Below are 68,636 nucleotides of genomic sequence, written 5' to 3' on the forward strand. Positions count from 1 at the left end.
TTGTGTTTTTCCCACGACGATATCAAAACCCGGTTTCGAGCATTACAAGTCCAGAGACATACCGCTGGGCCACTGGGGTGGGGGCTTGAACTTCGGAGTGAAGAGTGGAATTTATCCGTTGCTTTAACGCACCTACAAGCCCAGAGGGTAAATTGCGTGTTTTGTTTTTTTTCAGCAACTGACAACGAACAATAAATCCTCTGATTTATAGTTCGTTCACACTAATCATCAGTCCCAAAATAGAAGTTTTGAAGTGATAGTTAATGGTCCAATTGCTTTCATTGTGGTCCCGGCATGGCCAAGCGTATTAAGGCGTTCGACTCGTAATCCAAGGGTCGCGGGTTCGCATCCACTTGGTGCCAAACATGCTCGCCCTTACAGTCGTGGGGACGTTATAATGTGACGGTCAATCCCATTTTCCGTTGGTAGAATAGTAGCCCAAGAATTGGTAAATGACTAGCAGTCTTACACTGGTAAATTAGTTAGCCCTCGAGTGTTGATGAAATACACAACAAACAAACCCTCTAGTCTTACACTGGTAAATTAGGGACGGCTAGCGCAGATAGACCTCGTGTAGCTTTGCGCGAAATTCAAAACAAACAAAGCTTTCATCGTGAACAATAATGTAATTTATAAACTGAACTAACTCTAAATATGTGGGTTCCCAGTCTCACTTATTCGCTTTTTTTTTGGGGAGGGGTTAAAAACTGCACTTCAATGAAAGATAACATTTTCTGTATAAAATAATAGCAAAAAAACAAACAAACAAAATTCAACAGGTGTTTCTTCAAGTAAATCTTTATTTAATGATCATTTATAAGTTGGGCTCTTTGTGTTCTATTTACCATCGGTATCAAAATTCGATATTTAGTGATGTTAGCGTGCAAAGATTTCCGCTGATCCATTTTTAACCGTAAACATATATTTAAAATAAGATTGTGGAATAGGAAAAAAATTCTACATAATGAAAATATCTTTAGCTCTTCTGTTAAGTTCTCAGGTTGACAAGTTGCCATATTCGATGATTATCTACACGACTGTATTTTTCTTTGTGTACTTTAACTTGTTTTGTTTGTTTGTTTGTTTTGGAATTTCGCACAAAGCTACTCGAGGGCTATCTGTGCTAGCCATCCCTAATTTAGCAGTGTAAAACTAGAGGGAAGGCAGCTAGTCATCACCACCACCGCCAACTCTTGGGCTACTCTTTTACCAACGAATAGTGGGATTGACCGTCACATTATAACGCCCCCACGGCTGAAAGGGCGAGCATGTTTGGCGCGACCGGGATGCGAACCCGCGACCCTCAGATTACGTACTTTAACTCATTCATACTCAAATAATTTACTGTTTTGGTTCTATTTACTCAACCAACATTCTAACCTCTATTTTTTTTTTCCTTTTGTCAAATAGAAGTTCGGGGTCACTTACCAAATGGGCTTTATTAAAAATTCATTACTGTATGTGGGAAATTAAATTAAGCCAGAAATGTAATTTAAAATGAATTTTGACGATTTTTAGAGATTATTCTACGTGACCGTATTTTCAGGATAACCACGTGGTATCCATATTCAGGTCAGTCGCATCCTAATGCATCATTCATTGTGAATACAAAGTTTTAAAAAGTGTCACGTGCTACATCGTCTCTTCACCATAAAATCTTTCTGGGTTATTAACCTAATTTACCATCATGGTTTATCATCTTGAATAATCATACACCGTTCTGCGTAATCTTTAACCTTTACCAGTTATAACCAGAACGATAGGACCTCTCTAAACCCACGAACACATTGTTTAAATAAATAGTATGTATATATGTATTGTTTGTAATTAGACATTTGTTTAGATACACTTGTTGAGAAACACGCCTTTGAGGATACAATCAAGTCGAATGTCGAATTTTGTTTGTTTTAGTGCAAAGCTACACGATAGACTATCTGCTGATGACGAGAAACCCACTTGAAGTAAAAATGTATCTCAGAACGGCTGATATAGGTATTAACACTTTAACTAATAAAGCAGAGAACAACGTTTTGGCCTTCTTAGATCATTTTCGTGTTAATAAATATGGCCTAAGAAGGTCAAAACGTTGTTCTCTGCTTTATTAGTAAAAGTGTTAATATCCATACTAGCAGTCCGGAGATACACAACAGACTATCTGCGTTCTGTTAATCATGAGGACTCAAACCTCTGATTACAGTTGATCCATTGTGAAACATATCAAACCTCGAACTTCAACTGCATCTGCGGATATACCCTACGAATGTCATTTTCCAGTTGATTCTTAATAATCGAAAAATATGTACCCACATAGCTTAGACTGTTAACCAAAAGATGCTTAGGCACATCGGTAATACTGATCTTATTTAGTTAACAGATACAGCTGAGATATGTTTTCAAACCTAATTACCGTCTTATTGTTTTTCCTTAAATTCAAAGTTAAATTCCACTTATGTAATAATCTTCTTTCTTGTACAACTTTACTTGTTCCTGCTGTCAGCAGGACTACATTAGTTCTGCTACAAAAAAAAATCCCAACACGTTTTAAAGAATCTGCTAGCCTAAGGTTAAGTCTAATATGCCCTAGGAAAATGTGATGATGAACTGAATTTCTGAATAAAATAGAACTTGCTAGTTTATAAGCTGAGGCTCAGAATTAAGGTTCTTAATTATGTTGTACCTTTACTGTTGAAGCTACGGAAATAAAACATGGAAAAGTTACACTATTGTTGGGAGTGACGACTGCGAGTCCAGCTGAACCCTCATTAATAATACCATTAGAAAGCTGAACACTTATCAACGTGTAGCCAGCCAGCTTTTTCTGACCAGTGTTGGCCTTTACTGAACCAGGAAGCAAATTCTGTAAGTCATAAAATGATGCGGGTGTATTACCTACATCATGACGTGGCTGTGTTACCAGTGGATGTCATAATGTTGATTGAGTCGCTCTACCAATGTTACTGATTCTTGTTGTTGTTATATAAAGTCATATCATTACAATTACTGGACAACTATATATAAAGTTTAAAGTATTTTTTGTATATCGTTCCAGTAATAATTTAAACTACTACTTGCCCGTTTCTTAAACTGACACAGAGTAAATAAAACACCACAAGGTTCATCTAATTGACATGTTTTTATACACAGATTGTTATATGTTTCTTTTGTTGTTGTTTTTAACGAATAAATAAAGTTGAAGAAATGATAAACATATAAAAAATCTAAATGCGGTCAGCACCAACCTAGCATTATGAATATATTTTATGTGTATGTAATATTGGGCTTTTATTTGTTTGTCAAAATGAAAGTAACACACAAAAGTCATGACTAAGAAAGTTACCAGTTCGAAGCTTTGTAAACCACAGACGTTCAAGTGACTTTTACAGAGCCAATGAAATCCTAATAACATTCGTATAAAGTATAAACATAGATTCGAAAATGTGCCTGTAATGGATGGTGGAGAGAAGAGAGAGATGCCATTTCTGGGTTGATGCAGTTGTAGGCTACGGTATCCGAAACTGAATCAGACGTACGCAGCCGCCACTAGAAGCCAAAGGCTACAGACAGAGAAACATATATATCTCAAAACCGGTCTACAGTAATGTCAAGTGTATGTGTTTTCTTATAGCAAAGCCACATCGGGCTATCTGTTGAGCCCACCGAGGGAAACGAACCCCTGATTTTAGCGTTGTAAATCCGAAGACATACCGCTGTACTAGCGGGGGGGCTACAGTAATGTCAAGAACAAATACTTGAGAACTGAATCAACAACAGTTAGACCAACATTCTTTTTGCAGAAGAAATGTTTCATCCTGGACAACAGGCTTATATTCTTTGAACAGAAGGCGATCCATCCCATTTTCTTACTGCACGTGTTAGTGGTGAAAATATGGTGCGAATATGAATAAACATTGTTGAACTGACCGATCTCTAAATTCTACATCATATTACCACTGATGCCACGCATATAACAGGGACCAAATCTAATGGCCCGCTATTCTAAACTAGTGTAATTGGCCTTGATCTCAGTCCGAGTAGCGAAAATGCCCACACTTATGTACTGTCTTGATCAACACATTACTTAGAGGAGAATAAACTGACCAAATGGAAGTGGTTTTCAAGCGATGTTTTTCTCACGGATGCACCATATTCCTGAGAAAAATGCCCTGCATGGCTAGGTGGTAGGGCACTCGATTAGTAATCTGAGGGTCGCGGGTTCGAATCCACGTCACACCAAACATGCCCGCCATTTCACTAGTAGAAGCGTTATAATGTGACGGTCAATCCCACTTTTCCTTGGTAAAAGAGTAGCACAAGAGTTGGCGGTGGGTGGTGATGACTAGGTGATTTCCCTCTAGACTTACAGTGCTAAATTAGGTACGGCTATTGCAGATATCCCCTCGAGTAGCTTTGCGCGAAAATTCAAAACAAACCAAACTAAATCAGAGAAAAAACAAACAAACAAAAACACTAAACATTAAGGAAGACCTGGAAAGAGATCCAAAGAAACAGTGGTTACGGGTGCCTTAGAACTATCAACAAACCAGTTATACGCACGTGCCAGCTTTCCTATATTATTGATGATGCTTTATATTGAAGTAAACTACCATAAGCACTGAAAATGTAAAGCACTAATACAGCACTAGCACAGCGGTAAGTCTACGTATTTACAACGCTAAAATCAGGGGTTCGATTCTCCTCGGTGGACTCAGCAGATAGCCTTATGTGGCTTTGTCATACGAAAAACACACTAAGACAGTAGACTGAATGACAATTTATTTGCATTTCAGGTTAAGTGACTGATCGTAAGATAGTTGATTTGAACGGTGATCTTGCCTGGTCATAGCTTCAATACAAAGACCCACTATACTGTATTTGTTTTTAACAGTGTATCAATAGTCCAACAGATATCTAACGCTGCTATTTAATATGGTGCATCATCTTATTCAATACAACAATGAGTATTAGGAACTATGCTTCAGGTATACATATTTTGAATTATTAGATAATAAATTTTGTGTGTGTTCTTAACGAACAACACTGTCCATCTGAGGGTTTCAAGTTCGAGTGTCTTTGCCACGAATAAATAAATCGCGTTTCACATTTTGAGATTGTGGGTGAGTTATAAGAGCAGTCTTCAAATTCAGGTAGTCGATTAAGCGGGTTGTGTTGGCTGTTGTTAACTAGCTGCCTTTTCTTAGTCTAACACCTACCAATGGTTCAACAGCAAGTCTGAAGACTCTTACCGCCAAAAACCGGGTTTCGATACCCGTCATTAGCACAGCTTTGTTTAGCATCGTGATTCAACAACGAACAATCAAATAAGTCACTTAGTGTATAAGCTCAAATGTATAGGCGGTTGGATCTAAGAGCCTTTACATAACTTTACGTGAATATTCGAAAATAAAAGACTTTCTTTTTCTGGGCGTGAGTGTAGTTTGTGTCAGAATACTTCTGAGAGTATTCTGGAACATTAAGAGCTTTGAATTTTGTTTTATTGCTGAGAATGCGTTGTATCCAACTTGATAAAGGTGTTGTTGTACTTAATAAACCGAATTACGTTAACAAAATCCAATATGTTATCAGTGATAAAATATAACTCAGGAACACCTTTGAACTATTAATTTTTCTTTACTAATAAGAATGAATATATAGAATTTATTTGTCAACTTCGTGCTCAAAAACTGGAAATTTAAGTGTGTTTAATTTGCTATTAGCTTGTGTTTCCGTTCGTGATGTAGAATAAAGCTAAGAAAATTCTATATGGTAATTCGTCATTTGATCAATCCAGGGGTGTTTTTGTTTGTTTGTTAAAAATCTAGAAAATAATAAGTCAAATAAACCAATAAAACATTTATTTATATCTGTTAGATTGCAATTATCAACTTTTTACGCTGAAATAGTTCTCGAACTTTCATTTTTTAAAGGATACCTTGTGTACGTCGGTACATATTTAATAACACCTTATGTATGTTGATACATGTTTAAATAACACCTTATGTACTTTGATACATGTTTAAAGAACACCTTATGCACGTTGGTACATGTTTAAAGAACACCTTATGTATGTTGATACATGTAATGACATCAGTACTGTTCTAAACACAAACAAGAGGGAACCCTCAATAGACGTGGGATTTGATTTTTTTTCCAGAGAATTAGAGTAAATTAATCTATGATACCTATGGTCAAATAATCAATCAAAAAGATTTGACTTCCTGAGTCCAAAAGTGTCAAGAGATGACGGAGCTGTGATTCTAATATTTAAACTTGAAAAAACAACACACTGAGAACCATTTCACGTGCTGCTGAGCTGCAGTTAACAATATGAATGTTATTTTTATAACCAGAGGTTTCAAATAAAGTAACTGTGCTTTGTGACAAAAATAAAATAGTTAAAATCTGTGAAACCGTGTTTTTATATTATTAAATAAGGTTACTGATCATTTAGTTCAATCATAGATTTGGCAATAAATAAATAAAAACGATTTTTAGGCACGTTTTATTACGTCGAAGTTCAAATGAAATATACTTCAAAGTAACGATTGATTTTGTATTACACTGAAAGTCGCTTGCATGCTCTAATTACCAAAGTCGTCCTTAATGTTCAGTACATACTGAATACATTTATAATACATTAAAAACAGGCATAAACAGACAAAATAAAGTTTTTTATGTAATTTATTTCTACAGAATAGTTAATTATGTTTCTTCTGAATAGCGTATATTATAAATAAGAGTATAACAAATACTGAAACATAAATGTATTGATAACAAAAGTAAAAAAAACAAACAAATAAATAACACACAACGTTAAAATCAATATACAATTAAAAATATTTCTCACATCTAGATTCTACAAATTTTGACGTTTGCCACGTCAGAAACAAGGGTACATTTTAGGCTAAAACTTCAAAGAATTATTAACGTATTTTATACCGTAAAACACGGTGCTAAGCTGACTTTATATTACCGGTCTAATCAAGTTTGTACTCTTTTTAACGTTCCAGTACCCGTTAACTCAATATATCAATACTCCAAATTCCCAATTATTTCAGTAGAACTATGTTCCAAGCTTGCACTCGTATGTATAATTATGGTTTATAAAGCACCTAATTCTACCTGAAATATATATTTCAAATACTTTTATTTGAACAAGAGACTATACAAACAATAGAGTGATATATCTGAATCCCACAAGTATAAAAACATGCTTATTAGTCACAAACATTTCCAGAAGTCACACTTTACGTCGAAACAATTCCGAAGTTAAAATAAGATTTTGAGTTATTACGTATGTACACGTGCTTAGCACGATTTAATTAGTTCTCGTGAAACTGCTAATTCTAGGTTTAATAACTGAAAGAACTAGCTAAGACTAGCTAAAATACGGATTGGTAGGTCCCGTTGAGTGACCGTACTTATGTTGTTCCTGGTGACTTTATGTCGTATCTTACCCAACCCCCGAGTAACCTTGTACTTTGTAACGGAACTAGAATTTTACAATGGGGGCACTGAACTGCCGCTTTCCCACCCGTTGACTCGAAGGAGTATCTTCGCCAATCAGATGCTGTCTGGTACTCATGGTCTGATGCATCACCTGGAACAGCTATAGCGGAACTGGCAGTTGTTATAAACAAGTTTTATTTCCAAAAAGCGTTGATTGAACGGAAAAGCTGGAATGAAGATCTATTGCGTTCGTGTGCTGCACACAAGAGATGTTGAAAACAGTATGATGTAGACTCATACGATGATGAAAAACTTATTTGTTTTTTCCTTAAACTATCACTAGAAATCACAAACTATTGATACGGTGGCTGTGATGTCTCTTTGAGCCATAATGGATGACATAGTGACCAGTTCTGAGCAGTAGTTAGATGTCTTTGGACTCTTGATTCAAGTTTGATCAGTATGATTAAACATACCATCGTTCTAGGTTTGCTGATTTGGTCCTTGTCAATCATCGTGTTATCGATGGAAACCACTGATAAAACGTTTTATCATTCAGGTAAGACTGTGCCAAATATGTAACATTTTTCCAATAAATAGTTTGTTTGTTTTTAAATGTAAAATTAAAATAATAATTCGAACCCTGATTGTCTCATTGAAAAGGTTTTAATTTCAACGTGATGAATAAGTCATAAATTTAAGAATAATATGTTTTTGTTTTTTTAATGTGGAAGCCATTTGCTAACAAGTTGTGTTTTTATTATTATATCGATTTTACTGATTTATACTGGAAGTAACAGGACAATAAGAAATTAAATGATCCAGGAAGCACCGTAAAATAACTATTCCACAGAAAATTGTTTGTTTTAACCAGCAAGTCAAGAATTACAAGTGTCATTAATGGACAGGAGAACATTTCTTTGAGATCTGCGTTCGTACAACAAACAACACGATAATTGGTACAGACAACAATAAAACACATGTAAGCGTACACATAAAGTGCATTTGATGGTATGTCTAAAGTCACATGTACAGAGTTCAAATAGGTAAACATTACAGTTTAACGTCTTCGAGAAACAAGCAGTATCGATCAAGTTACCGAGTGAACGGAAAAAAACATGTTTCGCAATCCAAGATTCGGTTAACGTATTGACGAATAAGCAAACATTTTCATCTCATTTCTCTACTGTCAACTGTTACTACCTAACGTACGTAGCCGAGCCTTACTTCCTTGTATGTAACATTGTTTACGATTTGAGACGTAATGCTGGTATTAACTTCCAACCAAAGCACGAGCAGACTTAGATAAAAACTAATAATGATTTTACCGTGTAAATCCGACTGCGTTAGAAATAAAATCTTTTCCAGGTGGTTGTTTTTACAATGTTTATGTCTATTATCTAGGAAAATGGTTCGAAACACTCTTAAGAACTCCCATAGAACTCATAGTATTATTTACTATAATCCTGTCTAAAAAAATTCATGTGCGACAGTTGTTGAGGGTTCCTTTTTTTTCTTTTTTTTTTCAACCTGATTCGCCAAGACGTTAATTTTATGAATTGGGAAAGTGCAAACTCATGAGATGTAAACTTAGACAAAAATATCCGCATCGAAAAGCGAATTAAAAATATATATAAATAAAAACACGGCATGGTTAAGTCGAATTTTTTTGTAGTACTAGTTAAATTATAATTTTTATGCTTCCAGTTGCATACATGGAAGTGTCTAATATATATGTGAGTGAGTTTGAACTTAAATATGTGTTGATTATGATATTACTAACCTAGAGCTGGATAGTTCTAGTGTTCTTCTAGGGTGTGGCTTTGTTACACCCCTTAGGGTGTGCAACTCTGTGGCCTGCCCTGGTAGCTTTCAGGTTAAACTCTGGGCAAACAAACATCCTGAAGTAGATGTAAAGAGCACATAGGTATTATCTAGTTGCTAGGCGACCCACTACAAACAGCAACCTGATATTGTTCAGTTGCTAAGCGACTTTCAGTAGACAGTAGACGGAGTCTAGTTGTTAGGCGACCCACATATTCCTAATCTGACCTAGTGGTGAATCCCTGAAGCCGAACTTGTTTTGTATTAGCTCTCAGTGGTGAAGGTCCTGAAATAAAAATCAAAATCGACTGACTTTCGAACTAAACTTTTATTATTAAATAACGACTAATGCGCTTAATCAGAGAGACTATAATAACTGTGTTTGTTACATGTAGAGGAATATTGCCTTTCCGTCAAACTTCAGTTTCAAATATACCGAAATTTTGTGTGGTCTGTCACGTGATACCCATAAACTATAGGTTTAAACTGTATGTGTTGACGTGTTTTTTGTTTGGCACAATTACATATAAGAATGAGTATGTGTAACTTGTTACTATAGGATCATCACGTCTCAAAATCACATTTAAAAAATCAACATTCAAGGTTTGGAAATCTATCTTGAATAATTTGTTTCACTGTTTATTTAAGTTAAGAAATTCTAAATAGTTGTATGAATAATTTGAATAAATAGACATTGAAAGAGTTGATCTTTTGAAGAAATTACACGAAAAAAAAGAAAACCGTGAGCAACAGATGGCGCCACTAATTGTTTATTTTATTGTGTGTATTGACGTTTGGCAAAGCCACATAGGGCTATCTACCGAGTCCACCAAGTGGAATCGAACCCCCGATTTTAGCGTTGTAAATCCATAGACTTACCACTGTAATAGCGGGGGACTGTTTTATTGTATTGGATGTATAGCTATTGTTTTGTTTGTATCTATCTTTCTGCCTGTATACCTATCTTAACCTGGGTATCTATCGTATATTAAAACGAACATAAATTACACATAAAACATTTACAGTAGCATACAAAGTGGGGATTCCCCAGAAATTGAGCCCTTTCACCCTTTATTTACTTTTATATTTGTCAATAGTGTACAGTATATTCTCGAACAGTAATTTCAAGTATCAACTTTCTATTGCAAAATTCCGTTAAAAATAAATTTATAATTAATATTTCTTTGAACACAAAGGATTAATATAATTATTTTCTTTTTTTATATAAATTTAAAATACAACAAAATTTATACTTTGCCACTCGTCATAAGGTACACTTACAGTGTGCCCACCCCTCAGGTAATGCTTGATAATTACTGATATGGTTTGTTTTGTTTTTTGAATTTCGCGCAAAGCTTCTCGAGGGCTATCTGCGCTAGCCGTCCCTAATTTAACAGTGTAAGACTCTTAGAAGGTAGGCAGCTAGTCATCACCACCCACCGCCAACTCTTGGGCTACTCTTTTACTGACGAATAGTGGGATTGACCATAACATTATAACGCCCCCCCCGTCTGAGAGGGCGAGCATCTTTGGTGCAATGGGGACTCGAACCTGCGACCCTCAGATTACGAGTCGAACGCCTTAACACACCTGGCCCTGCCGGGCCACTGATATGGTGAACAAAGATTTAAAAGCGATATTTACTAAAACATTTAATCCTTGAACAGCGGAAATGTTGTAGGTAGCAACATCAGTTGATAACGGCCACTGTTTAAGGGTTAAATCTATTACGAAGATTTGGTTTGGTTTGGCTTGAATTTCGCACAAAGCTACACGAGGGTTACCTGCTCTAGCCGTCACTAATTTAGCAGTGTAAGACTAGAGGGAAGGCAGTTAGTCATCACAACCAACCGCCAACTCTTGAGCTACTCTTTTACCAACGAATAGTGGGATTGATCGTATCATTATAACGCCCCCACGGCTGAGAGGGCGAGAATGTATGTTGTGACGGGGATTCTAACACGCGATCTTCGGATCACGAGTAGAGAGCCTCAACCACTTGGCCATGCCGGGCATTTTTAGTAGAAATGGGCCAGCTGTGAAATATGTGCAGTACAAATTAAAATCTCAAACACGCTACAAACAGCTACAAGAAAACTTTATAAAAACTTTATAGATATTGTTGAGTAGCAAACAAACTAAATGCAGAGTAAAAAGACACCAAAGCACTTGGGAAAGTCGGTATAGTAAAAACAAAACAATTCACAAAACCACAAGTTTCTCATTATGAGTGATTGACTAATGTCGTTGGAAAGGCATAGCTTTCTCTCTGTTCACTTTGTGCAAGCCTAAATGAATGTGAATAAATTTTGCTATTTTGTCTAAAATCCTTTTTCTTAATTTCACTTATAACCTGGATAATAATAAGTAATATCAATAACCGTTTTGCAACACTACTAACGAGTTAACAATACAGTAATAGCTGTATTCTATGATTACGAGCACGATCTGTGAGTTGCCAAGTAAGAACTTTCCCTCATATTACGTGGTGGGGTGTACGATTGCTTATGCACTCGCACTACATGATCAATCTGCAGCTAGGTGAAATAAACGTCGACTAAATAATTTCTCTAGATCTAAGTTCTAACTATGATCTAACCTTTGAAAGAGAAATTTTTAGTTCTATACATCTGAATCAAGAGTTCCATGTTGGACAAAACAGTTCTGTCAATAGCAGTCAGTGTCTCAGACTTGAGTCTCCTGTGCGAGGACGAATGCTGTAACTGTCGAAGTCTGACACAGCTTTGTTCGAGCGCTACGGATTGAAAACAAGAATGATAATTTGTATAATCTATCTTTGCATTGTTTTCAAACTAAATGTGACCTCCTGACATCTAAGGTTGTACTTGAAAGAATGCGATTCTTAAAATGTCTTTCAAGAAAACAAAACAAGAGAAAAGGAGAAAAATCTTTTGTTGATGACCTTGAAAATCTTCGTTTCAACAAAGAGAGCAATACTGCAGTAATAGAGATAAGGTTAGAAAACAACAATGCTAAATATACGAAGCAAGTATTAGCCATTAATCCAGCCAAAGAAAAGACTGCAGCGCTGATTAGATGGAAGAGAAACTATAGGAAATATATTAGCAAATGCAGGAAATGTCAAGAGATTGCTCTAAGAAAAACTTCGAAGAGAATGATAGGCCTAGTTAGTACTCAGTCACTTTCGAGATTTAGCACGAAGTAAAGCTACGAGAAGGATAGGCCCAGAGTACACAATTATTCTCGAACATAGTACAAACACACACACACAAGATACTATGAGAAAAGTGTAAATAAAATATTAGGAAGTGGAAATGAGAACACCGAATAAGTAAGGAAACAAAATAGGAACGAGCGAGACAACATTGTAACACTTGGTGATTTTGACGCGGGGCAGCCTCAAAGCCATTGTTTCCTTGCTTTGTGGTATTCATATTCCTATATATTTTATTTAATTTTTTTACAGTTGTGTTAATACGATTTGTCTACTAAAATAAAACTGAATAATTTGCGTGATTTTAACAAATCAAATAAAACAACTAGAAATTAATTGTATTTCTAAATAACATATCTGAGTAACAGTAGCCCGCCAGAGGGTGTTGTTTTTAAAAAAATGGTCACGTGTTCGACCCTTGCCTATCTAAAAGACTCAACTTCTGATGTTATAAAATACCTAGGTTCAGGATAGTAATTTAGCCCAAAAATATGATACCATATATTCTGAACACCATTCGAAGGGTGCGTATTTCATCTTCAGGGAAAGCGCTCGGGTTATGGATGTCGTATTTTTCTGTTAAAAAGTTTGCACTATTTTTTTGCCTTTATAAATATTGTTATTTATTTGCTCTTTACTGCGGAATAATAACATTGATTCCATTTATAACTATATATACTAAAAACGCATTATATGGCACAAAATATGTTAGTTTGACAGAAGGCAACAATTTTCACGGGGTTTCATTAAGGTAGAGTAAAATTCGTCAAGCCGATGTTAAACGAACTTTGCACGTAGACGAAGATTGGTTTGGTTTGAATTTCACGCAAGGACCATCTGCGCCAGCCGTCCCTAATTTAGTAGTGTAAGACTGGAGGGAAGGCATTTAATCATCACCACCCAACGCCAACTCTTGGGCTACTCTTTTACCAACGAATAGTAGGATTGACTGTCATATTATAACGCCCCCACGGTTGAAAGGACGAGCATGTGTGGGGTGACGGAGATTCGAACCGGCAACCCTCGGATTACGAGTCGAGTGCCTTAACCACCTGGTCATGCTGTTGCAACAGAGGGGTGAAAGTCTTTTTTTTTTTTTTATGGATCATCCGTCACATTCGATTATGAATAATAGTTTTGTAATAACATCGGGTTGTATAGTTTCTTCACATTTATTTCTTCCATTATTAAGAAAACGAAAAGCAGAATGTACAAGAGGCAGTAGGATGACTTAAAAACACAACCATTAATATAATCTGTTCCTGAAGAAAAGTATGAAAATGACTTTCCACCTCTGGTCTCCGACAGTAATGGGTTCCCGAAAATTCTCTTGCCTTGCTCAATCGAAGCCCCTTCCCCCTCCCCGAATTTTAATTTGCTCAAACATCTCTAAATAATCACAAGTATCGTGCTACAGGATGTTATTAAAATACACGTGGAATTCTGCGTCATGTTTCAGGTGAAATACACATGTCATCTTTAGTTTGGCAGTTTCTTCGGTAACGGTGCTGTGACCAATAAGGTCACTAGTTCAGTTCGTTGCATTAACAACCGCGAGTAGGCGGGCGTGGTCGGGAATGACGTCACCGATATTGATGGATCAAAACATATGATATCCCCGCGGCAGATCTGAGGACTTGCGCTGCTAAAATCTGGCTTCCATATCCTTGGTGCGTATTGCGGAAAGTATTTTATTATTTAGTTTTGCGTTCAACAAAAACGTATAATTATGAAAGAGGCCTGGCATGGCCAGGTGGGTTAAGGCGTGCGACTCGTAATCTGAGGGTCGCTGGTCCGCATCCCCGTCGCGCCAAACATGCTCGTCCTTTCAGCCGTGGACCTACAGAATTACATTTACAAAAGATCTTAAAAAGTATTTTCTTCCGTTTTAATCGTTTAGTTATATTCCTATGATCTCTCAGTATTGTTGAAATTGAGATTAAATATCTATATATCAAAAAATGTTACAAAACTACATAGGCTTTCATAGGGTGTCCTAACTTTTTCACATGACTGTATGTCTGAGTGTTTTCTTATAGCAAAGCCACATCTGCTGAGTCCCCTGAGGAGAATTGAACCCCTTATTTTAGTGTTGTAAATCCGTAGACTTACCACTGTACCAGAGAGAAACCTCTGATGGATCATTGGTAAATGACGGACTTGCAGTACTAAAATCCGCGGTTAGATTCCCATAATGGACAGAACGCAGGTAGTCCAAAGTGTAGCTTTGCATTATATCACGAAACACAAACACAGGATTTCTAACAAAGAAAAAAATTAGTGCAGAAGAGAACTCTGACAAATATAAGTAAGAATCATAGTATTTTTTGAATGTAGATAAATTCTTCGTATACAGCCTAGTTAAGAAGCTATGAATATATGTTCGTTTAACAGTGCGGAAGAAATTAAAGTGTCACTTGTCCGATTCTTTGTTAATTTTCTTGTAAACTTTTTTGAAACAGATTTTAACAGCTCTTCAGTGACATCATCTGGTCGCATCGTGGTCAGAAGTGTAGACCCACGTGACAGGTTAGGGTTCAAACCAGACCAGAGTACGCTTTCAGCCCGTTCTTATAATGGAAACCTCAACAAAGGTCTTAAGAAATCTAGTAGGCAAATTCGCCAGTCGATAGATGGCATTATCAGCAGAATTGTAACCCTTTTAGGCGGAAATTCGAAAATTAATCCACTTCGTCCATTAGGTTCCCTTTTTCCACAAAGGCCCATCCGCCGGCCCATAATCACTCGATTAAACAATCGTGGTCCTCCGAACTTTGGAGCATATCATCAAAACATAGGAGGTTATCATATTATTCCCCAACAACAACAGCGACCAGGGGCAATCGGTTTTACTTTTCCTACTCTACCATTCTTTCAAACGAGCACCACGTGGCATTTTCCTGGGGATAAAGAATTAGACAAAGTACTGGGACAAGTCCCTTTCAATTATCAGGAAAACGACACCAAAGACACTGATAAAATAGGAGTAGCTGTTAGTACTGAAAAATCTAGCATTATTGAACTCACAAACTCAAAAATGTCTGATTCGATCATCACTTTGGAAACATCAGACTCGGGTGTTGGTGATATCGTTCCTGATTTTGAATCAGAATTTCTGACATCAGACTATAGTTTACTTCTTTCTACCGTGGATGTAAGCAATAAGCCCGAAGTACATCTTTCACAAGATTCAACTGTTACCACCAACATAGAAGAAACAGCCAATTCTGATCTCTTTCCTTCCTTTAGCCCAACTTCATCTGTACGTGTACCACTATTATCTAATGGTTCAACTGTTTTCACTCCTGCTCTCCCAGACACCTTGAGCAGTGACATAGCTCCTTTGTCTGGTGCTACCGTTAACAAAGACATTTCTCAATCGACTCGAACAATAGCTGTACAGCAACCAGAGATCGTGGAAGAAATTAATTTGAATATTGGTCAAATATCTTTGTTTTCGACGTCACTATTGTCGTCGTATGACGATACAAGCGCAGGCAGTGACGTTCAGTTTAAAAGTAGTCCACCAGGCGGACCTGACGAGATAACGCTGGAATCAACAAAATTTATATCTACATTTATGTATCCTGGTCATGCTTCAAGTACTTCATCTTCAAAAAGTACCAAAATGTCGGTTTTTCTGGTGTCACACAATGAAACAATCATTACTGACCTGATATCCACTGTGGATATTTTTCGGAATGTTAGTACAAAAAGCGTAACACCTATTTCTGTGTTCTCAACATATGAAGTGGATGGTACATTTGAGGATCAGACTCAATCTTTGGAAAGTCATCACAACATTACGTCATCTACTGAATCAAGCATATTACTCCTCACAAATTCAACAGAACCGGAAATCATATATGGAAAGCCTTCCAAACCCGTGCTAGCACCTGAAAACAGTGAAGCCAAAGTCTCGTTTTCAGAAACTAAATTACTTACAGACGCAAAATCCATAGATTCAAACAAACATGAGCACGAAAAACCAAATTCCATGAAGACTTCTGATTCCCATCTTTCAGCTTCTATACATTCTGATCAACAAGAAACTAGTCATCTTTCCTCTAGTCAGCCACTCCGTGGTCAAACTTCTAACGATCGTTTTATTAATGTCAATCATAATCCACAACCACTTGGATTTCCTTCTTATCCTTACCAAGGAACTGGTCCACATCAAGACAGACATCTTCCTGACGTTCCTAAGGAACCTCACCACGATGCATCATCTCTTGGTATTTTACCAAAGCATCCATTATTTCGCCCGAGACCTAATACACCAGTCATCAGGTAAGGTAATATTTTGTTTTAGTGTATTATTGTTAAATTATTATAACAGTTTGTTTGTACAACGGCCGAAGATATTTCAGAAATCAAAATAAACTACTTATAATTTTCTTGAGTCCATTACGACAGTAGTGAAATTCAGTAGTTCATTTTGAGGTTAATGTGGTGATTTTATTAACACCATAATTCCATTAAGTGTCATTGCTCATTATAGTATGCACTAGTACGATTTGAGGAAGAACTCCGTTATTCTAAGGACCCATGAGTGAAGCAAAAGATAATATGACATGTCAACCATTGCTGATGAGGCCTTTTCGCCTAATACCATCAGGCCGGCTGGGATATGACAGGCCTCGTTATCAATATGTATTCATATTTATAGTTACCATTCCATTATTTTATAAACGTTTGTTATTTTCGAATCTTTGTCTGATCACTTAATTTGATACTGTGGGCCCTAGGTATCGTAAACATATTTTAAAACTTTTTATCTTCATGTTATTAAAATATTAACTTACAGTTTGTAAGACCTGTTAATTTTTTTTTTCTTATTCAAAGGTCTGAGCTTAAGACACTCTGGGAAAGCTATGATATAAAAATTACCACTAACTTCTGATCAAACCAATATATTTACAGAGATCAGAAAGTAACCTAGTAAATAATTAAACATATCGGTTTAACTAGGAGCATGACATTTTACCGAATATGAACTTATAATGATTATAATGCATTGATCTGTCAGTTGGGCATCTTTGCTGTTGTCGACATTTTCGACCATAATTCCAATAATATCTCACGAGGGTTTGGCCAGTTTAGGAAAATTAGTCTTAAAATCATTTACTATGGTATTAACTATATTGATAATGGATATTATCACACGTGACGAAAATTATTTAACACTGTAATAGCAATTAATATAATCAGAGTTAAGATTCAAGTTCACCAGCAAATTCAATTAGTGCTTCACATTGTCTTAAATTTGTAGGAAAGAAGAATTGTAGATAAGATATCTTAAGAGAAGTCTAAAGCCCCTGACTCTCATATACATGTTTAATGGCCTGGTGATGAAGAAAAACATTTCTCTTACATGATTTCACAACGCTGAACTTCACTTCAGGAGTTCGTAACACCATAGTAGGCACAGCATAGAATGGCTTATCGCTTAACAACAAACAGTGGGTTTTTTGTTTTGTTTATCACGTTTTTTGTTATAGACTGGTCACAAGGCAATAAAGAATTAAGATACTTCAGTGTTCTGTTTTAAAATGATGTACTATATAAATAATAAAGCGCATGTAATATGGTTCTATACAAGTAATAGTAAAATAGTACACATGTATATTATTGTACAGCCCGGCACGGCCAGGTAGTTGAGGTACTCGAATCGTAATCTGAGGATCACGAGTTCGAATTCCCCATGGCACCAAACGTGCTCGCCCTTTCACCCGTGTCGGCGTTATAATGTAATGTTCAATCCCACTATTCGTTGGTAAAAGAGTAGCTCAAGAGTTGGCGGTGGGTGGTGGTAATGACATGCTGCCGTTTGTCTAGTCTTAAGCTGCTAAATTAGGGAAGGCTAGGACGTATAGTCCTCGTGTAGCTTTGCGCGAAATTAAAAGACAAACATATATATATTATCGTACTTAAAAAGTATAATTGTTTGCATCATGTTAAGTAAATGTTATACTTAAGCAAAGTTCTTTAGTTTATTTAGATTTAAAAAAATAAGTTCGATGAAAGTGAGGAGCAAGTTACGTGTTAAACAACAAATATTGTGAATGTGCATAACATGTTAAAAGTCAATTAACGTTTTAGAAATAGCTTGGTGCTAATAGCGGATTTTCAGTTTGTTTTTACTACTTTCGAGCAGACACGTACATAAGCTCCAGTGCTTGACATGAGTTTTGTGTTCTTAAGTTTCTGAACAGACGCTTGTAAAAATTTAATGTTTATGTTTTTCGTTCTTTAGAATCGACACGTGCATAGTTGGTGACGATTCGACCTGTGACGTTTCCCTGAACGAGCGCTGTAAGACTGTTCGTGGCGTGAGTGCTTGTTATTGTAAGGCAGGCCGCGCTAGGTCTGAGCCTCGTGGACAATGTAAACGTAAGCTATATATAGTTTTTTGTCTTTATTTGAAACTGCAAACGTTTATATTATTGTTTATTTGGTTTTTAATTTCGCGCAAAGCTACACGAGGACTATCTGCGCTAGCCATCCCCAATTTTGCAGTGTAAGACTAGAGCGAAGGCAGCTACTCATCACCACCCACCGCCAACTCTTGGGTTACTCTTTTACCAACGAATAGTGGGATTGACTGTCACACTCTAACGCCCGCACGGCTGAAATGGCAAGCATGTTTGTTGTCATGAGGATTCGAACCCGCGACCCTGAGATTACGAGTAGAGTGCCTTATCCACATGGCCATGCCAGGCCTGTCAAAGTAAATATGTAGAGAATTGCTGGGGCCCGGCATGGCCTAGCGCGTTGAGGCGTGCGCTTCGTAATCTGAGGGTCGCGGGTTCGCGCCCGAGTCGCGCCAAACATGCTCGCCCTCCCAGCCGTGGGGGCGTTATAATGTTACGGTCAATCCCACTATTCGTTAGTAAAAGAGTAGCCCAAAAAGTTGGCGGTGGGTGGTGATGACTAGCTGCCTTCCCTCTAGTCTTACACTGCTAAATTAGGGACGGCTAGCACAGATAGCCCTCGAGTAGTTTTGTGCGAAATTCCAAAACAAACAAACAAACAAACAAGAGAATTGCTAGCTTTCATACGAAAGCGGTAAATGATACATCTGGAATGAAAATCGAATCAAATTAAAAAGAACTTTGTGTTTCGGCGCCATAATATCTAGAAAGCTCTTGTAACCAAACATTTCAATATGTCGGTACATTAATGTTCATTGTAGTTTTGCTTACGTTCTTCTTCTGTCGGCAGACTTGAGTTGTTAACCGCCTGTACTGTGACTCGCATCTAATAAGATACCTTGCTTATGAATGTTTTGATATAGTTTAATATTTTTACAACGTTCACTGTTGTTGTTATATTTCACGTAGAAATATCGTAAGGAAAATGCTTTCGTAACTAAAATTTTTACGTATCGGGCGCAGCCCAGGTTCGCCAGGAGCCAGATAGTATGTTCTGGAATATTAAATTATTGATATATAACTTACTACAGATTAGTGAAAATTATTAATTAAAATATGTGCCAGAAAGTTTGTTAATTATTATTATTATTTTTTTTATACCAGCTGTCATATCCCTACAGATGGCGCTACTACTAGGCAGTTACGGTGACCGAAAGTTGACGTTTACAAGTTCTTTCCAGGACCCTAACAGCGAGCAATATGAATGGTTAGAACACGATGTCGAACAAGGAGTAAGCAGTAACATTCTTCACTTAAGAACATAAAACATAATTATATTGATACACACTTCTGTTTATTTAAGTAAAATAAAAACACACAATGATTTTGATGAATTTTTTGAATATCGTTAACAACTTGTTCAGATTCCTATTTTTAACATAAGAAGTAACTGTTTATGAATTACACTACATTTACATAGTAGTACTTGTAAATCATAGATAAAATTCGTGCGAAGTTAAGACTAACACTGTACTATAATATTTAATATTATTCTATTCGTGGAGATGTTAATACTCAAAACGAATAAAGAATGGATGAAAACTGAAAAGTGTCTTCATTTGGTAGGACACCACGGAAATCTCTACTTTTAAGTTCAAGTTATAATTAGGCTTATCAGTGGCGTTTGTCAGATAGCCTAATAATTCAAAAATTGATGGACTGTTTTCAATCTGTCTAATTCTATATTAATATTAGTATTTTATTACCTTAATAATTGTGTCCTTAAGCAGCTTAATGATGCAAAATTGATGGATTGCTTCAGCTTTCTGTGATATCTTTAACAATTTTGCGAATGTTATCTACAATGCATGACATCACAAGGCCGCAGAATGTAGAATATACGAATAGCAACGCTAAATCATAAAATATTTCGGCTGTTATGAACTTTAAAAGCTTAAAAGTCAAACAAAGATTCACACAGTTCAGAAATTTTCATTCCAAATTTTCTACAATAATCTGTTCTCTGGGGTTCCTCTGACAGAAAAGGTGTGATCAGTGTTTTAACTTTCAACATGTTAAAAGTTTTTGTAGATTATTTCTACTGAATCAGAGCTTCAAACAAGATTTAGATATAAAATATTATGTGTATATATAACAGAAAAAAAAATAAGGGGAAAATAACTGTGTCAGCAAAAAAACAAAACATTAAAAAATTATATCATTTGTCAAGAGTGTACAAACAAGGTACATTTTTAAGAACAACACTTATGGAGTAAAGCTTTCAAAAGCATTGGGACGTCCCGTTTATCAGACATAATCCATTAAACGCAGACGCTAAACAAGACAAATTACAATGAAAACTAGAGGGTCGCTCAGGAGGGCGCTTTCCAATGCCATGTAGTATTGACCATATTCGGTTCTAAAAAAAAAACAAAAACAGAAATGCACCCGTATTTTTATCGTTATCAGAGGGATGGACCACTGTTAGAGGAACAACATTATTCACATATCTGTCAGGTTTCGTCAAAATCTGATTATTTTTGACTGAGTTGTAAAGCAAAAATAATACAAAAAATCGGTCCTCATGTTAACAGATGGTGATTTTTGAATTTTCGTAAACCTTAATGTGACCTTGAACTTCGATCTTAACATTAAAAACCTAGTTATTTTTAAGTTGGGTCATAGTACAAATGTATGCCAAATTTTGTCCAAATGCATTTAGCCATTTTCCAGAAATCTCGCTGGAAAACACAAACACGCACACAAGGGAGAACACAACCGCCGTCCACCTTTGATGGCGGAGATAGTTAGACAAAGGTTAAAGTTTAGGTGCAAGAACCCGTAATGTCGTACCTCCCACCCCACCCCAGTACTCGCCAAATACAGCTGATTATGGGCACCGTAGATATATCTAAAATAATTGTTTTCAGTATATACATATATATATATATATATTTGTTTGTTTGTTGTAAGTTAAACATAAAGCTGTTCAATGAGTTATCAGTGCTCTGCCCACCACAGGTATCGAAACCCGGATTCTAGCAATGAGAATCCGCATATATCCCGCTGTGCCACACACATGCATATATACGTATACTTAAAAGGATGCTATTCATGAAGTCTGAACTAGAAATATCTGTTAATTAAAAACAAAAATATACATTTCATTTTTAAATTTCAAAATACCAAACCCCATCTACGGATAAGTATAAAAATATGTAATAATTATTATAAATCGCTGCCTAAAATATTTCATAACAATTAAACACCTATCTTTTATTATATATATATATATATATGCCAAAATATAAATTAATTAAAACTATACCAGACCGAAATAGATACTTTAAAATATTAATGTTTTCAGTTATCCTCGCTTATTCGATCCACTGAGATAGCTCCACATTTCGTGAAGGTAAAAATTATGAAGTTCTCACCAGATGTGACTGGACAGATTCTCGTCAATGCCACTGTGTATCTGCGCGATCGAGATACCACCAGATCGATGTCCATCAAAGAACGGCTGCGCGAGGAGTTGATAAAATCGATTGAAAATCGAAACCAAAACTTAGGGACCAGTCGTTTATACGTAGCAGATTCCAGTGATCCTGTACCATTTGTTGACGGTTAGTATTGTTTTAAGAAAAAGGTTTTCAAGCATATCTATATCCAATACTTTTGTATTATTACATTACTCTAAACAAACTACGTTGTACAAAGTAACACGTTGATACGTTTTACAACTGACTGGTCTGACGTCATGTTTTCACAGAGCCTTCGTGCTAATTACTAACCTTGGTAATTAGGTTTTCTGTCTTGATCGCAACCTTATGTAAGAAGTTTTATAGCCATAGGTTATGTCAAACCTTCCTCTAGGTTTATAAAAGTACTTACTTTTGTTAATTGCAAAACTTGGTTTGGGTTGTCTGTGCCGTGCCGACCATAGGTATCTAAACCCGTTTTTTTAATCAACAGAAGCCTTCAGGGGTCTGGCATCGCTAGGTGATGATGGAGCACGACTTACATTCTACAGGTCACGGGATCGAATCTCCGTCATACCAAACATGCTCGCCCTTTCAGCCGTGGGAGCGTTATGATGTAACACTCAATTCCACTATTCATTGGTAAAATAGTAGCCCAAGAGTTGGCAGTGGGTGGTGATAACTAGCTGCCTTTTCTCTCGTCTTACACTGCTAAATCAGTGACGGCTAGCGCAGATAACCTTCGTATAGCTTGACGCGAAATTCAAAAACAAAAAACAAACAAATAAGAAGCCTCAGACTTAACACTGAGCCACTTGGAGGCACCGAAAGTCCTTGTTAAAAAAAGAAGCAAATACATTGTAGGGAACAAAATCAGGTGTGTTTAATGAACTGTTGTAAGTGAAGTCTTGTCGTACATTCTAATAACATTGAAATCTGTGCTAAGGCTAATAATGAAAATATTACTTGTATAAAAGAGGTTATTTCCCTATAACTCGTTTGTTGTTTATCGAAAAACTACAAAATGGGCTATTTGTGTTATGCATATTGCAGGTGTAGAAACCAGAATTTGAGTATTTTTAACCACAGATTTAGAGCAGAGCCATCGGAGGCATTTCGCAAAAAAAAACAAAAAAAAACAACAGCAACAAACAACAACTTTGGATAAGTCCGTGGGGTTCAATTAGGAATTTATAGAAAATGGAGTTAGTATGTCAAAAAACTGTATTCAGTACAATATTTTACTTAGAGCAAAAATTACATTTATTCTTTCAAGTTGTTGGGAATGAATTCGATCAGTATCTATTTAACACAACTAGTAAATGTTTTTATCTAATTATTGTTAATCTATTTGACACAACTAGTGAATGTTTTTATCTAATTATTGTTAATTTATTCGACACAACTAGTGAATGTTATCTAATTATTGTTAACCTATTTAACACAACTAGTGAATGTTTCTATATAATTATTGTAACTTTTCCTTTTCTACTTATTGTAAAAACAAAAAAAAAAACACCTTATGAGAAAATACAAAAGCAAGATCAAACTACATGAACTGTAAAATCTATATAGGGATTAAACACTGTGCTATGGACTTTCATCAGTATCTGCTCATGTTTTGATTTCAATAGATCTGGACGAATGTACCGATCCCACCCTCCATGATTGTTCTGACAACAGCTTCTGTGTTAATGAATTCGGATCTTTTCACTGTGTCTGTAAGCCTGGCTTCCTGGACAAATTCCCGGATGATAAGTGGAAAAGTGGGCATTCTTGTTCTGGTGAGAACTATTCATTTAGAGGTAGAACAGTTATTCACTTATTACATTACTGTTGTACATATCTTCAATGGAACAGTTATTCAGTTGTTGCATTACTGTTGAACATATCTTCAATAGAACAGTTATTCAGTTGTTGCATTACTGTTGTACATATCTTCAATGGAACAGTTATTCAGTTGTTACATTACTGTTGTGCATATCTTCAATGGAACAGTTATTCAGTTGTTGCATCACTGTTGTACATATCTTCAATAGAACAGTTATTCACTTGTTACATTACTGTTGTACATATTTTAAATGCATCTTATTGGGGACTAACACGTAATTTAAGTATCGTTAAACTACACAAAATACATTATGAACAATGTTTAACTCATATTTTATTCCTTTATACCTTCTTAAGAAATACGTTCTTAACGAAGGGCAGATTGACTTTAAAATTTTACCAGGAGAAAAAAACTATAAATGGCCTAAAATCTGTCGTAAAAGAAAGGATAACCATGTACTTTTCCAAGGGTAGTCCCAGCGGCACTTTAACTATGTACTTTTCCAAGGGTAGTCCCAGCAGCACTTTAACTATGTACTTTTCCAAGGGTAGTCCCAGCGGCACTTTAACTATGTACTTTTCAAGGGTAGTCCCAGCAGCACTTTAACTATGTACTTTTCAAGGGTAGTCCCAGCAGCACTTTAACTATGTACTTTTCCAAGGGTAGTCCCAGCAGCACTTTAACTATGTACTTTTCCAAGGGTAGTCCTAGCAGCACTTTAACTATGTACTTTTCCAAGGGTTGTCCCAGCGGCACTTTAACTATGTACTTTTCCAAGGGTTGTCCCAGCGGCACTTTAACTACGTACTTTTCCAAGGGTTGTCGCAGGGGCACTTTTTTTTTTTTGCGTCTGGTTACTTCAATCCTTGCCTATTCTCGACCATATAGTGATAGAAAACACACTAATTTATCACATCTATTAAATCAGAGCTAAAATATAATCACATGAATATTGCTTCATTTTTTCAGTTTGTTCGCCAGACTTTTGCAGCAACCACGGGATTTGTGCCGTAGAAAATGAAAAGAGCACGTGCAGGTAAATGTCTCCTGTTTAAATAAATTGAAAATAGCTTTTCGTTTCTAGTGTGTTTTTAAATGTTAATAAAAATAAAGAAGACCCAGCATAGTCAGGTGGGAAAGACGCGTGTCTTGTAATCCGAGGGTCACGGGTGCGAATCCCTGTCACACCAAACATTCTCGCCTTTTGAGGTGTTGAGGCGTTATAATGTTACGGTCAATCCTGCTATTCCTAGGTAAAAGAGTTGCCCAAGAGTTGACGGTGGGTGGTGATGACTAGCTGCCTTCCCTCTTAGGGACGACTAACACAGATAATTTTCGTGTAGCTTGGCGTGAAATTCAAAACGAACAAACAAAAGTATCCGTGATTTGTATCCTGTTGCGGTAAGATCGTGTTTCACAGATTCGAACCGTGGATAATCCTACTACACGCGTAGAGTTACCTCCGAGTTGGCGGCGGATGCTGTTAGCTAGATGCCTCCCCCTTTAGTCTGTCAGTTTAAAATTAGCGATGGCTATCGCAGTTAACCCTTGTGTAGCGTTACTCCAATATCTGTTTGTTTGTTTTTTGTTATGAACAAAGCTTCACAATGAGATCTCTATGCTCTGCCTACCACGTGTTTCGAAACCTGGTTTCTAGTGGTGTGAGTCCCCCGATATGCCACCGTGCCACTGGGGGTCACTCGAATATCTAAATCAAACAATCAAGTAAATCCAATAGAATTTGAAAATGGTATTTTTATGGGTGAAGAAATAGAGCACATCACGTGTTCGACTCAAACTAACTCGAAAATCTTCTTTAAAAACTCCGAGGGCAACATTAAAGTAATCAGTGTATTAAGAGAGGAGAATTACATTGTAAAGTGTTGAACCTCACGTAAAGAATAGTGCTTAGCTTTTTGTGCCTTTATTTGTACAGCAAAGCCACATCGGGCTATTTGCCGTGTTTACCGACGGAATCGAAACCCTATTTTTAGCGTTGTAAATCCGTATACTCATCCCTGTATTAGCATCCCCATTGCGCCAAACATGCTCGCCCTTTCAGCCGTGGGGGCGTTATAAAGTGACGGTAAATCCCACTATTCGTTGGTAAAAGAGTAGCCCAAGAGTTGGCGGTGGGTGGTGTTGACTAGCTGCCTTCACTATAGTCTTACACTGCTAAATTAGAGACGGCTAGCACAGATAGCCCTCGAGAAGCTTTGTGCGAAATTCAAAAACAAACAAATAAGAGAAACTCAAACGGATAAATACCACAGAACGTAAAAATATATTATGTATTAAGATCTAACCTTGAAATAGAATTGTCAATTGGTAGGTTAAAATTATTCTTACGTGTATAAAATTAGGTAACTAAAGGAACAAACTTTCTTAAAGATGACCTGTCTTAATATTAAATGATTATTAAGAGAAAAAATGTATTATAATGCTCCGATTCAAGATTAGGCAATTAAAATAATAAAAGCCTTGAAATGCTTTGTCACAAGATTAGATAATTAACAAATAATAGTAGGTGATAAAAGTATTGTCTAAGTATAACGTAACTAAGATAAATTGCCCCTTAGAAACGCTTTGTCTCAATATTAAGTAATTAAGAGAATACAGGTAGTGCGATATACAAAGATATTACCTATTCAGTATATCATGTATTCTTCTATCATCTTTAGTGATTTAGAAATTTTCGTAATTTTGAATTTAGTTTTAACATGAGGCCGCTTGGTCGAAAACCGTTGGAACATTTCTGTTCCAGAGTGACTTTTTTATCTTCACTTTTCGGATTCAGTTTGATATCTCGTGCCGGTGAACGTATAGAGATGTCCTTTAGGTGGCCGAAGGGACGATATTGGTATGTCTGAACTTGTGAAAATTATGAGACAGGGATTAACCACATGGTGATGCCCTCGTGAGAAACAGAAACTAAGCTTTTGTGTGAGCACGAGGCCTTGTATGGCCTGTTGGTTTAGGGCACTTAACTCGCAATGTGCCCGATGCAATTTCAAATCTCATTATAGAACATGCTCGCTTTTTGAACCGTGGTTGTGCTATAATATGATAGTCAATTCCAGTATTTGCCGATAGATGGCATTAATTGGCAACCGACCATTAAATTATAAAAGAAAGCTTGTTAGAATTTTGGGTTTTAATTGATTTATGAAGGTTGAGTATAATATGAGTTTTTTCTCTACATTTCTGTTTGATTTCATTAGTAATATTTAAATATATTTTATGGGATATTTTTCAGATGCAGAGGTAATTACATTGGAGAGCACTGCGACATTGATGGAGAAGGTGAGAGTTTGACACAATATGGCACCATCTAGTGTGATGAAAAAAAATCCCTTTGTTCATCAAACGAACTCCAGTCTATAGATAGTTTTCCCAATGTTTTATTCAATGCAGCGGTGTTAATTTTTTAACGTGTTAAAATGGACCCAGTTATTGAGTAACTTACACTGAAAATACTACCATTAAAAACGACAGCCACTGATGTTCTAACGTTTACTTAACAGTCACTAAACTAAATGCAGAAGAACAGTTTGTGTTTTGTGTGATAGCTCACTTCATTACTGGAACAGGAGAGGTGGAACTAATGAACGAATCAGCTTTTGTTTAACTGGTTCGTGGCTAGTTTAATCTTTGTTTAATTAGATATTGAGAAACGTAATAAATAACACAAATCACTGAAATTGATACGCAATCAAAAGCGTTTTAAATCCAGACTAATATATGACCTCTTGCTCCCTAGTGGCACAGCAGCATGTCCACGAACATACGACACTAGATACCGTGTTTCGATATTCGTTGTGGTCAGAGTACAGATATCCCTTTCTAACTATATTACGTGGTCTGTGTGTATATTTCTGCACGTTCTTAGAGCAGATCCTATTATATCCTCAAACAGATATTCGCCGGACCTTCGTTTCCATTTAACAATTCCCAATGTTTTTGTATATCTTGTTATTTCTAAAGGTTCACGGATATTATGGGTTCTTATGCCCTTTGGTTGAGCCAATATTACTGTTTTGTTTCCTTTAGAATGGGTACAAAGTACACTGTAAGTGAAAAAATATATTATAAGAAAAAAAATTCGCGTACTATTTATTATTTTAACATTATACCCAACTGCTAAGAAATAATAGAAGCTTGAAAGTTTTTTCAATAAATCTAGGACAATCAAATCTCTCCTTAAAGGTGATTGGTAGTTTGATCTCTGGATGATCAAGTCGTGATTAGTGTAATTTAACTTTTCTAATAAGTTAACATTTTGGAACAATACAGACATACCTAAGGAGTATTATTAGAAGGTTTCGAAATAAAAACAAAGTTGCTTCGCCCATTAAATATTCAGTGTCTATTTGATAAACGCTCGTTGTTAAAGATAACGCTCGTTGTTAAAGATACTAATGAATTATATATGCAGTGAATCTAACACTCACTAACAAAGCGATCATTTATAAATCTGTCTTATGTACACGATCATACAAGAGTTAAGAAATCATTGGTTATGGCTCAAATTAAAACCACCACTTAACATGTATTGAATTCATCCTACTGAACTTTTAATTATAACTCCTCTAACAAGATGTACTTTATCATTACAGTGCTTGGTGTAGCAATTGGAGCTTCGTTGGTAGCTGTCTTCATTATTGTCTTAACACTCGTGTGCCTTTGTCTCTGGAAGTAAGTCGATGTATTTTTTATAGGAACGTCAAAATATAAAAGAAAATAGTTCCATCCACTTTTAAGGTCGCTTATTGGTCATGTAATTACATTTAGTTAGATGGCGTTAAGGTGTATGATTCACGTGAGGAAGATCTGTGAGATATTTAGGCTGAGGAATCAGAACTATACTTGAGTGATTTTTAGCCATGCGGAGTTTCCTGTATTATTACCACAGCTTTTCACGTTCGTTCTGCTTTAATTAACATAGTTTTCCAATAACAAGTACGATATAACGTTAAGACTACATTAATAACATAGAGAAGTCAATTAGTCAAAGTTATTTACCAATAACAATGCAAAATATAACGTTAAGACCAAAGTAACGCCTTTGTTGTAGAAAACTGACACCATAAACAAACTGTGCTTTCTCTCGTAAGGGGATGGATGTACTAAGGTGGAGCTAATATACTCCATTCAGTAATGCTTTCAAACGAGACCCAAAACTCTAGCGCTTTCGAACAGTTGACTGTTCTTCTACAGGAGAATAAATAATAATCCATTCAATGATTTTGTTGTCCTTCGAGTTTCTGCAGTATATACATATATATCTTGACGAAGATAATTTATTACGTTTGAACAGTGGTCACTGATTAGTAAACTGAAGTCCTCAGACAGTTATTGGCTGCCTGAAGGAAGTAATTATGATTTGAATTAACTCGCAAATTTGAAGTAAATTTTATGAGTCAGGTTTTAGAATATATGTTAGGCCCGGCATGGCCTAGCGCGTAAGGCGTGCGACTCGTAATCCGAGGGTCGCGGGTTCGCGCCCGCGTCGCGCTAAACATGCTCGCCCTCCCAGCCGTGGGGTATATAATGTGACGGTCAATCCCACTATTCGTTGGTAAAGAGTAGCCCAAGAGTTGGCGGTGGGTGGTGATGACTAGCTGCCTTCCCTCTAGTCTTACACTGCTAAATTAGGGACGGCTAGCACAGATAGCCCTCGAGTAGCTTTGTGCGAAATTTCCAAACAAACAAAGAATATATGTTATTTCTACTTACAGTAAAATACTAACTTATCGCTGTTCTGTCCAACATAGAACATTATCATTATTTCGTTTGGACATAGTCATGACACAAGGTAGTCGTGTTAGGGATGTATATTTCGCATTAAAGAAAAAGGTAAAAAATGTAAGTGTTTTATATAGAATAATTTTCATACACCTATGGTACTGATTAAACAAAATGGTTTCGTTGTCAGTCGAAACTGGAAACGATCTCAACAAAACCCACAACAACCCGTCATATCCAAAGCTGAGAGTCACTACAATGCTTGTGAGAATCCCTTTAGACTGCCAAGTGTGAATGAGATAAACATAAGCTGGCAGCACATGGGAGGAGCCACTTCAACAGGAAGTAGATTCCAGGTGAGTTAATGAAATCAAGTGTAGGTGAGATAAACATAACTTGGCAACACGTAAGAGGAGCCACTTCAACAGGCAGTAGATTCCAGATGAGTTAATGAAATCAAGTGTAGGTGAGATAAACATAAGCTGGCAACACATGAGAGGAGTCATTTCAATGATAATAGTATCCAAGTTAGTTAATTTATCATGTAACACAACGTTTTACTGTTATCCTGGAATTTGTCGAAAGTTAAAAGCATTTTGGAAAACTGTAAGTCGTACTTTTGTTTCTGTTAATTATTGTTTACTTTACTAAGTTGAGTATTATAATTATTTCTTAGATCGCTGTGGTTTTCTAACGGTTAACAGTTAAAATCTTCATAAAAAACAAGCCAAGTGTATTTTATAGAAACTACTAATTTTCAAATACAAAGTTCCTTAACAAAACTCGCACCAGGTTTTTTTATACGTGCTTTCCAAGGTTAATGTTTGTCTTATTTTATTCTAATTCTTGTCCCAATTCCTTTTATTTAAATTCCGAATGATAATGGTGGTAGAAACAGAATCAATACAGAATGTAAATAAAAAGCATTGGGACAAAAATTAGAATAAAATAAGACAAACATTGACCTTGGAAAGCTAACCATGGAAAGTACGTATAAAAAATATGGTATAGTTTTGTTAAGGAACTTTGTATTTCAAAATTAGTAGTTTCTATAAAATACATATTATGTTTTAAACAGATCTGTCTGAAACATAATCGCTGAGAGTATCTTTGTATTAAAAAACTATCAGAACCTGACCATTATGAGTTTCTTTGACCAATTTCCTTTGAAATGGTAAAGCAAGAAGTTATTGTCAAAACAACTCTGCTTAAAAACAGTAAATCTAGGAGACTATATAAAACGACTGCTGTCAAAACGCCGACACCAGCACCAACTAATTAAACAGTTGATTTTTTTACCGTCATTGAAGATCGTTGATGTCTTCATTCTATACAAAATGTGTACAATTCGTATGTGAAATCTCTCAGTCATCTCAAAGAGAGTGGAAACATAACGGGTGATTTGTGTTTCGAGTTCTTAACTGATTGTTTGAGTTCTGTTAGTGTGATTTTTTTTTAGCAAGCAATAAATTATTATAATTATTTGTGTTGTTTGTGTTATTATTGTTGATATTGACTGGAAAGTATGGTTTGCATAATTTTGTGTTATTTGTTACATGATTGCTTATTGCATTGTAAAAATAGTTTTTCATGTTATGTGTTTTTGTCGTTGTTGTCTGAAGGCTTCTGCCTTTTCTTTGTTGGTGTGCGCTGAGGTGTTATTATGTTCTAGTGTTGGGTATTTTCCTGTTGTGGCTTTGTTGGTGACTCGGATTACGAGTCGAGCGCCTTAACCTCCTGGCCATGCCGGGGCTCTTAAATAATGGAATGAGTAGTATATAAAGCTACAAAATATTAGGTACAAATAATGAACAATAACAACAAAACCCTTTACCTTGGATTGTATAAAACTTTTTTTTAGTGCTAAGAATGACAGTTTTTTGATGTGTGTTGTTCTAAGTGCGCACGAGAAAAGATGTTTAACTGTCAGCAGAATATATTCACTTATGGTGTGAACCCTGTTATTTAAACTTTAATAAACACTTCAGAAACGGTAGTTCCACGTATATATCTAACTCAGTAAAAACGAAACAAACTTAGTACACCGTTTTTACTAGTTACTGTTTATTGTTTATTAAACTAATATTAAACCAAATTTGTTTGACCTGCTTGTATTATTACCATTATTTAGTCTCCACCTGGTGGTTATTGCCGTGATTCGGAATACTTGAGGAATTCTGCAGGCAATGGTTTTATGGACATGCATCTTATGAGACGACCATACTACAGTTAGATAGATGTTAGACCTGCCGACTTGCTTGAAGTTTTTTGCTCAGCGTAAGAAGAATATCGGATTTTCGAGAATTCATTGCTGCTTAGCGCCATCTGTTGACCGTAATATGATCCAAGACACTGCAGAAGTAAACTCAAGTGAATGATACACTAATTCATTACGTCACAGCATGTTGATGATATAGTAACATGTAGCAAAGAACGTGAAAAACAGAATACTGGGAAAGACACTGAGTGATGCGCCTAACCATTCAATTACTAGAAACGTTTAATTAACCTCGTATGTTACGACCAATAGGATAATACCACCGAAATAAAAGGGATTTTTGAAGTTACCGAACAGTGCTTCTCTGAAAGAAGAAACAACTGATCAGTTGCTAAAGACATTTTTTTCCATCTTATCCGTATTGTGTGTGGTGGATACAGGTAAAATAGAGGTGTATAAGTGTATAGATTTTATATGGTGATATTATAGACATCAGTAGTGAGTGATCCGAAATTCTGTTTTTCTATATTTTTCACTCTGTCTATGTGGCAGAATAGACGCTTCGTTCAATTAATATTAATATGGATTGAATACAGGATTTTTAGAGTAATGCAAAATAATTGTAATCCTAAACCCCGAAATTCTATATACAAGCCCACTTGTTTGAGGCCTAACAATAGTTAAGCCTTTATTAAGTACGGCTTATATTTAATAAAGAGTTAACTCCTTTAACTTGTGCACTTTCTTTTTGTTTTAGTTTATTTAGGACTAAACCGTACTTAATACTATTAGTGAATAAACACATAATGTTCTTCTACGATCAAAATTTAGACCTTTTTTTAAAATTTTGACAAGTTTCAAATACGTTGTCCTACAAAATGTCTACAAAAGTATATTTATATCCGCCTTTTGTTTACATCCGTTGAAAGTACGCACGCATGCGCATTTGGACAGTAAGTCGAACGTGCATTTTAAGAACAGTCAGAAGCTGGTTATTGTTATTTGCACATATCCGTGCACCATCTTTTTTTCTTTTTCATTTATAGAGAATCCAATTTTCACGAACTTTATTGAAAGTGTACTGATAATCATTATATATAGAGGGTGATATCGAACCCTTAGTAAATTTTACTTACATTGTTAATCTTGTATTTCTTACAAATTTTCGACACGGCTGTGTTTTCATAATTAAATCTGAAATCTCTCTCTTTTAATCAATGGAAATAGAAAGACACAAATACAATTTTCAGTGTCTGACAAGAGATGGCACTGTTTTAAATTTCTCCGTCTGTGTGTGTGTGTGTTTTTTTTTCTTATAGGGAAGCTGAGCCCAACGAGGGGAATCTAACCATTGATTTTAGCGTTGTAAATCCGTATACTTACCTTTGTACCAGCGGGGGACTCTCCGTATCTTCCTATATACCTTTTGATAGTTTTATCTCAGCATCTAGCTGGAGTATTAAGTCATTGTGCGTAAGGCAAAATAATGGGGAAAACGTACTAATTTAACTCATGATGTTTGTAAATTTAGTTGTAGGCAAAATAACCCCTTAATTATAAAGTGTTTTCTGAGAAACGTAGTGTTAAGGTAAAACCTTTTTATATTTAAGTTAATTAATTAATTACAAAAACTAATTACTGAAAGCTAATAAAATCATACCAGTCATATGCGTCTGTGGATTAATTTATTTAATTTTTTCTATGTATAATGAGTCGCTTGAGTTTTGAAGCATTATAAATGTTCGTTGCGACATTTTGAGAAAGGCTATTTTTCCATGTCTCGCTGTGTATATTAATTTCACAGCCATCTTCCCCTTTCAGTAGCTCAGACTTACGTCTGTAGGCTTGTAACGTTGAGAACTTGGTTTCAACACCGTGGTGGGCGCAGCACAGATAGCCCGTTGTGTAACTTTGCGCTTAACAACAAACAAAGACAAGTAGATTTTGATGTAGTTGATATAACAATGTAAAGATATTTAATTGTAATAAGTTTTAAAAAAAATCTCTACTCTTCCCCCCAACCCCCCAAAAAAGACAATTAATAACCTCTTTATCTTGTTAAAATCTTTATTGAAAACAACATTTCTAAGTCTTTTTGAAAATTAATAGAAAATGTTTAGTTTTGTTGTCGTCTTAATGGTTACGTAAAGAATTGAAAAAAAAACTGATCTTTCAGCTCTACAATGTATTCTCAGTACTACACTTCTTCATAGGGGAAAATTCTAAAACAAAATAAAAAACAGTACAGGTCAAAAAGGAAAAAGTCTCTACGCGTAAACATAAACAACGACGTAAGTCCCGGACTAGTATCACCTTAAAAATAAGCCTCGGTACCAGTAGTACCCTAAAATCTCAGTTTTGGTACTAGTAGCGCCTTATAAAAAAAAGAGTACCTGTAGTGATAGCGTCTTAAAGAAAAGTTCCGGTACTAGTAGAACCTTAAAATAAATTTCTTGGCCAGGTGGTTAAGGTACTCGACTTGTAATCTAAAGGTGGCGGGTTCGAATCCCCGTCACACCAGATATTCTCGCCCCTTTTAGCCGTGGGGCGTTATAATATGACGGTCAATCCCACTATTCGTTGGTAAAAAAGTAGCCGAAGAGTTGGCGGTGGGTGGTGACGACGAGCTGCCTTACCTTTCACTGGTAAATTAGGGACGGCCAGCGCAGATAGCCCTCGTGTAGTTTTGCGCGAAATTCAAAACAATCTAAGAATACGATAGATACACTTAAAATCATTTTTCAAAAAAATCTTTGCCACTTTGGTAATTTGCAAGAACTTGCTAGAATGGAGCTTTTAGCTTTAAATTGTGTTAGTGAAACAAGACAGCTATAAATATTATACTGTTAGAAAAAACTTTCTACTTCGAATTATGCCATTAGATTTAGAGGCCGGTCATGGCTAGGAGGTTAGGGCGTTTGATTCGCAATGTCAGGGCCGCGGGTTCGAATCCTCGTCTCAGTAAACATGCTCAACCTTTCATTCGTGGGTGCGCTATATATAATATGCGGCCAATCCCACTAGTTGTTAGTAAAAGAGTAGTCCAATAGTTGGCGGTGATGGCTAGCTGCCTTCCATCTAGTCTTTCCCTGCTAAATTAGGGACGGCTAGAGTACACAGCTCTCGTGTAGCTTTGCGCGAAATTTTAAACACGCCTAATACTGGAATGTTACTGCCACTATTATTATTTTTGCGATAATGGGCAGTAAACCTGAACTTTCGGATTCACGGTTCCAGCACTATAGGCCACGCTCGGCCCACCAAAAGAAATATTGATGTTCTTTCTCATTGCTCATATAAGTTCCTATTACTTACATGAAGCAAAGTCGTAATTACAAATGATCGACAACAGCGCAACATTAAACCAATCTAAGAGATAACCGCTGAATTCAAGTTTTAAAGGAGAAAGGAGGCGTGTCTCTGTGTCGTGACGTCACTTCTTATTAGCAGAATCACAAGATATTTGTGATAAACGTGTGTTGGACGCATAAAACGACATTGATATTATATTCATTATAAATCTCTTTAAAAAAAAACATAAAATATGTTAAAATAGAAAGATGTTTTCAAATGACATTTTTCGTTTGGGATGATTTCAGCAAAATACGAACATAACTCCAGTTGGTATTAAAACAAATCGGTTAGTTTCTTTACCTGTATAGCACGAATAAACAATGAGCGTTTCCAACTGAAAACGGAACTCTATATTTCGAAGTGAGTTCTGTTGTTTTACCTACCTGTACGTAAACCTAAAGTGATTTTTTTTACCATTTTATTTTGTGATATATAATGTAAGTTTAGTAAAGTGTTATTTATTTATTAAAACCTGAATTTGTTTTTGTGTTCAATGAATTGATTTTTTTGTATTTTCGCTTTTTTGGAAATTTGTTTAACAGAGTGTATATGCATATCTCTAGTCTGAAACAATGTATTTCTATCGGGTGCGTGTGGTTTCTTATATCAAAGCCACATCGGGCTATCTGCTGAGTCCACCGAGGGGAATCGAACGCCTGATTTTGGCGTTGTAAATCCGTAGACCCACCGCAGTACTTGCGAGGAACGTTCCTATAGGACTGAATAAAATTTTTTTGCAAATAAATGAAATTTTTCCTTCATGCTTCATGCCAGCTTTGTGTTATGCCATCGGCTATCAAAATTATCAAACCAATTTTAAATTAAAAAATCATTTATTTTTTCATAATTAAATTATTATTATTAATAAGATCTAATATTTCGAATAAAAATACATATTTTTTTTATAAAATCATAATATTCATAATAAAGTCTATAATGATTTTTACCAGTTTTAATTAATATAAATATTTGTTTCCAAGTATATATTTTTTTTCTATAATATGTTTTCGGGGTGGTCTGTATATTTCTAAAACGTTTTTTTTTATTTTGTTCACTTTTGATTTTCAAATTTTTAGTTACGATTCCTAGAAAACTATTTTGAATTTAATGTCTTAAAGGAACTGAAATTCTTCGGAAAATTTTTCCTAGAGATGAAAATTTATATCAATTAAAAAACAAATTCATCTCCACTGTTAAGAAGAGAGAAGAAATAATCGCCTTTGTTTTCTGTTTTCTATGCTTCATTTTTAAGCCATAGGTTTCTCTGTTCTAGACGGATGATTAATTGTCCCATCAAAGCAACAATAGAGAAATATAAGAACGAATGCGAGTAACGCATTTCTGTCTTGACACCAATGGCTGCCTGTATGAAACCATACTGTTCTTTCAACAACCAGTCACCAATATGACTTTTTTTTTTTTCTCTCTGGGTATACTTTGCTGATGAAGTTAATTAATAGAACTTATATATATATATATAGAGTGAATAGATCTTTATTTCTTGTCTTTTTCAGAAAGATTAAAATTCGAATACAAAAGATTAGAGTAAAAAAATCTAAATCTAAGCTATTTAAAACAATACTCATTTAATTACCTAAGAGTGGACATTCGTGACTCACACAGTCAGGCAAACGTGGTCACAGCCTAAATATATCTTTGTTTTGCTACGAGTATTCCACTATAAAAACACAGTCTATTCGAAAATTGTAAAATCGTGTTGCTTATGAGTGAGAGTCATCACTAACATATCTAGTTGTTTAGAGTCATCACTAACATATCTAGCTGTTTGGTGTTTTAGTATTAGATATTTTAACTAGAGAGCAGTACACGTCATCATTGTGGCTACTTGTAATCGAAAGAAATACATGGCAAACTTAACTGCTCCACTTGTAACGCTTCACAACTAAAAATCAAGGAGTGTGTTTAGAGGAATATCGCCAAATGAAACCTTGATCAGCACATCCACAGCCTGGAACGTAGCCTCACTCCACCCCCACACACAATAAAAATATAATTTTAGATAACGGAAAATATATGTACACTTGTAATAGTTTATCACCACTTTTTTGATGAGCTTACTTCACATTTAGAAACATATGGAGCCACAATAATTTATATACAAAAATATAATCTCAACTCCTATTTATAATTTTTTATCAGTTGCGTATAAGCAGAGGCATGGACATTCATATACATGAAATACGCGGACCTGTAAGTAAGCTGCTTAATATGTATAATTTTATTTTAGGCTTAGTTAGTAAAAAATAACATATTTTTCAACTTATATCCTGTAGTAACAGCTAGTTACAGTATTGTATTTGTAAAATTATCGGTCGACATTTCAAATTACTTCTTAGATAATTCTACATCATTAACAACGTTTTAAAATATACTGGTTTTACAACAAATTGAAATGTTGCCCAACAATAACAACAAAAATGAAATCCAATGTACTGAAGCTAAAGGCTATACTTTGAAAGTTACGCGTTTGTTAGTTTCAGAACACAGTCGCATGGACTTATCTGATGCATCCAGCACGGGTATCGAACCCCGGATATTAGTGTTGTAAGTCTGTAAACTATACCGTTGATCCTCTGAGGGTATAATTAGCACACGCAATAAAATGAGGATTATAAGCGTCACGAGACTTGTGCTGTAGCTATAGCAACGAGATTAGGGTTAAAGGTAACTGTTAAATAAAACTAATAATAAAATACGCTTATACAAATAAATACAAACTGTTACTCCTTTAAACCATGCTGCTACTTTAATTTCTGTAACAAATGTTTCATTTTTATTACATTTTCAGCAAGATAGTGATTCGTAATGATTATTAGAGGAAAAACCTACTTACATTTTGCATTTTGTAACAAACAATAACCGAGAAAACACTGCATTATGTCTGTGTGTGTGAATATATATATATACATGATCCAAAACGTTTTCTGAGTCACTAACATATATTTATATATATCTGAAACAAACGTTACAATAGAACTAAAATTATATATTTTTTTCCATTATAGTTCGTAACTGTCAACGTTCATAAAGGATGATGTCTGGGGATATTCCATCTATTTGACAAGATAAGATCTACTGCCCATATAAGGTTTTCTTTAACCTTAACACTCCTACGAAAAGACGTTTCTAGTCCTGATTTCTCCAAGCCCGTTCCCCTGGCTGTGGTTTCGCTAGATAGTAGATAGGGACAGTGGGAATCTCGTTAATCCATTCATTAATGGATTTAAATGGCAATTTCATTTAAATACAAAATTATTAGCCTAATATTAATAACCTTTCAAGTTGCTCTGGGGCCTATTAGGCCCCACTTTTCGTAGGAGTGTTAATTTTATGGTAAATTATGACTCTTGCTATGTCCAAAAACTGAGATTAGAATCAACATTATTTTGCCAGTAATATTGTTTAATTGTTTGTTGAATTTTTCCCAAACAACCCGATGGCTACCATCTTTAGCCATCATTAAGTTAGAAGTGATAGACTTAAGGGAAAACAGCTGGGTAATACCACCAACTTTCGGGCTACAGTAATCGAATAGCGTGATTGACCGTCACAATGTAAGTCCCATACGGCTTAAAGGGCATGTCACCGGATGACTGCCCTTTGGGAAACACATCAAATCTCATGAAAGGTAGTAATAAAAACAGAAAATGACTTCATAAAAAATCGATATAATTTTCAGTTTCATTGAAACCTCTAACCATTTCTACTTGAAAAAAAACAAAACACAACGGAAACTATCTTTAAGAACCATTTAACTTAAAATTTAAGGCGATAAGATGGCTGTATATTTTTTTTTTTATAGCAAGACGGCAGGGATGAAGGCTGGATAGGCTTCCCGATTCGTATTTAGATGCCTTATATACTACATAGATTATATTTTAATTACAGAAATACACGGCACATTAAATAAAAATATAGCATCCTTCAGTGCTTAAATATTTGGAACACGTGCATGTATTTAAACAGCAAACTAAAAATGGTTGAACAAGTATAACACATATAGTCTTGTCACACAATTACACTTTTCTTAGCTTTGTACAGTTGTGTGATATAAAATAATTTACTCTTCAGACGATGATTTGGGATCCGACGACACATCGCTGGTCTTTGCTACGTCGTTGTTAGAAGGAAGAGAGATATCTTTCTCTTCGTCTTCCCACTCACTGTCTTCTGAGCTTGTGAAGTAGTCCTGACTTTCAAGACGAATTTGGTCCTGTTCTACAAACTTTCCAATGCGACAGGTCTGATCTGGAGACGGGTGGCATTGCTGTAGAGATATCATGCAGTTAGGGCTAAGGTGCCGAGTAAGAGCAGATGTTGGCATTCCGAAACTTTCTGCGGTTTGTATGTTGGTTACAACAATTATCTTTTGTTTGCCTCCGGTAACGTCCGTGGGACTACTTATACAAGAAGTTGTCTGACAGATGGCGGTAGGGTTAGTAACTAGAGATGATACAACGGACACTAAAAGTTCAACCATGGCGGTAATAATAGCATTGCCGCTAATCCGTGCCGTTTGGTTAAAGTTTCTTGGGATAGAGTGAAATTCCGCTACGCCAAAGCAGCTAAGAATGAAGAATATTAGTGCAGAAATCATAGACGCGAGAGAACAGCCAAGAAAGAGCTTTTTCGTCATGTAAAGGTGACGATACTTCCACGAAATTATTCCAGCAATTCCTGCCATTTGGAAAATCACTCCACACCAGATGCCAGTTCCTGAATAGTTGGCATCATATTCAACCAACAATCCTAGGATACCCAGTACGAGACTTAGGAAACCTAAGCCTAAATGAAGAAGAGCACAGCCGAGAGTGACATCTCGAGTCCAATCCCCGCCGTCGCTAGAAGTCTCTGAGGAGTTGTTCGAAGGTAGACCTTTCAATCGTATAACGTAAACCTCCTCCATTTTACTGCCACCTGGTGAGACAAAAGAGGAATTTTTGTGACTAGGTAGTTAAAATGATTTAATAAAATGATGTGATATAATTATTTTTTGTTTGTTTTGAATTTCGCGCAAAGCTTCACGAGGGTTATCTGCGATAGCCGTCCCTAATTTAGCAGCGTAAAACTAGGGGGAAGGCAGCTACTCATCACCACCCACCGCCAACTCTTGGGCTACTCTTTTACCAATGAATAGTGATATTGACCGTCACATTATAATGCCCACACGACTGAAAGGGCGAACATGTTTTAGTTCAACCGGGATTCGAGCCTGCGACCCTCAGATTGCGAGTCGAGTGCCTTAACACATCTGGCCGTGCCAGGCGATATATAATTAATAAAGTGATACTAATAGGTTAGTGACGTTTCATAAAAAAACCAAAAACGGCCTGACGTTAACGATCATCTGTAAAACATAAACTCTTTCTTTTCGTCCCGTTTTATCTTTAAAACGAAACGTTATATTAATTAAGATAATATTTCAGTGTTGGAAACAATTAGAAAACAAAGAAGGCTATTTCACAAAGCACCGCAAACATTCAAATGAAAAATTAAAATATGAGAAGAACATATTTTTATTATTGTTCCCCTAGTTGGTCAACTGTAAGTTGGGATCCTTTTTCCACGTAGTGAATAGAGCGTAGATAACTAATTATGTCGCTTTGCGCTGAAACACACGGACAAACGTCACTGAGTAACTAAACTACGTTAATTGTATAAATTAATTTCACCAGTAGTTAGAGTTTTTATGGTTAAGAAGACAAACAAGTATTTTACAAATTTTCTATAAACTTCTGCCTTTTTGCTTGACGTTCACGTCTCAGTGTGGAGCCCGAAAACGTTATATTAAATAAAAAAAAACGTCAGAAGTCTACATTCCATCTAAAGAAATCTACAGGAATTTCTACACCTAAAGACGTCTACAAAATTGACTACATCTAAAGAAGTCTACAGAATTGTTACACCTAAAGATGTCTACATAAATCGCTACACCTAAAGAAGTCTACAGAAATCACCCCACCTATAGATTTCTACAGAAACCAGTACACCTAAAGAAGTCTACAGGAATCACTACACCTAAAGAAATCTACAGGAATCACTACACCTAAAGAAGTCTACAGGAATCACTACACTTAAAGAAGTCTACAGGAATCACTACACTTAAAGAAGTCTACAGGAATCACTACACCTATAGAAGTCTACAAAATTGACTACATCTAAAGAAGTCTACAAAATTGACTACATCTAAAGAAGTCTACGGAATCATTACACCTAAAGATGTCTACATAAATCGCTACACCTAAAGAAGTCTACAGAAATCACCCCACCTATAGATTTCTACAGAAACCAGTACACCTAAAGAAGTCTACAGGAATCACTACACCTATAGAAGTCTACAAAATTGACTACATCTAAAGAAGTCTACAAAATTGACTACATCTAAAGAAGTCTACGGAATCATTACACCTAAAGATGTCTACATAAATCGCTACACCTAAAGAAGTCTACAGAAATCACCCCACCTATAGATTTCTACAGAAACCAGTACACCTAAAGAAGTCTACAGGAATCACTACACCTAAAGAAATCTAGAGGAATCACTACACCTAAAGAAGTCTACAAAATTGACTACATCTAAAGAAGTCTACGGAATCATTACACCTAAAGATGTCTACAGAAACCAGCACACCTAAAAAAAGTCTTCAGGAATCATTCTACCTGTTAAATATATTGCCTGAATCTACTTTAAAACTAATCCTGTATTGTTAATCTTTAAACCGTGGAAACAAAGTAAACTTGTATTCAGTGTTTATTTCTTTTGGTTTGTTTGTTTCAGTGGGTTTTATTTGAAACAAGAGAAACTAAAACCAGCAGTTTTACCAGATTGTTAAAGTATTCATCAATTAAAACTATTCGACCATGACAAAGAAGAGATATCTGTATTTGTTTTGAAGTTTACGCATTGCTCCTACTTGGTACTTAAGATATAACACTACAATTCAAGGTTCCATTCCCAATGTGTAGCATTGTGCTAGTTTGGTTTTCTTTTTAATTTCGCGTAACGCTGCACGAGGACTAATGATAAATTAGAGGGTTTTTTGTTTTTGTTTGTTTGTTTGGGAATTTTGCACAAAGCTACTCGAGGGCTATCTGTGCTAGCCGTCCCTAATTTAGCAGTGTAAGACTAGAGGGAATCAGCTAGTCAACACCATCTACAGCCAATTCGTGGGCTATTTTTTTACTAACGAACAGTAGGATTGAGCGTGCATTACAACAAAATACAACATAGGCTGTGGCTAGACATCCTGAGTTATTTGCCCAGTTATTCGTATTTTTCTAACCATACATATGTATACGACCTAATATTTTACAGCCACTTCCGTTCTATTAAGTTACAATCATTAAACTTAAGTTTATACATAAAATCAATATAACTAGAAATAAAGCATAAAGTGATATAGAACTGAAGCTAATGAAAAATATTGGATATTCAAATAGTTAGTACTTGAGTCTAACGTGGTAATGAAGATGGCATTTCTAACGTCCATAATAAATACATCATGTCTGCAGTGTGGCATATCTTTGCATTCTAAGCGATACAATCACCGTTTTATACGCAACTAATAACTCTGGATAACATCCAGATCCGAGTAACAATAAAGGAAGGAGTCATGTTATCATGGTTGGGATGCTACAAAATCTCATCAAATCTCGTTTCCCATTTTCATGGACACTTTGACGACCGATTTTAATGAAACTTATTGTTACTAGTCCCACGCATTACAAAATTTTTCTATGTTTTGAATTTCGCTCAAAGCTATACGAGGACTATCTGCGCTAGTCGTCCCTAATTGAGCGGTGTAAGACTAGAGGGAAGGCAGCTAGCTAATCATCACCACCCACCGCCAACTCTTGGACTACTCTTTTACCAACGAATAGTGGGATTATTCGTCACATTATAACGCACCCACGGCTGAAAGAGCGAGCATGTTTGGTGCGACAGGGATTCGAATCCGTGACCCTCAAATTACGAGTCGCACGCCTTAACACGCTTGGCCATGCCGGGCCCTGATTTTAATGAAAACTAGTGTTACTAGTTCCACGCGTTACAAAATCAGCAATGAACTAATATAATATTAAATTGTGGATATGTCGTAGTTAGGGTATTTACAGAGATCTTACTTCTTCTCTTGTATTATTGCTGAACCAATTGCGACACTCACAAGTACCAAACCTAATTTAACTAATTAATAGAAAAATACATTCGCAATCGACTTTTGAAGATGTAACATATATAATTTAAGTTGGTTAAATATACGGTAGAGCTTTTGTTCTATATATTTCAACACGAAAGGATTCCAATTCTTGAGATGACAGACCAGAGGAAAGCCAACTAGATAATAGCATCTTCCGCCAATTCTTGATCTCTTCTTGTCTGACTGACTCAATAGTGTATGTACGCTCCCAGAGTATCCCCTTTTTTTTGGCATTTGTCTGGGAACTGTAGTATCATTGGAGTTATAGTCCTAGCAAATAACCATACTGTTGTATCATTAGATTTACAGTCCTAGCAAATAATCATGCGATATCATTGTATTTATAGTCCTAACAAATAACTATATTGTGATATTATTAGATTTACAGCTTTAGCGAACAACTATACTGTGGTATCATTGGAGTTATCGTCCTACAAACAACTATACTGTGGTATCATTGGAGTTATAGTCCTAGCAAATAACCATGTGGTATCATTGGATTTACAGTCGTAGCAAATACCTATTACGCCACGTTTGGCCCTTAATAGAGGGTTTGTTTCTTTTGTTAGTTGTTAAAAACAAACCTACACAATAGGTTATCTGTATCCTGCCAATCGCAGGTATCGGAGCTTGTTATAAGTCTTCAGAAATACCACTGAGTTACCGAGGGATTTAACAGCAAAAGAGAAGATACAGAACCAATCAAAAGAGCTAAAGGAAAAATCAGGGAGTGATTCATTTTTTAGATTGTGTAACGGAATTTATTTCCCTGCTGCGGTCTGAAGAAGCACTTTCGATTTGCTAGTATGGACGCTTAGCGACCAATCGAAACGTACGAAACATTTACTCTCCACTTATTCAATGTAATACTATCTAATGTCACAAAAACAATAACATCAATTATTACGCACAAAAGCTGACACTTAACAAAAACAAACAAACACGAAGATTTGAACAACGATTCAATAACGTAATTAAACAAACCTCGTCCTTAGTAGGAAAGTGAACTCACGGACACGTTCTTCTTACTTATTAAGTTTGCGCACAAATAAACAATTAGATTTCTGGAACATTCTAAAGCGCCGAAAAAATGCACGCCAAGTTAAGTTAACCAAAGCCCAAAAGGATTTTATGTTTTCTCAGTTTTCTACCAATTACCTATTAGGATTGTGGAGAAGGGGGGGAGTACATGTCCTATGAAAAAAACAGGATAATCAGTATTGAACTTATAATCATAAGAATGGTTAATGCCAAGCCAAAAAGGTGTAACCACACGAGTGTGACACCGGCACTCCCTAACGCTACAAATTATGTGATTCAGATTTGAAATCAATTTAAAATGTTTAGATTTTCCGCAGCGTTGTCTAGCGGCTTAATTCGTTTGGAAATGGTTGAATTTGCCTGTTCCGAAATCAGCCTTGTCTACATATTTGATCAAAATCTCGAGCTCTTGAAATTTTCAGACGCATTTGATACGCTTACGTGGTTGTCATGTTTCAACTTTTGATATTAGCCAAACCTTTCAGGCTCGGCATGGCCAAGTGGTTTGGGCGTTCGACTCGCGGATTCGAATTTCCGTCACACCAAACATGCCCACTCTTTCAGACGTGAGGGGGCGTTATAATGTTAATCCTAGTATTTGTTGGTAAAGTTGTAGCCCAAGAGTTGGCGGTGGGTGATGATGACTAGTTGTCTTCTCTCTAGCCTTACACTGCTAAATTAGGGACGGTTAACGCAGGTAGCCATCATGTAGCTTTGCGCGAAATTCAAAACAAACAAACAACCCAGACCTTTCCATGATTTGTAATACACAAAGGCTAGTAAGGAGTTTCTATTATAGATTGTTTGAGACTATGAGCGAACATCCTAGAATCATGGATTCTGAAGCTGAGGGACCGAACTTAACCGGTGAAGGGGCGTAAGCTAGTAAATAATTTTGTTTTACCTGTTTAAACAACTAGAAGGTAAAAAGATTTTAATGGGAAACATTAACATAAACTTGACAAACTACACAAACTTGTACGATTACCTAATATAAAAAGCTTATTTGATATAACTAGCTGAGCAACGAACCGAAGAATATTGAGACTGCACTATGAAAGCTGACAAGTTCGAATATTTTTGTTTTATTTACCCGTTTCACAGTAGTTCAAGCGAGAAAAAAAATTATTTTAGGCCATTGCCACGAGAGGAGGCCCGGCACGACCAGGTAGTTTGGGCGCTTGATTCATAAGCTGAGGGTCCCGGGTTCGAATCTCAGCCACACCAAACATGCCCGCCTTTTCAGCTGTGGGGTCGTTACAATGCTAGGTCAATCCTGCTATTTGTTAGTAAATGACTAGCCCAAGTGGGTGGTGATGACTAGCTGCCTTCCCTCTCGTCTTACACTGCTAAATTAGGGATGGCTAGCGCAGATAGCTCTCGTGTAGCTTTGGGCGAAATTCAAAAAGAAACGAACAAGCAAAGAGAGGAGAGGTATAAAAATAAATACTGACTACAGGATGTAATGAAGAATTACTGGAGAGATGAAACCACTGATTGGTTGTTTTTAAACGTGACGTGATTGCTGTTTGAACAAGCTAGTGACGCTAGCATTTCATAGCTCTTTTATCTTCATATATATATAACAATATAGTATTTTGAACTTGAAATGCAGGAGTCACTCACACGTGTTTGTTGCACAAAGGCTTCGCCCTCTCAGAAAACGAATAACGGCGTTGACAGTTGCTGTGATAACATGACCACAATTGAAAGAGCGGAACATGTTCAGCGCAATCATGGCTCGAAACTTGGGCCTACCTTCCAATTCGTAACTTAGCAAGCTAAACTAGTAAGCCATGCCCCGAAGTATTAAGTTGTTTTTATGTAGTTGTTTGTTTTTATAAAGAATATAATTACAAATTTTTAAAAGGCACTAACGAATCCCAACAAATATCACCCAATCGTCACATTAAACTCACTGAAAAGGTTTTGTTTGTTTGTTTTTTTGGAATTTCGCACAAAGCTACTCGAGGGCTATCTGTGCTAGCCGTCCCTAATTTAGCAGTGTAAGACTAGAGGGAAGGCAGCTAGTCATCACCACCCACCGCCAACTCTTGGGCTACTCTTTTACCAACGAATAGTGGGATTGACCGTCACATTATACACCCCCACGGCTGGGAGGGCGAGCATGTTTAGCGCGACGCAGGCGCGAACCCGCGACCCGCAGATTACGAGTCGCACGCCTTACGCGCTCGGCCATGCCAGGCCACACTGGAAAGGAAAAGAAAAATCTGAACAAATGGTATATTGCTGTTGATAAAAAATATTTTCAAGACTTCTTTACTTTAAGTTTGCAGAAAGTTTCACTGCGTTTCTTTGGAATTTCGTGCAAAACTACTAGAAAGCTATCTGTGCTAGCCACCTGTAATGTTGCAGTGAAAAACCACAAAGAAAGCAGCTAGTCAAAATCACTCACTGCAAACTCTCTGGCTACTCTTTAACTAATGAATATTGGGATTGGCTGTAATACTATAACGTCCTCACGGCTGTAAAAAAAGAGCATGTTCGGTGACCAGAAGTCTGGCACGCGACTTTAAGATTACGAGTCGAGGACCCTAACCACCAGGTTGTGCCAGGTCTTTTACAGAAGTTGCCTTATAAATAGACAAATACTAATGTCCTTTTAAATTTAGTCGGGCGTGACCTTGTGAATTTTAGTGTCCACAGTTCGCGTCTTATTGATGCAAAAACGTGTTCCTCACTTTGGAATCATGGATGCCTTATAATACTTACGAACAAAACATAATGTTCGATTCGAGTGACATAAGATTCGACATTGAGTGCTGTAGACTAGTTGTTTTCTCTCTACTGCTGTGGACCAGTTGCTTTCCCTCTAATGCTGTGGACCAGATGCCTTTTCTCTAGTGTCCTGGACTACTTGTTTTCTTTCTTGTGCTGTGGACTAGTTTTTCTCTCTAGTACTGTTAACTAGTTGCTTTCTTTCTAGTTCCCTGGACCAGTTGTTTTCTCTCTAGTACTGTTAACTAGTTGCTTTCTTTCTAGTTCCCTGGACCAGTTGTTTTCTCTCTAGTACTGTTAACTAGTTGTTGTTTCTCTAGTACCCTGGACCAGTTGTTTTCTCTCTAGTACTGTTAACTAGTTGCTTTCTTTCTAGTACCCTGGACCAGTTGTTTTCTCTCTAGTACTGTTAACTAGTTGTTGTTTCTCTAGTACCCTGGACCAGTTGTTTTCTCTCTAGTACTGTTAACTAGTTGCTTTCTTTCTAGTTCCCTAGACCAGTTGTTTTCTCTCTAGTACTGTTAACTAGTCGCTTTCTTTCTAGTTCCCTGGACCAGTTGTTTTCTCTCTAGAGCCCTAAACTAGTTGTTGTTTCTCTAGTACCCTGGACCAGTTGTTTTCTCTCTAGTACTGTTAACTAGTTGCTTTCTTTCTAGTGCCCTGGATCAGTTGTTTTCTCTCTAGAGCCCTAAACTAGTTGTTGTTTCTCTAGTACCCTGGACCAGTTGTTTTCTCTCTAGTACTGTTAACTAGTTGCTTTCTTTCTAGTTCCCTAGACCAGTTGTTTTCTCTCTAGTACTGTTAACTAGTTGCTTTCTTTCTAGTTCCCTGGACCAGTTGTTTTCTCTCTAGAGCCCTAAACTAGTTGTTGTTTCTCTAGTACCCTGGACCAGTTGTTTTCTCTCTAGTACTGTTAACTAGTTGCTTTCTTTCTAGTGCCCTGGATCAGTTGTTTTCTCTCTAGAGCCCTAAACTAGTTGTTGTTTCTCTAGTACCCTGGACCAGTTGTTTTCTCTCTAGTACTGTTAACTAGTTGCTTTCTTTCTAGTACCCTGGACCAGTTGTTTTCTCTCTAGTACTGTTAACTAGTTGCTTTCTTTCTAGTGCCCTGGACCAGTTGTTTTCTCTCTAGAGCCCTAAACTAGTTGTTGTTTCTCTAGTACCCTGGACCAGTTGTTTTCTCTCTAGTACGGTTAACTAGTTGCTTTCTTTCTAGTTCCCTGGACCAGTTGTTTTCTCTCTAGTACTGTTAACTAGTTGCTTTCTTTCTAGTACCCTGGACCAGTTGTTTTCTCTCTAGTACTGTTAACTAGTTGCTTTCTTTCTAGTACCCTGGACCAGTTGTTTTCTCTCTAGTACTGTTAACTAGTTGCTTTCTTTCTAGTTCCCTGGGCCAGTTGTTTTCTCTCTAGTACTGTTAACTAGTTGCTTTCTTTCTAGTACCCTGGACCAGTTGTTTTCTCTCTAGTACTGTTAACTAGTTGCTTTCTTTCTATTTCCCTGGACCAGTTGTTTTCTCTCTAGTACTATTAACTAGTTGCTTTCTTTCTAGTTCCCTGGACCAGTTGTTTTCTCTCTAGAGCCCTAAACTAGTTGTTGTTTCTCTAGTACCCTGGACCAGTTGTTTTCTCTCTAGTACTGTTAACTAGTTGCTTTCTTTCTAGTGCCCTGAACCAGTTGTTTTCTCTCTAGTACTGTTAACTAGTTGCTTTCTTTCTAGTGCCCTGGACCAGTTGTTTTCTCTCTAGTACTGTTAACTAGTTGCTTTCTCTCTAGTACCCTGGACTAGTTGTTTTCTCTCTAGTACTGTTAACTAGTTGTTGTTTCTCTAGTACCCTGGACTAGTTGCTTTCTTACTATGGACTGCTTGTTCTTGATGACGAGAACTACACTTGAAATAAAAACGGCTGGTATGGGTATTAACGCTTTAGGTCATCTTCAGGTTAACAAAGAGAGTTTGCAACCGACCGTTGAAATGTCTTGGGGACGAGAGTATAAACGGGTACGGAATTGTAGGGGGCGTTGCATTTGGATGTTAGGTTTTTAATTAATACAGGTAAAGAGGTATTCCTTTATATTGGTTTAATTTTAGGTGCTGTATAAGTCGGGCTTCTTTGATTTTGCGTTTGTTTATATTTGTTTCCCAACTTAATATCTGGGTGTTTTCTATGGTTATGTGTTTATTTGACTTGTGTTCAAACACGTGTGAAGGTGTTTTTTTTTTTTTCTTTGAGTCTAGTTTCCATTTTTTCTGCTTGTTTCTCCAGTATAGAAGTCGTTGCATTGTATTTTATAAATTATGTTGGTGTTGTGTTTCTCAGTGTAGTTTTTACATAGTATGGACTATAGTTCTGTACCTGGTTTTTAAATAAATTTGGTGTTTATTGGAATATTGTGCTTTGTTATAAGTATTGTTGGTTATTTTTTCACTGATGTCGGGAACATATGGTATACAGCAGTGTAAGGCTCTTGTATCTTGGGATTTATTTTTGTTGATCTGGGTATGTGCGTATAATTTTTTTCCACAATTTTTAAGGTAATGTGTTGCTGTTGATGAAGGGTTGTTTTATTTTGTTTATTTCATCGTTAATTTTATCTGGCGAGCATGGTTTTGTGGCTGAGAATGTATAGTCCAGTATGGGTGATTTTTCAGTGGATGTCTTTTTGGAACTGTGTATTAGTTCTAGTGATTCTGAGGTTAAGAAATGCTATTTGGTTAGCTTTTCCTGTTCACAGGTAAACTTAAAATCCCCTACAATCCCATAACCCTTCATAACTCGTCTCTGAGACATGTGTATGACAGCGGTGAGTTACAAAGTCTCTTTGTTAACCTAAAATCACCAGAGAAGGTCGTAACTTCTTCTCTGCTTACCAATAAAAGTGTTAATATCCATACCAGCCGTTATGAGATACATTGTTAAGTAGTTGCTTTCCCTCTAGTACTGTTAACTAGTTGCTTTACCTCCGGTGTTGTTAACTAGTTGCTTTCCCTCTAGTGTTCTTAACTAATTATTTTCTCTCTAGTACTCTTAACTAGTTATTTTCTCTCTAGTACTGTTAACTAGTTGCTTTCCCTCTAGTGTTGTTAACTAGTTGCTTTCCCTCTGGTGCTGTTAACTAGTTGCTTTCCCTCTGGTGCTGTTAACTAGTTGCTTTCCCTCTAGTGTTGTTAACTAGTTGCTTTCTCTCTAGTGTTATTAACTAGTTGCTTTCCCTCTACTGTTGGTAACTAGTTGCTTTCCCTCTGGTGCTGTTAACTAGTTGCTTTCCCTCTGGTGCTGTTAACTAGTTGCTTTCTCTCTGGTGTTGTTAACTAGTTGCTTTCTCTTTAGTACTGTTAACTAGTTATTTTCTCTCCGATACTGTTAACTAGTTGCTTTCCCTCTACAATTGTTAACTAGTTGTTTCCCTATGGTGCTGTTAATTAGTTACTTTTCTTCTAGTATTGTTAACTAGTTGCTTTCCCTCTAGTGTTGTTAACTAGTTATTTTCTCTCTAGTTCTGTTAACTAGTTATTTTCTCTCTGGTACTGTTAACTAGTTGCTTTCCCTCTGGTGTTGTTAACTAGTTGCTTTCTCTCTAGTGTTGTTAACTAGTTGCTTTCCCTCTACTGTTGTTAACTGGTTATTTTCTCTATAGTACTGTTAACTAGTTAATTTGTCTCTAGTACTGTTAACTAGTTGCTTTCCCTCTGGTGCTGTTAACTAGTTGCTTTCCCTCTTGTGTTGTTAACTAGTTATTTTCTCTCTAGTACTGTTAACTAGTTAATTTGTCTCTAGTACTGTTAACTAGTTAATTTGTCTCTAGTACTGTTAACTAGTTGCTTTCCCTCCGGTGCTGTTAACTAGTTGCTTTCCCTCTATTGTTGTTAACTAGTTGCTTTCCCTCTACCGTTGTTAACTAGTTATTTTCTCTCTAGTACTGTTAACTAGTTGCTTTCTTTCTGGCGCTGTTAACTAGTTGCTTTCTCTCTAGTATTGTTAACAAGTTGCTTTCCCTGTAGTGCTGTTAATTAGTTGCTTTCCTTCTAGTATTGTTAACTAGTTGCATTCCCTCTGGTGCTCTTAATTCGTTGCTTTCCTTCTAGTGTTGTTAATTAGTTGCATTCCCTCTAGTGTTTTAACTAGTTATTTTCTCTCTAGTATTGTTTACTAGTTGCTTTCCCTCTGGTGCTGTTAATTAGTTGCTTTTCTTCTATTGTTGTTAATTAGTTGTTTTCTCTTTGGTGCTGTGAATTAGTTGTTTCCTTCTAGTGTTGTTAATTAGTTGCTTTCCTTCTAGTGCTGTTAACTAGATGTTTTCCCTCTAGTGTTGTTAACTAGTTATTTTCTCTCTAGTACTGTTAACCAGTTGCTTTCCCTCTGGTGTTGTTAACTAGTTGCTTTCCCTCTAGTGTTGTTAATTAGTTGCTTTCCCACTGGTGCTGTTAATTAGTTGCTTTTCTTCTAGTGTTGTTAATTAGTTGCTTTCCCTCTAGTATTGTTAACTAGTTGCTTTCCCTCTGGTGCTGTTAACTAGTTGCTTTCTCTTTAGTATTGTTAACTAGTTGCTTTCCCTCTAGAATTGTTAACTAGTTGTTTCCCTGTGGTGCTGTTAATTATTTGCTTTTCTTCTAGTATTGTTAACTAGTTGCATTCCCTCTGGTGCTCTTAATTCGTTGCTTTCCTTCTAGTGTTGTTAATTAGTTGCATTCCCTCTAGTGTTTTAACTAGTTATTTTCTCTCTAGTATTGTTTACTAGTTGCTTTCCCTCTGGTGCTGTTAATTAGTTGCTTTTCTTCTATTGTTGTTAATTAGTTGTTTTCTCTTTGGTGCTGTGAATTAGTTGTTTCCTTCTAGTGTTGTTAATTAGTTGCTTTCCCTCTGGTGCTGTTAATTCGTTGCTTTCCTTCTAGTGTTGTTAATTAGTTGCATTTCCTCTGGTGCTGTTAATTAGTTGCTTTTCTTCTATTGTTGTTAATTAGTTGTTTTCTCTTTAGTGCTGTTAACTAGTTGCTTTCCCTCTAGTGTTGTCAACTAGTTGATTTCCCTCTGGTGCTGTTAATTAGTTGCTTTCCTTCTAGTGTTGTGAATTAGTTGCATTCCCTCTGGTGCTGTTAATTAGTTGCTTTCCCTCTAGTATTGTTAACTAGTTGCTTTTTTTCTAGTATTGTTAACTAGTTGCTTTTTTTCTAGTACTGTTAACTAGTTGCTTTTCTTTTAGTACTGTTAACTAGTTGCTTTTCTTCTTGTGCTGCTCAGTAGTTATTTTCTTTTTAGTACTGTGACTAAGTTTCTCTCTGTAACACAGAGATTTCCAATCTATGTGCCCTTAATCAGTGGTAATCCGCTGAAATGATTCATATTTACAGAAAAGGCCCGGCATGGTCAGGTGGTTAAGGCACTCGACTCGAAATCGGAGGGTCGCGGGTTCGAACCCCAGTTACACCAAACATGCTCGCCTTTTCAGCCGTGGGGGCGTTATAATGTTATGGTTAATCCCATTATTCGATGGTAGAAGAATAGCCCAATAGTTGGCGGTGGATGGTGATGACTAGCTGTCTTCCTTCTGGTCTTACACTGATAAATTATTGACGGCTAGCGCAGATAGCCCTCGAGTAGCTCTGCGCGAAATTAAAAAAGACAAACAAAACATCACAGAAAGGTTTTATGCATAAATTCGCACACCTAGAAACAATAGCAAATAGACTCCTACACAGTGCAATAAACTATTTTAACATAAATTGAAGAAAAAATGAATTAGCAAACAAACTAGACAGATACTGTTTACATGATGAAGATAGTCCTAAACAACTTTCCCCTGTGAATATATATATTCAAATAAAACAAAAAGGCCACCTATAAACTAGACTTCACATTAGTTTAGGGATTAATTACTAAACATTGAAAGGTTGTTTTTATGTAAACTTTTTATAATTAATACCTAACTAATGAAAGTGAAATTAATTATGGAATTATAAAGAGAAAATGTTTTATTTGCACCAAGTGTATGTGTAGATCGTGCACGGACATTGCCCAGAAAGGGGCCTGAGTAAGTGCGGGTTACCCTGGCCCTCGTGTACCCGTAAGGGTTTTCTTGTGACTCATACCATATTAGAAATCATGTAACCAGCAAGGTCATCTATCCACATATTTGGTGAATAAGTAGAAAACGATGTTTTTAGAAACTGGCGCGGACTCTTATCGGCAAATCTACAATTTCTTTGTCTTCAAAGGCTCAATTTAATTTTGAGATAATACACTAGAGGGAAAGCCGTTTGTTACCCGCATCCACCACCACCTATATGGATATTTTCGTCCGATCGAATAGCGAGATTTAACCGTCACTATTATAATGTACTGAGTCACACCCAGCATAACTGTAGGCTTTATCACAGATACGACAAATACCACCATTATAATGTACTGAGTCACACCCAGCACAACAGTATGATTTATCACAGATAAGACAAATATCACCATTATAATGTACTGAGTCACACCCAGCATAACTGTAGGCTTTATCACAGATAAGACAAATATCACCATTATAATGTAGAGTCACACCCAGCATAACTGTAGGCTTTATCACAGATAAGACAAATATCACCATTATAATGTAGAGTCACACCCAGCATAACTGTAGGCTTTATCACAGATAAGACAAATATCACCATTATAATGTACTGAGTCACACCCAGCATAACTGTAGGCTTTATCACAGATACGACAAATACCACCATTATAATGTACTGAGTCACACCCAGCACAACAGTATGATTTATCACAGATAAGACAAATATCACCATTATAATGTACTGAGTCACACCCAGCATAACTGTATGTTTTATCACAGATAAGACAAATATCACCATTATAATGTAGAGTCACACCCAGCATAACTGTAGGCTTTATCACAGATAAGACAAATATCACCATTATAATGTAGAGTCACACCCAGCATAACTGTAGGCTTTATCACAGATAAGACAAATATCACCATTATAATGTACTGAGTCACACCCAGCATAACTGTAGGCTTTATCACAGATACGACAAATACCACCATTATAATGTACTGAGTCACACCCAGCACAACAGTATGATTTATCACAGATAAGACAAATATCACCATTATAATGTACTGAGTCACACCCAGCATAACTGTAGGCTTTATCACAGATAAGACAAATATCACCATTATAATGTAGAGTCACACCCAGCATAACTGTAGGCTTTATCACAGATAAGACAAATATCACCATTATAATGTAGAGTCACACCCAGCATAACTGTAGGCTTTATCACAGATAAGACAAATATCACCATTATAATGTACTGAGTCACACCAGCATAACTGTAGGCTTTATCACAGATACGACAAATACCACCATTATAATGTACTGAGTCACACCCAGCACAACAGTATGATTTATCACAGATAAGACAAATATCACCATTATAATGTACTGAGTCACACCCAGCATAACTGTAGGCTTTATCACAGATAAGACAAATATCACCATTATAATGTAGAGTCACACCCAGCATAACTGTAGGCTTTATCACAGATAAGACAAATATCACCATTATAATGTAGAGTCACACCCAGCATAACTGTAGGCTTTATCACAGATAAGACAAATATCACCATTATAATGTACTGAGTCACATCCACCATAACTGTATGCTTTATTACAGATAAGACAAATATCACCATTATAATGTAGAGTCACACTCAGCATAACTGTTGGCTTTATCACAGATAAGACAAATACCACCATTATAATGTACTGAGTCACACCCAGCATAACTGTATGTTTTATCACAGATAAGACAAATACCACCATTATAATGTACTGAGTCACACCCAGCATAACTGTAGGCTTTATCACAGATAAGACAAATACCACCATTATAATGTATTGAGTCACACCCAGTATAACTGTAGGCTTTATCACAGATAAGACAAATACCACTATTATAATGTACTGAGTCACACCCAGCATAACTGTAGGCTTTATCACAGATAAGACAAATACCACTATTATAATGTACTGAGTCACACCCAGCATAACTGTTGGCTTTATCACAGATAAGATCTACGTTGTAAGTACACAGATATGCTGTTTTATCAAGCTTATGATATCTCTATCAAAAATGTATTAAACATGTTTTAGAACTTTTGTTGTAATTTGTAGCGTGTATATTAAAATAGCTTTGAGGAATCCAATACGTAAATCATTCTCTGTTGAATATGATTCTTTTAAAGTTTTACGATTTCATAAACTCCAAAAATAAATAATTGCCTTCACCAGAAGTTATTCCCAAAATAAAATGTCTTTAAACTTTTAATTAATCGTTGAAATAGTTGTAGTTCTTACCTCGGACGTTTATCGACTGATATTGTTGGTTTGAATAACTTCACAATGAACAAAAACTCCAAAGTAAAAAAAAAAAAAAATACGTTTTCCCACTCTAACTCAAAAGCGATATAATGCATAAGTTTCGATTTTTTAAAATTTAATTTACATGTATTATTCCTGTTTTACAACTCAATTTTTAAGGTCTCAAATATTGGGTTTGCCCCTGGATGCACAAATTCTTCCTTTTTTTAAGGCCCCAGCATGGCCAGGTGGGTTAAGGCGTTCGACTCGTAATCTGAGGGTCGCGTGTTCGAATCCCCGTGGCACCAAATACTTGCTTTTTCAGCCGTGTGGGGGTTATAACATGACGGTCAATCCCACTATTTATTGATAAAAGAGTAGCCCACGAGTTGGCGGTGGGTGGTGATGACCAACTAACTGCCTTCCCTCTCGTCTTACGCTGCTAAATTAGAGACGGCTAGTGCAGGTAGCCCTCGTGTCACTTTGTACAAAATTCAAAAAACAAACTTTTTTAAATCGAAGCTTACGACAGACAAAAACGTAAAATGATTCTGTGATTAATTGTGTGGAATCAACTGGAAGTAAACTGTATGTAAACATGTCGATAATTACTGGTGAAAACGTATTTGGTGATTTTATATTGTCATTTGTGAAACTAATAATATATATAGGAAACATCGTACTAACTGAAGGCTGGTATGACCTGGCGATTAGAATGATTCATACACAAACTGAGAGTCGAACTTCTGCCTTCAAACATGCATATACCTTTCAGTTTTGAGGGTTGGTACGATGTCACGGTAATTCCACATTTTGTTGATTAATAGTTTATCAAGAATTGCCAGTGGATGGTGTTGACAAGCTGTCTTCTTCTAGTCGATTACTTCTAAATTTAGGATGGCTAGGGGCAGTTAGTGTGTGTTTTCTTATAGCAGAGCCACATTGGGCTATCTGCTGAGTCCACCGAGGGGAATTGAGCCCCTGGTTTTAGCTTTGTAAATCCGTAGACTTACCGCTGTATCAGAGGGAGACAGGGCAGTTAGTTCTTGAGTAGCATTGAAGGAAATTGAACAAACAAACAAACCTAATGTTTCTAAACTAAATCAGTGTTGTAAATGCTTCGTTTTTGACACACTCTTTCATGAGTATTGCATCACAGCCACAAACTATTAGATATAAAACTATTAAATGAGACCAGCGGCCATAGCTGATCCACTCAAATATTTTGAACAATTGTCCAGTAGGTGATAGTATAAAGATGAACACGTGACTGGATTTACATGTAAACTGACCTTGTATTTTTCTACAGTGTGAAACTTAGAGATGAAAATATAACTAGAGCTTTGAGATAAACCTACAATCTGTGATTCTGCTGAATATTGAACATAAAGACGGAGGTATGATTTAAACATTCAACCAAATGTACAATATTGAGTATAGAACATAAATATTAATTCAACATTTCAGACTTCATATAAATTTACGAGGTATTGTTTTACTGACTTTATAACAACATTAGATAAAGATTAACACACAATTTCAGCCTTAATATCTACTGAATTCAGAATTCTGTTAAAGGTTTGAATCTTACCTGGACAAGAACAACACTACAAAAACCCAGTGTACCATTTCCGTCTCACACATTGTCACAGTAGGTCATTGTAGACGACTCGAATGACGGAGCAGTCACCATATTTATATATATAAAAGAAGTTCTAACAATGTAAATAGACATAAATGTAATGCATTACGGACGTTTATTTCACTCCAGTTCCGTAACGCACACTAAATGCAGGGACAGAACAACGAACGTGGTGATGGACAGCAGGAGAAATGACTCTAATTTTTTTTTTATCATTTTCTTCTATATATAGATTTTTTTTTTCCTCTTCGCTATGTTCGACAGTTCTGCTATGTTATTAACGCTACACATTCCACAGTTCGAGTACCTCCCGTAGCTGGTGGTCCCCCAAGGTTTGATCCCCCATGTATACAACAGCTGTTAGTTTTTGCGCTTCTGGCGGTAGTAAAGCTGGGTAAATATATATCGTCCCCTGTCTTGAGAGTATTTCTTTCTCTGTGGGAAGTGTGATGGTTGGGTTGGTACTAAAAGTACGGTGGACTCTCGAAGTGACGTCATTTCCGTTTAGTCATCAGAAATAGTTACTGATTTTCAGCCTGGAAATTATCAACGCTCGAAGAGTCACAAATATTTCAAAGTTGTGCTCTACAAGTTTCAAACCGCTACCTATTTTCTGACGTAACTTCCGCTTATTTAGTTTTGATAAAGCGGACACTGACGGTTTCACTTGTGTGGCTCACTAAGGGGTACAGAAAAGTACAAACGTTTCAACGAAACTTGTTGTATTATTTGTTTATACAGCAGCAACAGTTTTTGTGTGTTTCCTAGATCCAGTTACTCTAATGAAATCACGTGAACCATGAAACATCGTTTCATAGTGTAGCTGTTTCCAGTTGGTTGTTTTTTTCTCTATTCCTCACGCTTTCATTTCACGCTTTCACGAGTTGTAGTTCTTTACGGTTTTATTTGTTTCTAAATTTAGGGTATACTTATGCAACAAGAAGGTTTTAAAAGTTTTTCAAGTGAAAAGATTATTATTTTCTGTCTGATTTATATTTCGAGGTCGTTTGCTTCTCAGTTTTAAAGCAAAGTCAAATTGGGTTCGATCTCTACTGTGCCCATTGCAAAGGGAGGTGAATCAAACCCCGAAATTTGGCATTGAACCTCCGTAGACTTATCAGTGTCCCATCAAGAGAAAGGGGACATTTTCGGGGTTGAGAGCCAAACTTAGAAGTAGAGGGAGAGTTTCCGATTAAATATCAGAAACAGAAAGTAAAAAGTGACAAAACCGAGCAAGAATTGTATCCACTTTAAACTAGCACAGAAAAATAATATAAATATAATAGAGACAGTATTCTTTGTTTCTCTCTTGCAGAAGCTTATGTGCATATTTATTTTTCTATATACTTCCTTATTCGTTATTCTTTCGGCTTAGTTTGGTTTGTTTTCAATTTCACGCAAAGCTACACGAGGGCTATCTGCGCTAGCCGTCCGTAATTGAGCAGTGTAAGACAAGTTGGAAGGCAGTTAGTCATCAGCACCAACCGCCAACTGTTGGGCTACTCTTTTACCAACGAATAGTGGGATTGACCGTTACATTATAACGCCCTCACGCTGAAAGGGCGAGCATGTTTGGTGTGACAGAGATTCGAACCTACGACCCTCGGATTACGAGTCGAGTACTTTAACCACCTGGCCATGCCAGATTTTTTTCACATTTTACTAATTTGGTATGTAAATAATCCGATTTGTATCTCTAAGTAAAAAACAAAAGCCAACAAACAGCTTTATATTTCTTTGTATAAAATAGCGTAGTAAATGAAACGCGCAGTATTTGCTAAAGGTTTAGCTAAATTAACTTCCTAAAACAACGTGAAAATGGTAGAAATGTCCATAGTGTAAGGCCATAAAATCTTTTTGTATACGCTAGTTTTCATGTGTTCAATTCAAGTAAAACTGACGTGTCTTAGATGCCAACGTACAAATATCCAACCATAAAATGTGAGTGGAAGCTATAAAATCATAAACCAATCATATTAGTAGTTTATAAATTCACAATACTTTGTTTTCTCTGTATTCCGGGTTGGCATGGCGTGGTGATTAGGGCGTCGGACTTGCTCCCAACACGCTCGCCCTTTTAGCCTTGAGGGCGTTATAACGCAACTGTCAATACGTTGGTAAAAGAATAGCTAAAGAGTTTGGGACGGATGGTGACGACTACCTGTCTCTCACTGTTAAATTATGGGTGGCTATTTTAGATAGCGCTCAAGTAGCTTTACGCGAAATTTAAAACGAGCAGTTTTATTTTTCAAAAATCAGTCATCAGGCTAACGTGTCTAACGCAAAAGAAAACCCTCGTAATTAAAAATAGCAACAACAAAAACTAGTAATATTTTTTTTATACTACGTGATACACGAAAATGTTTGTGCTCACAGCACGTATATAACGAAACCCTACGTGATTATATCTCGTATTAAGAAAGCGAATTGTTTTGTAACTGTAAGATTCACCTGGAAAGTTAAAAAAAAAACACAAAAAAAAACTCTTTGGTTTCTTTGTAAATAAACGAATTAATAGTTAGAGAAACAGAATATTTTACGTTATCAAAATGTACTTGGAAAGATGGGTTTTCTTCTCTGATAAACTTATGAATGAAAAACAAAACAATGACGACTTGATAAAGTGGAGTAGATTCAGCTGGTGAGCTGAAACATTTTCGTGTCTTAAAAACAAAACCAAAACTAACGTCAATTTCGAACCAGAGTATATCTACATTGTTACAGCTTATAACAAGATCTTGAGATCGGATATCGCATCAGAAACTAACTAAATCCAACAAACGTCTTCAAGCAAATAAAATCGAGAGCAAAAAACAAACAAACAAAAACGCCAGTGGCGCCTCACATCTCTATGGTGTACTTATTTTAAATCTGATTATTATTTTCTTTTCTCAATCAATATTCAGCGTTGCCACATCTCCTCGTTGTATTAACCCTCGGTGTTTGGAACTTAATATGACTGATATTCAAGCTATTGTAACAACCGAGTACAAGTGAGACACAGACTGGTGCAACCAGTAAATCTAGAATATGTGGTTAAAATGCAGTTTTAACCAGTTTGGCGCGAGCTTACACAAAAACGTCCCCTTTTTTTCAGAGGGGGCGGAGTTAATACCTGAACTAATCTAGAAAGCCTTGTTGTGACTTTTGATGTACGAAAGAAGGAAACACTCAATTGAACATAAACTCAATGAACTCCAGTCCAAGTGATAAACACAGATAAAAGTCGGCCTGGACTTAACAGTCAGCATGCTGCAGGCTGATCTTGTACAGAGTTTCCAAACTTGAGCGCTGGAAGGAAAAATAAAGACCTCAGAAGCAAATCTGCAGATTTGGTTTAAACAAAACTAAACCCAAAACTACGTGAGTTCTGTTCTAATGAGCACGTATACTTGAATCTCAAGGTTGTTACTGCCGACACACGCATGGAGGACATAATGTACTTTAGCTACTCTTATCAGATACTTTTACAGATAAGACTCGTTGACGGTAATAAGAAAGTCGGCTGTAACGTTGTCGTCTAATTACCCTCGTTAAAAACTGAGTAAGTGGTGACATGGTGTAGGAATTTGTTGTGAAATGTTATTAGTTTTTTAACGTGTGTGTTTGTGTATATATATTACGTCGCGCTTCGCACTTAGAAACTTTGTATATCGACAGATTATCTCAGAGTAAAATTATTCGCGACACAAATCATAAAGGAACTACAAGAGATACTTCAAGACTAGACGAAGATAGATAATGATTCTATCTTGACAACTGAAATGTCATACAGACATGAACAAAAAACAAACGAAAAACACGACGAAATGAAGTGTTTTTTTTTTCTGACGATCTATTTTTCCTCTGTCAAGTAAGTAAATATGTACACACTTCGGTTGAGTAAGTTATAATAAAACGATTTTTAGAGCCTCACGATGTCATTATAGTTCAAGCGCTGTATATGTCCCTATCTTGTACGTTCTAAATCCTTGACCCAAATCAGTTAGCAGTGAAACTCAGATTTAAGTAACCAGAATATGACAAATAAAAGTTAATAATATTAAACCGACAATTAAAGAAGGAAAACAAAAATAAATTAACATTCTTTGTTTAACACAATAAATTAATTAAACTGGCATAACAATTAGGCCCGGCATGGCCAGGTGAGTTAAGACGTTTGACTCGCAATCTGAGGGTCGAGAGTTGGAATCCCCGTCACACCAAACATGTTCGCCCTTTCAGCTGTGGGGGCGTTATAATGTTATGATCAGTCCCACTATTCGTTGGTAAAAGAGTAGCCCAAGAGTTGGCGGTGGGTGGCGATGACTAGATGCCTTCCCTTTAGTCTTACACTGCTAAATTAGGGACGGCTAGCGCAAATAGCTTTCGTGTAGCTTTGCGCGAAATTAAAAACAAACAAACATAAACACTAAAGGACAACTAACTCAGCACATTATATCAGGCAATTCAGTTTAAGCATAAGCCTTGTAAAAATTTCGTCATATAACTTTAAAACTTAAAGCTAAAGTTTGAGAATTAGCATATCAGAAATCATCAGATATGTGGTTCATTTAACATTATAATTGTTTTAGCACAAACCTACACAATAAGACTATACGTCCATCAAGGGGTAATCGCATCCTAGATTTGGGTGTTTTAAGTTCGTAAACTCAAATTTGGTCCAGTAGACGGACGATTAATTAATTACAATATTCATGAAATTAAATAATTAATTACATAGAAGTAACTCATACAGATTGCATATGATCAGAGATGATTGGATATCACTTCTCAAAAGAATAAAACAAAAATCCCTTGTTTAGTAACATTATGTGTCGGTGTGACTGATAGACAAAAATCCCTTGTTTAGTAACATTATGTGTCGGTGTGACTGATAGACAAAAATCCCTTGTTTAGAAACATTATGTATCGGTGTAACTAATAGACAAAAATCCCTTGTTTAGTCACATTATGTATCGGTGTGACTGATAGACAAAATCCCTTGTTTAGTAACATTATGTATCGGTGTGACTGATAGACAAAAATCCCTTGTTTAGTAACATTATATATCGGTGTGACTGATAGACAAAAATCCCTTGTTTAGTAACATTATGTATCGGTGTGACTGATACACAAAAATCCCTTGTTTAGTAACATTATGTATCGGTGTGACTGATACACAAAAATTCCTTGTTTAGTAACATTATGTATCGGTGTGACTGATAGACAAAAATCCCTTGTTTAGTAACATTATGTATCGGTGTGACTGATAGACAAAAATCCCTTGTTTAGTAACATTATATATCGGTGTGACTGATAGACAAAAATCCCTTGTTTAGTAACATTATGTGTGACTGATACACAAAAATTCATTATTTTCTAATAAACTGTGTAATATTTACATGAAACAAAAAAATTGTAAGTGTAAACTGACACAATGGGTTGTCTATGTCGTGCCCATCATTGGTAAACTGACACAATGGGTTGTCTATGTCGTGCCCATCATTGGTAAACTGACACAATGGGTTGTCTATGTCGTGCCCATCATTGGTAGCGAAGGACCTTTTTCAGCGTTCTGAGTCTTCATACTTACTGGAAGGGGGAAATTGTTACGTATAACTTGTTATAAAAAATGTGGTTCACAAGTGTTCAGCAGCACCTTAAAGTTTTACTAAATGGTTCAGAATCATGGCGATGTAAGCACAAGACAATGAAAGTATAACAGTAAACAGTGTTATAAATACCTTAAAGACACATATCCAGTACAAGACAGTGGAAGTAGAACAGTGAACAGTGTTATAAATGCCTTAAAGACACATATCCAGTACAAGGCAGTGGAAGTAGAACAGTGAACAGTGTTATAAATACCTTAAAGACACATATCTAGTACAAGACAGTGAAAGTATAACAGTAAACAGTGTTATAAATACCTTAAAGACACATATCCAGTACAAGACAGTGGAAGTAGAACAGTAAACAGTGTTATAAATACCTTAAAGACACATATCCAGTACAAGACAGTGGAAGTAGAACAGTAAACAGTGTTATAGATACCTTAAAGACACATATCTAGTACAAGACAGTGGAAGTATAACAGTAAACAGTGTTATAAATACCTTAAAGACACATATCCAGTACAAGACAGTGGAAGTATAACAGTAAACAGTGTTATAAATACCTTAAAGACACATATCCAGTACAAGACAATGGAAGTAGAACAGTAAACAGTGTTATAAATACCTTAAAGACACATATCTAGTACAAGACAGTGGAAGTGGAACAGTAAGCAGTGTTATAAATACCTTAAAGACACATATCCAGTACAAGGCAGTGGAAGTAGAACAGTGAACAGTGTTATAAATACCTTAAAGACATATATCCAGTACAAGACAGTGGAAGTAGAACAGTAAACAGTGTTATAAATACCTTAAAGACACATATCTAGTACAAGACAGTGGAAGTATAACAGTAAACAGTGTTATAAATACCTTAAAGACACATATCCAGTACAAGACAGTGGAAGTAGAACAGTAAACAGTGTTATAAATACCTTAAAGACACATATCTAGTACAAGACAGTGGAAGTATAACAGTAAACAGTGTTATAAATACCTTAAAGACACATATCCAGTACAAGACAGTGGAAGTAGAACAGTAAGCAGTGTTACAAATACCTTAAAGACACATATCTAGTACAAGACAGTGGAAGTATAACAGTAAACAGTGTTATAAATACCTTAAAGACACATATCCAGTACAAGACAGTGGAAGTAGAACAGTAAACAGTGTTATAAATACCTTAAAGACACATATCTAGTACAAGACAGTGGAAGTATAACAGTAAACAGTGTTATAAATACCTTAAAGACACATATCCAGTACAAGACAGTGGAAGTAGAACAGTAAGCAGTGTTACAAATACCTTAAAGACACATATCTAGTACAAGACAGTGGAAGTATAACAGTAAACAGTGTTATAAATACCTTAAAGACACATATCCAGTACAAGACAGTGGAAGTAGAACAGTAAACAGTGTTATAAATACCTTAAAGACACATATCCAGTACAAGACAGTGGAAGTAGAACAGTAAACAGTGTTATAAATACCTTAAAGACACATATCCAGTACAAGACAGTGGAAGTAGAACAGTAAGCAGTGTTATAAATACCTTAAAGACACATATCTAGTACAAGACAGTGGAAGTAGAACAGTAAACAGTGTTATAAATACCTTAAAGACACATATCCAGTACAAGACAGTGGAAGTAGAACAGTAAGCAGTGTTACAAATACCTTAAAGACACATATCTAGTACAAGACAGTGGAAGTATAACAGTAAACAGTGTTATAAATACCTTAAAGACACATATCCAGTACAAGACAGTGGAAGTAGAACAGTAAACAGTGTTATAAATACCTTAAAGACACATATCCAGTACAAGACAGTGGAAGTAGAACAGTAAGCAGTGTTACAAATACCTTAAAGACACATATCTAGTACAAGACAGTGGAAGTAGAACAGTAAACAGTGATATAAATACCTTAAAGACACATATCCAGTACAAGACAGTGGAAGTAGAACAGTAAACAGTGTTATAAATACGTTAAAGACACATATCCAGTACAAAACAGTGGAAGTAGAACAGTAAGCAGTGTTACAAATACCTTAAAGACACATATCTAGTACAAGACAGTGGAAGTATAACAGTAAACAGTGTTATAAATACCTTAAAGACACATATCCAGTACAAGACAGTGGAAGTAGAACAGTAAACAGTGTTATAAATACCTTAAAGACACATATCCAGTACAAGACAGTGGAAGTAGAACAGTAAACAGTGTTATAAATACCTTAAAGACACATATCCAGTACAAGACAGTGGAAGTATAACAGTAAACAGTGTTATAAATACCTTAAAGACACATATCCAGTACAAGACAGTGGAAGTAGAACAGTAAACAGTGTTATAAATACCTTAAAGACACATATCCAGTACAAGACAGTGGAAGTAGAACAGTAAACAGTGTTATAAATACGTTAAAGACACATATCCAGTACAAGACAGTGGAAGTAGAACAGTAAGCAGTGTTACAAATACCTTAAAGACACATATCTAGTACAAGACAGTGGAAGTATAACAGTAAACAGTGTTATAAATACCTTAAAGACACATATCCAGTACAAGACAGTGGAAGTAGAACAGTAAACAGTGTTATAAATACCTTAAAGACACATATCCAGTACAAGACAGTGGAAGTAGAACAGTAAACAGTGTTATAAATACCTTAAAGACACATATCCAGTACAAGACAGTGGAAGTGGAACAGTAAGCAGTGTTATAAATACCTTAAAGACACATATCCAGTACAAGACAGTGGAAGTAGAACAGTAAACAGTGTTATAAATACCTTAAAGACACATATCTAGTACAAGACAGTGGAAGTAGAACAGTAAACAGTGTTATAAATACCTTAAAGACACATATCCAGTGCAAGACAGTGAAAGTAGAACAGTAAACAGTGTTATAAATACCTTAAAGACACATATCCAGTACAAGACAGTGGAAGTAGAACAGTAAACAGTGTTATAAATACCTTAAAGACACATATCCAGTGCAAGACAGTGAAAGTAGAACAGTAAACAGTGTTATAAATACCTTAAAGACACATATCCAGTACAAGATAGTGGTAGTAGAACAGTAAACAGTGTTATAAATACCTTAAAGACACATATCCAGTGCAAGACAGTGAAAGTAGAACAGTAAACAGTGTTATAAATACCTTAAAGACACATATCCAGTACAAGATAGTGGTAGTAGAACAGTAAACAGTGTTATAAATACCTTAAAGACACATATCCAGTACAAGACAGTGGAAGTAGAACAGTAAACAGTGTTATAAATACCTTAAAGACACATATCCAGTACAAGACAGTGGAAGTAGAACAGTAAACAGTGTTATAAATACCTTAAAGACACATATCCAGTACAAGATAGTGGTAGTAGAACAGTAAACAGTGTTATAAATACCTTAAAGACACATATCCAGTACAAGACAGTGGAAGTAGAACAGTAAACAGTGTTATAAATACCTTAAAGACACATATCCAGTACAAGAGAGTGGAAGTAGAACAGTAAACAGTGTTATAAATACCTTAAAGACACATATCCAGTACAAGACAGTGGAAGTAGAACAGTAAACAGTGTTATAAATACATTAAAGACACATATCCAGTACAAGACAGTAAAAGTAGAACAGTAAACAGTGTTATAAATACCTTAAAGACACATATCCAGTACAAGACAGTGGAAGTAGAACAGTAAACAGTGTTATAAATACCTTAAAGACACATATCCAGTACAAGACAGTGGAAGTAGAACAGTAAACAGTATTATAAATACCTTAAAGACACATATCCAGTGCAAGACAGTGAAAGTAGAACAGTAAACAGTGTTATAAATACCTTAAAGACACATATCCAGTACAAGATAGTGGTAGTAGAACAGTAAACAGTGTTATAAATACCTTAAAGACACATATCCAGTACAAGACAGTGGAAGTAGAACAGTAAACAGTGTTATAAATACCTTAAAGACACATATCTAGTACAAGACAGTGGAAGTAGAACAGTAAACAGTGTTATAAATACCTTAAAGACACATATCCAGTACAAGACAGTGGAAGTAGAACAGTAAACAGTGTTATAAATACCTTAAAGACACATATCCAGTGCAAGACAGTAAAAGTAGAACAGTAAACAGTGTTATAAATACCTTAAAGACACATATCCAGTACAAGACAGTGGAAGTAGAACAGTAAACAGTGTTATAAATACCTTAAAGACACAAATCCAGTACAAGACAGTGGAAGTAGAACAGTAAACAGTGTTATAAATACCTTAAAGACACATATCCAGTGCAAGACAGTGGAAGTAGAACAGTAAACAGTGTTATAAATACCTTAAAGACACATATCCATTACAAGACAGTGGAAGTAGAACAGTAAACAGTGTTATAAATACCTTAAAGACACAGTGAATTATCACTGTTTTAAAATGAAAACTGTAGTATAAATATGTATGTGTGCAATATGACTTGTTTTGTTTTTTACTATCTTTTATAAAATGCGGTGGAAACAACATTTTCTTGGAATCTCTTACATGAACAGTTTCACACTATATAAAAATACATTTGTTTCTTTTTAAATATATATCATGGTAGGTTAAAATGGATGCGTTACTTAGAAGTAACGTGTTCAATTGAGAAACAAACAAACAAACAAAAATGAAATTCCTTAGTTTATTTAGACTGTTACCTGGAAGGAAGAAATTTGAACTACAGAACTGAAGCATTCGTACACGTACGTTGCTCTAGGTAAAAGTGGACTAATAAAGGCGTATTTAGTAACGTTCGTTTTGGATTAAACCACGCGTAATACAACAGGAATTCCTCATCCTGGAACACATTTCTATTGTATATAAACCAATTGTAGTACGAACTTCGTTCCTTTATCTCTGTAGTTCGCGTGTGCCTGCCGTTTGCACACAATCTTTTCCGACATGTTCAAAACACGAAGTGTGTCACAGCTGCACAGTCTGTTCAGTTTCTCAAATACCAATCTCATTACATTTCGTGTTCTCGCCGAAGAACGTGGTGGGGAAAGGCACGTGCTAGCTTTGTGTAAGGTATGAAAGAATATTAGAAAAAGCAATAATTCATCAATCGAAATAGTTTTATTTCGTATCATTATATCCGAGTAAAATGTTACAGCGCCACCTTTATTTTTTTATTTCCAGTGTAAAAATATAAATTTTGCGGCTTTTCCAAAAGAAAATCTCAGTCTTCAACTACATTTAGAACTGTTTTGTTAACTTATACCACTGATTTTTGTATTTTGTAACGAATTGACGAAACGACGCTGGACGAACATTCGTGGGTTATATTATTTTAAGCTCTGCCTTTATTTAATGATACAAGCATATAGCAATAGCAAACATCTATATCATATTTGACTAGATGTAAAACAGTATTTATGTGCACTTGTACATAAAACAATAACACTAATTTATTAATGAAAACAAAACCTGTCTCACTCATTACCAGATGAAATACCTCTAGCCCTCAGCTATTAATGATGTGGGTACTGTTTAAAGAATACTGATGTTTTATATTTTAGTG

At 36.0% G+C, this 68,636-nt stretch overlaps 2 protein-coding genes across 2 annotated transcripts; one reads left to right on the plus strand and one right to left on the minus strand.

Moving 5' to 3' along the window:
* Window positions 1-7,508: 7,508 nt before the first annotated feature.
* On the plus strand, window positions 7,509-33,419 carry LOC143224861 (uncharacterized). Its single transcript, XM_076453236.1, has 11 exons — window positions 7,509-8,005; window positions 14,929-16,756; window positions 18,723-18,859; window positions 20,005-20,132; window positions 22,208-22,466; window positions 23,957-24,106; window positions 25,123-25,189; window positions 27,410-27,456; window positions 28,770-28,848; window positions 30,089-30,254; window positions 32,030-33,419. The coding sequence occupies exons 1-11, from the start codon at window positions 7,909-7,911 to the stop codon at window positions 32,129-32,131; spliced, it is 3,060 nt and encodes a 1,019-aa protein (XP_076309351.1). The 5' UTR covers window positions 7,509-7,908; the 3' UTR covers window positions 32,132-33,419.
* A 3,527-nt stretch (window positions 33,420-36,946) lies between these two features.
* On the minus strand, window positions 36,947-57,675 carry LOC143224862 (uncharacterized). The gene is made up of 2 exons (XM_076453237.1): window positions 57,426-57,675; window positions 36,947-40,408 (listed from the first exon to the last, which is right to left on the minus strand). The coding sequence occupies exon 2, from the start codon at window positions 40,395-40,397 to the stop codon at window positions 39,552-39,554; it is 846 nt and encodes a 281-aa protein (XP_076309352.1). The 5' UTR covers window positions 40,398-40,408; window positions 57,426-57,675; the 3' UTR covers window positions 36,947-39,551.
* Between the last annotated feature and the right edge of the window lie 10,961 nt (window positions 57,676-68,636).

This window comes from Tachypleus tridentatus, chromosome 9, assembly GCF_004210375.1.
Source record: "Tachypleus tridentatus isolate NWPU-2018 chromosome 9, ASM421037v1, whole genome shotgun sequence".
Classification (NCBI taxonomy): Eukaryota; Metazoa; Arthropoda; class Merostomata; order Xiphosura; family Limulidae; genus Tachypleus; species Tachypleus tridentatus.

Bases quoted from the DNA above. Each gene is read 5' to 3' on its own strand.
- LOC143224862 (XM_076453237.1), bottom strand. From the start codon at position 40,397: ATGGAGGAGGTTTACGTTATACGATTGAAAGGTCTACCTTCGAACAAC.
- LOC143224861 (XM_076453236.1), top strand. From the start codon at position 7,909: ATGATTAAACATACCATCGTTCTAGGTTTGCTGATTTGGTCCTTGTCA. The intron at 8,006-14,928 runs GTAAGACTGTGC...TTTTTGAAACAG, and splicing joins TAAAACGTTTTATCATTCAG to ATTTTAACAGCTCTTCAGTG. The intron at 27,457-28,769 runs GTGAGAGTTTGA...TTATCATTACAG, and splicing joins CTGCGACATTGATGGAGAAG to TGCTTGGTGTAGCAATTGGA.